Below are 72089 nucleotides of genomic sequence, written 5' to 3'. Positions count from 1 at the left end.
CTATTCGCCCCAAACTCTAAAAAATTTCCACCTTTATCATTGTGTTCCAATGTGGACATTTTAGTCCAATTGGTGGTGAGTGACCTCCATGCTATACCAACTACTATCCACCTTGATAATCTAACAGCAGCTGAACATACTGGCTTTAAACGCCTTAAAAAATTGAATGACCTTATATTCAAGCCAGCAGACAAAGGCGGTAATATTGTCGTTTGGCCATTTAAGATGTATGAAGCTGAGGCATACAAAATTGAAAGGTTAGTGTTGCTATAAAAGATTAATCTTCAATCCACTACTATCTTATGGAGATCAACTAAAATCCTTAAAGCTGGTCTTGGAAATGGCATAATCACCCAGGAGATACACGATCTTCTCTTTGTCAAAGATCCATCAATTCCGACTCTATATTTATTACCGAAAGTCTACAAAGACACCAAATACCCCCGGGCAGACCAATCTTTGCGGGCATTGGAGGACTGACAGAAAATATTGGTAAATATGTGGATTCGTTTCTCAAACCTCTCTTAGAAATAATACCATTATTTTTGCGTGATACAGCTGACTTATTGTAGAAAATCGACTCTATTCACATTGACGAAGACATGGTCCTCGTCACATGCAATATAGAGGAGTTGTACATGAGTATCCGCCATGATGACGGATTAAGAGCAGTCTCCCATTTTCTTTCTATGACACAATTTTCATTGGAAGAAAAACAGTTTATTTTGCAATTACTGGAATTTGTTCTTACAAAAAACTTTTTTGTTTTTAATGGATCCTTCTTCCTGCAGTTACAGGGAACAGCCATGGGGGCGGCCTGTGTGCCCTCCTATGCAAATCTGTTCCTCGGGCTGTGGGAAAGGGACCTATTCTCGTCAGATAACCAATCATCAATGGACCGGGTCATATTTTGGACTCCGTACATTGGTAATGTGTGTTACGGGTCAGGGAGGTGGAACCTCTGTGCTACGGTGCAAGGAGGGACCCAGAGGGGCGTAACTAAGTATCAACCCAGACCGACCCTGATCATACGGCAGCTAACGACTCCATGACCAGGGAGGGACCGAGCCGAGGGACCAGGTGCTACTCTGGGGACGACCTGGTAAAGGAGCAGGTGACTCCCACAGTACAGATGGCAGGGACTGACCGGAATAGCAGGTAGGCACAGCAGGCAGGCTGGCGAGCAGAAGCCTCCAGGTAGGCTACCAGGTAGACACGGCAAGTAACGGCAGGAGTCTCTAGGTGGGCTGGCAGGTGGTCACAGCAAGTGACGGCAGGAGCCTCCGGGTAGGCACGGCAGGTAACAAGCGGGTAACAGGCAGGTAACAGGCAAGTGCTCCCAGGTGAGCGGGCGGGCAGGCACGGCAGGTAACAGGCAGGCAGCAGGCAAGTGCTCCCAGGTGAGTGGGCTGGCAGGCACGGCAGGTAACAGTCAGGTAGCAGGCAAGTGCTCCCAGGTGAGTGAACTGGCAGGTAACAGGCTGGCGGGCAAGACTGGTAGTCAGGCTAGCAGCGGGACCTGAGGGCTGAAGCAGAGGTCAGAAACACTATGCAACAACTTTTGCTTGGGCACCTCCATTTTGGAGGAGGTGCCTTATATATGGGAGGACCCTCAGCTATTGGCCGGGGACTCCTTAGGATGGCGCATGCTGCCCCTTTAAGAGGGAGGGAGCGTGCGCACGCCCTAAGCACAATGCCCGGGGAGCTGTCAGCAGGAAGTGGAGCGCTGGTGAACGCAGAGCGGGGAGCGCAGGGAGCGAGGAGGTGAGTGGGATGGCGTCTCTGCCTGGCAGGGGGCAGAGACGCCGATGGTACAGTACCCCCCCCCTTTATGCCCCCTCTTTTTTAAGCCAGAAAGGAATTTTTTCAAGGAGAAGCGGGGCATGAATGTTCTCCCTGGGTTCTCAAGTTCTCTCCTCTGGGCCAAACCCCTTCTAATCCACTAGAAAAAGGGTCTTTCCTCTTACCCTCTTAGTGGCCAGAATGTTCTCTACCTCAAAAACATCCTCAGCGGAAACCGGAGCAGGGGGGAGTACCTAGATTGGAAAAAGAGTTAAACACAACTGGTTTGAGGAGAGATACATGGAAGGAGTTGGGAATTCGTAAGGTGGCCGGGAGTTTTAACTTGTAGGCCACTGGGTTGATTTATTTGAGAACTTCAAACGGACCGATAAACCGAGGACCCAACTTATAGGAGGGTATTTTGAGTCGGACATGTTTGGAAGAGAGCCAGACTTTATCTCCTGGGCAGAATTGAGGCGGATCCAGACGTCTCTTGTCAGCATGTTTCTTCATCCGCTCGGAGGACTGAAGAAGTGCGGACCTAGTATTTTCCCAAAGGGTGGAGAATTCGCAAACAAGAGCCTCCGCGGCAGGGTTGTCCACCGCCTCGGAGATGGGAAACGGAATCCGGGGATGTTGACCGTAGACCACGAAGAACGGGGATTTAGAAGTAGATTCGCTCTCATGGTTGTTGTAGGAGAATTCGGCCCATGGTAGGAGCTCCACCCAATCGGTATGGTGAGCATTAACAAAGTGCCGGAGGTAGCCGGTAAGGATTTGGTTGATACGCTCCACTTGGCCATTGGACTGAGGATGGTAAGCGGAGGAGAAATCCAGGGTGACATCCAGTAGCTTACAGGTAGCTCTCCAGAAACGTGAGGTGAACTAAACCCCTCGATCCGACACAATGTGGAGGGGTAGGCCATGGAGACGGAAGATATGATGGAAAAAATCCTTGGCCAGCTCCGATGCAGACGGGAGACCAGGCAGAGGGATGAAGTGGGCCATCTTAGAGAAGCGGTCGGTGACCACCCAAATGACTGTACAACCGGCAGAAACAGGGAGATCAGTAATAAAGTCCATGGCAATGTGCTGCCATGGGGCAGCATGTACGGGAAGAGGCAGGAGGCGACCGGCTGGAAGATATCTGGGAACTTTGTTGCGGGCACAGGACGAACAGGCCGAGACGAAGTCTACCACATCCTTGCGCAGGGTAGGCCACCAGTAATGCTGGGTAATGAGTAGGAAGGTTTTCTTTTGGCCAGCATGGCTGGCTAGTTTAGATGAATGACCCCAGTGACGAACCTTCTCACGATCTGGTACCGCTACAAACGTCTTACCGGGTGGAAGACGAGTCAGATCCAAGGGGGCCACATTCATCACTTTTGGGGGGTCGATGATGTGCATAGGCTCGTCCTCTTGATCGGAGGACAGGAAGGATCGGGACAAGGCGTCGACTTTGACATTCTTGTCCGCCGGGCGGAAATATAGGACGAAGTTGAAGCGGGCAAAGAACAAAGACCACCGGGCCTGACGCGGATTGAGTCTTTGGGCATTCTGGAGATATGCCAGGTTTTTGTGATCCGTATAGATGATCACCCGGTATAGAGCCCCTTCAAGCAGGTAACGCCACTCCTCCAGCGCCAATTTAACGGCTAACAGTTCTCAGTCTCCTATGGAGTAGTTGCGCTCAGACGAGGAGAAGAGTTTGGAGAAGAAGCCACAGGTTACCATTCTCCCGAATGATGACTTTTGGGTGAGCACCGCTCCGGCTCCGGAGGAGGAAGCATCAACCTCCAGGTAGAACTGTTTGTTGCAGTCCGGACGGTGCAGCACTGGGGCAGAGGAGAAAGCTTGCTTTAAGGAAAGGAAGGCCTCCTCAGCTTCGGGCGACCATTCCTTGGGATTTGCTCCCTTTCGGGTGAGCGCTGATATGGGAGCAGTCCGGGAAGAGAAGTGCGGGATGAAGAGACGATAGTAGTTGGCGAAGCCGAGGAATCGCTGAATCGGCTTCAACCCCTCCAGACAGGGCCACTTTAGGACAGCAGAGAGCTTCTCGGGACCCATTCGTAGGCCTGTCTGGGAGATAACATAGCCCAGGAAAGGAAGAGAGGTCTGCTCGAAGAGGCACTTCTCGAATTTTGCATAGAGCTGATTCTGCCTGAGCCTAAGCAGGACCTGACGAACATCCCTCCGGTGTATGGGAAGATCCGGAGAGAAGACCAAGATATCGTCCAGGTACACCACCACGCAAGAGTAAAGAAGATCACGGAAGATTTCATTGACCAATTCTTGGAAGACAGCGGGAGCATTGCAGAGACCGAAGGGCATCACACGGTATTCATAGTGACCGTCCCGGCTATTGAATGCTGTCTTCCACTAATCCCCTTGACGGATTCGGACCAGGTTATACTCCCCACGTAGATCTAGCTTGGTAAAGATCCTAGCTCCCTTAAGACGGTCAAACAACTCGAAGATGAGCGGCAGGGGGTATTTGTCTTTTACCGTGATTTGGTTGAGTCCTCTATAGTCAATACAGGGGCGTAATGAATAGTGTTGAGCCACCCCCGTAGTGTTCGAGTTCGGTTCGGTTCGTCGAACACCCGTGTGTTCGCCGAACTGTTCGTCGAACTGTTCGTCGAACACCTTCGAACACCGTTAAAACCAATGGCAGGCAAACAAAAACACATAGAAACACATAGAAAACACCTTCAAAGGTGTCCAAAAGCTGACAAACTGCTCAGAAGACATAACTAACACATGGAAAAGTACATATAGTCATGCGAAAATAAAAGAGGTGGAGGAGTAAAAGGAGGGGGAGACACAGATATAGGCATGTCATGCCCTTCTAAAATCCAAAAAGTGAGAAGCCGACACGGCCAGTCCGCTCCTGCCCGTGCCACCTCCGTGTCGCCGGGTTTGTGCCAGAGCCGCGGTGAACCCTGATGACCAGCCCCCCTCTCCCAATACTGGTGCCTGTCCGCTGGTGGGTCGAGCGAGCCCCCCTGTGGTGGAGGCAGCTCTAAGCTTTTTAATTTAAATTGTCTCTCTAGTTTGAATGAATACACTTTAAATCCATTTACAAGGATCTATTGGAGGGCAAGTCTCATGCCAGCAGCCGCGTAATTCCAGCTCCAGTAGCGTCCACTAAAGCTGCTGCAGTTAAAAAGCTTTTATAAGGATCGAGCTCGGCTGTCCACCGCAAGGCATCCTACTGCCAGTCCCAGCCCCTATGCCTTGGGGTACCTCCTGATGCTCTTCACTGAGTATCCCATGGTCCCGAAGCATTTCCTTTGAAAAAATTAAGTGTCAAAACTACAGGTGGTGTAGCTTGCTTAACAGCCGGGATAATCCGCTGACTAGCAGACACTGCTACTAGGCACAAAGTATTTCCTGGGCTAGATGCAGTTAAAAATTTGTAATTAGATACTCTCGTTGGATGCTGAGAAAGCATTCCATAGAGTCTCCTGGCACGCCATATATGATTCTCTTAAAAAGCTTGGGGTAGGGGTCTAGGGGACCCTTTTATAGCCAAAATCACGGCCCTGTATCGCAATACGTCACCTAGGCTGAAGATAAATGGAACTGTAGCACCCTGAGGGCTCGGTTGCTACAGACGTATTGCACCTCACCCAGAGGTGTGATATCTCACTCTCAGGTAAGGATGGAGTGTGGATCAGGACCCGACACCTGCATGCATTACACCACATTGCCGTGGGGCAGGGCGACCAATATGCCCCTGAGATGGGAACGACAGTCCTGTCCCTGGCTGGAGTGGGGGGAGGGAACACTGAGGAAGGGGAACCCTGTAGTGCAGGAGCAGGGAGGAAGCAGTTCCTGGGTGCATTGAGAAGGGAGTATAAAAGGTGGGCACCATCTTAGTTCAGTGCAGAGAAGTCTGAGCAGAAGTGGCAGGGAGCAGGGGCTCTGCATGAGCTCTGCTCCGGAGGCGGGCCTAGTAACAGAGGCCCAGGCCTGGAAGAGGGAGAAGGAAGGAAGAGGAGCGGAGAAGGCTCCAGGAACGAGGAATGAAGGGATCCCAGGGGTGCGGACGGGCGAGTCGCCACCGCACGCCCGAATCCACCTGCGTGGAGGGGTCAGGCCAAAGGGGGAGACCGGTCCCCGAACTAGTGGAGGCAGGAAACGACCCTCAGCTAGAAACCGGAGGCTCTGACATTTTATGTGGCGCAGCCCCTCGCTACACCCGCTAGGAAGGCACCACATAGGGTCAGGGAAACTGGCGCCAAGTTTACCAAGAGGAGGCCCGAGGCAGCCGGACAGAAGTGTTGGTAAGAAAGGCCAGACAAAGGACACACAAAGGGGGTCCTGTGAAGTGCTCCAAAGTTATCTGGGAGTTGTCTGAGCCCCTCACCTGGTGAGCACAGTACGACGTGGGCAGCCGTTACCTGCAGACGTGGTCTGGATAATAAGAACTGTGAGTAAAGGCCCTGGACTGCATCACTGACTCCGTGTCGTTACTGCTGCTGCCCTGCACCATCAGCCCCATCCTCCGCATACACTGCCCTGAGGCTATACTCCTCCCGTGGGGAGTTATGCTACGCTCTGCTGCACCCACAACACCAGCCTCAGCGGTCTGCCCTGTAGCGGCGGTTCACTCTGACCGCAATCCACGGGTGGCGTAGTCGGACATTTAAACATCAAAACCACATAAATAGTTCCGCCACTGGTTTGACCGCCCTGAGCCATGGAACCGGGTCGCCGCCACGAAGACTACAACCACCAGCATCCACCAAAAAGGGTCCGGCTCCGGGTGTCCCAAGGCCCAGGGGGTGCGTCAGAACATTTTCATCACCTTTCACAATCACCAATGGGACAAGGCAGGGATGTCCTCTGTCCCCTCTCTTATACATCCTAGTGACGGAGCACCTGCTCTCATCAATTCGCCATAACCCCAATATTAGGTGGATTGAGGTGGGAGGCACCGAGTACAAGTGCTCTCTATTTGCTGATGATGTCCTAGTATATATCACTCAATCACATATATCCATCCATGCTGTTATGGTTGAAATAGATCACTTTGTTACATGGTAAAATTTTAAAATCAATGCAGCGAAGTCTGAGGCCCTCGATGTCTCCCTCCCCAAATCCATATAGGATTCCATCCAGTCCAACTTTCCCTTTGCCTGGCCCTCACAGGGTATCAAATACTTAGGAATTCCTATTCATAGAGACCTCTCCCATCTATGTTATCTTAATTTTGGGCCCTTTATTGAACAATTCCATACAGACCACGGTTGGCAAGTTAGAACTGTAAGATTCACTACGTGAACCGCTGGTGTTTTGTGGAAAAGCACATGTACACCGCGTTCCAAATTATTATGCAAAAAGTGTTTAGGAGTGATAAGGGAAGAATTTGTTTGTTTGTCAGTTAAACTCATTGATGGTGATGTGTGTCAGGGCTCTTTATATCACTGTAAGCAATTGCAGACACCTGTGCTAATTAGTTTGGCAGGTGTGTCCAATGAAAGGCAAGACTACTTAAGAAGGCTCTCTCACATTATTAAGCAGCCTACATTTTCTGCCAAAATGGGAAAGAAAAAGGATGTGTCGGCTGCTGAGAAGCAACAAATTGTGGAGTGTTTAGGTCAAGGCATGACTACAATCAACATTGTGCGATGATCAGGATGAAGTGTCTTGGCAATCAAGAAGTATGTAGCTGATTCACAGTACACACGTGTGCGTGCTGATAAGGGCAAATTGAGGACTCTTTCCTACAGGCAATTACGTCAGGTTGAAAGAGCAGCGGCAAAAAAGCCTTGTCATAGCAGCAGACAAGTTTTTGAAGCTGCTTGTGCCTCCAACGTCCCCCGAACAACAAGATGCAGGGTCCTTCAGAGGTTTGCAGCTGTGCATACGCCATCCTGTCGACCTCCTCTATCCACTTCACACAAGCAGAAACGGCTCCAGTGGGCCAAACATTACATGAAGACTGATTTCAAAACTGTTTTGTTCACGGATGAGTGCCGTGCAGCGCTCGATGGTCCAGATGGATGGAGTGGAGGATGGCTGGTTGATGGACACCCCACGCAAACACGGCTACAGCGCCAACAAGGAGGAGGTGGAGTAATGTTTTGGGCTGGAATCATGGGGAGAGAGATTGTCGGCCCCTTTAGGGTCCCTGAAGGCGCTAAAGATGAACTCCATAATGTATGTGGATTTTCTCAAACAGCACTTCCTGCCATGGTTCAAGAAGAAGAACCGTGTATTTCACAGCAAGATCATTTTTCTGCATGATAATGCACCATCTCATGCTGCACATAAAACATCTGCATCTCTGGCTGATATGGGCATAAAAGGGGACAAACTTATGGTGTGACCCCCATGCTCCCCTGACCTCTACCCCATTCAGAACCTTTGGAGCATCATTAAAAGGAGTGTCTATGATGGCGGGAGGCAGTTCACATCTAAGCAACAGCTCTGGGAGGGTATTCTGTCCTCATGCAAAACAATTGAAGCAGAAACCATCCAAAACCTGACAAATTCAATGGACGAGAGAGTTCAGAAGCTCCTTTCGAACAAGGGGTCCTATGTGAAAATGTAATATCACCTAGAATAAAGTTTTGAGTTGAAAACTGTTTGATTTCAGTTTCTAACAACCTGCTAATGCTTATAATTTCAAAAATGACCATTTTTTTGGTCTTTATTAAAATGAAAAGGTTGATCGAAAAGTTTGGGGGATCTAAGAGTGTGGCAACCCAGTAGTCATGATTACTTCGAATTCTGACAATATGAGGGTCATGCTGCAGGTAGTGCAGCAAGAAGGCACTTATGTGTCTTGCGCATCTCGGAGCCCCAAAATTATTTTCCGGGCTAGATGCAGCTAAAAATTATTTTTAATTTTAAATCTGGTGGAGCTTATTATAGATGGCCTAATAGGATCAGTGCTGCACACTGCTACAAAGCCCAAATTATTTTCCAGTCAAGATACAGATAAACATGATTAGTAATTTGAAAGCTTAAAACGGTTGGTAGGGTGATTTTAACCAATCATCAAGCTTTTACTCTCCCCAGGATGACACAGGGGTAGAAAAGTCGTTTCGGATCCATGATTTGTTCATCTTTATGAACGTGAGTCTGTCTACATTATCAGTGGAGAGCCGCGTGCGCTTATCTGTCAGCACACCACCAGCAGCGCTGAACACACGTTCAGACAGAACGCTGGCTGCGGGGCATGACAAGATCTCCAAGGTGTAAGTGGCTAGCTCCGGCCATTTATCCAGATTGGAAGCCCAAAAAGAGCAAGGGTCCAGTGACACAGTCGTGGCTTCAATGTTTACTTGGAGATTCTCCTGTACCATCGTCTCTAGGCGTTGACTATGTGTCAGACTTCTTGTCTCCTGTGGCCTTGCAAAGGATGGGCTAAAAAAGTGGTGAAATGATTCCGCAAAATTGATGTTACCAGCAGATACTGTGGTTCTGTTACGGTTTGAGTGCTGAACACTTGACGGTCCCACGGTTGGCAAGTTGGAACTGTGAGATTCACTACGTGCACCACTGGTGTTTTGTGGAAAAGCACATGTAAGATTCTGCAACAGTCTCTGCTGATACTCCTGCATGCGTGCATCCCTTTCTATGGCAGGAATAATTTCGGCAAATTTACTTTTGTACCGGGGATCTAACAGTGTGGCAACCCAGTAGTCAGGATTATTTCTAATTCTCACAATTCGAGGGTTATGTTGCAGGTAGTGCAGCAAGAAGGCACTCATGTGTGTTGCGCATCCAGGAGCACCAAGTCCCTGTTGTGTTGGTGGCGAGGTAACAATCATGCTTCCTTCCTCTGTCCTCTCCCCCCAACCTCGCACAACAGAAATGTGATCAAGGTCTCCCTCATCTGATGAGTCTTCCATCAGTTCGTCCTCCACTTCTTCCTGGGCTCCTGCACCTTCCTCACTAGTTTGGCTGCTACCATGCGCCCTGGTAAAACCATCTCCCCCACCCTCACATGCCTGCCGCCTTGGTGCTGCCGACCGTCTGGACCTTGCAGATGTTAGCCCTTCCGCATACAACTCCTCCTCCTCTACTTCCTCCACCTCCTCTTGTGCCACCACCTGACTCCGAATTCTGTTTAACATGTGCTCCAGCATGTAAATCACCGGAATAGTCATGCTGATAATGGCATCATCAGCACTAAACATCTTCGTCGCCATTTCAAAACTGTGCAGAAGGGTGCATAGGTCCCTGATCTGAGACCACTCCTCCAGCGTGATTTGCCCCACCTCTGGATCTCGTTGGCCCAGGCTATACGTCAGAACGTATTGCACCAGGGCTTGTCGGTGCTGCCACAGTCGCTGCAACATGTGCAGAGTTGAATTCCACCGGGTAGGCACATCGCATTTTAGCCGGTGAAGTGGCAGGCCCAACGACTTCTGTAGAGATGTAAGTCGCTGAGCTGCGGGATGCGAACGGCGGAAGTGAGCACACAGCGACCGTGCCCTCTGCATTTGGCCATCTAGTCTGGGATAGTGGGCTAAAAATTGCTGGACAACCAGGTTCAACACGTGAGCCATACAAGGCACGTGTGTGACATTGCCCCGGCGAAGGGCCGCACCCAGGTTTGCAGCATTGTCGCACTCGGCCTTCCCTGGTTTCAGGTCCAGTGGAGACAGCCATTCATGAAGTTGGTTCTCCAGAGCTGACCACAACTCCTCAGCTGTGTGACTCACATTTCCCAGACATTTCAAAGTAAAAACCGCCTGATGATGTTGAGCCCTACTGCCAGCATAGTAAGGAGGTGTGCAGGATCCCTTCTGCGCAGTTAGAAAGCTTGTGGCATGACCAGACAGGCTTTGGGTGCAGGTGGAAGACCGAGAGGAGGTTGAGGAGGCAGAAGCAGTGGAGGAACTTTGACATAAAGAGGATTGACGCACAACTCATGGGGACGGCAAGACTTGGACAGCAGCCCCTTGTCCTGCTGTCACCATAGTTACCCAGTGCCCAGTCAGCGACATGTAACGCCCCTGTCCATGCCTACTCGTCCAAGTGTCTGTGGTGAAATGCACCCTGTCACACACAGAGTTTCTCAAAGAAGCGGTGATGTTGTGTGCGACATGCTGTTGGAGCGCAGGCACACCTTTCTTTGAGAAGTAGTGCCGACTGGGCATCTGGTACTGGGGCACTGCGACGGACATAAGGTCTCGAAAATCCTCTGTGTCCACCAGGCGGAAAGGCAGTATTTCTGTAGCCAAGAGCTTGCAGATGGTGAAATTCAACCTCTTAGCTTTCTCATGGCTAGGAGGAAATGGTCTTTTACTTGTCCACATCTGAGGGACCGAGGGCTGGCTATTGTGCTTAGATGGGGTTGATAAGGGTGTCCCCGGCAAACTGCCGGTCTGTGAGGAAGATGCAGGCGGACATGTTAGGTTGCCTTGATCCAAAGGTGGTGCTATCGATGTCGGACAGCGCTCAACACCAGCTGGTGTTACCACCTCCAAAGAAAATGATGACCTGCCAATCACGCTGGCTGTTGCGGGTAAAGAGGTGGCAGGTCTGCGCCCCAAAACAGGTGTGACTGCTGTCCCCCCAGTCACAGAGGATGAAGAGGCCGCGGATGCACAAGATATGGCAGACGGTGGTTGGCCCGGCCGGCTAGGCCGCATTGTAGCACACTGAGCTTCCCACTGCAACTTATGCTTCATGTCCATGTGCCGGTTCATGCATGAAGTACTCAAACTATGTATTTTTTGGCCTCTACTTAGCTTTTGCTGACAAATGTTACAGATAACACGAGTTGGGTCATCTTTATCGATCTGAAAAAATGCCCAGGCTATGCAAGGCTTAGCACCCATGCGACCTGAAGAGCCACCACGACTTGTGGTGAGAGGCAGAGTTGTGTTTGAGGATGCAGTTGTTGACGTGCTTCCAGTACTACGTCTCTGTCCAGGAAGGCGCAACCTGACCTCGTCGTCACTAGCATCTTCCTCCACCTCCTCTGCTGACCTCATCTCTTGGCTGACTGTGGGTTGACAGTAAGTGGGATCTCCGACCTCATCATCATCACCCTGTGCGTTATCACACCCGTCGTCCTCAGAGCCAACCTGTTCCTGCCCTGACAAAAAACTAAAGTTGTCGCTCCAATCAGGTATTTGAGTCTTATCATCATCTTCCTCATTGTCTCCACCAACAGGAGTTACAGTTTGGGAATGAGGGTCTACATTATGGTCAGAACCTTCTGCGTCTGGTCCTGGATCCGACTCATAAAGATTCTGGGCATCAGTGCAGATCATTTCCTCGTCTGGATTCACAGAAGCGCTGGAGTCGACCTCTGATTCCCAGGCTATAGTATGAGTAAACAGCTCTGCAGACTCAACCATCTGTTCTACCTCATACTCAGACGGGCAGCTGGAGATTTGGGAGCTGTGAGGAAGCAAGTGCGATTTGGGTGACACCTTTGAGGACTGGAGTATTTGTGATGTTGAAGTTGATGTGGAGGAGAGCCCACTTAAAGGAGCACTTGATATCCGTTGAAGCACCTGCTGTTTTTGTGCCTCATCTGGAATTTGTAGCGATTGGCGTGGCCGTAAGAAAGGGATCTTATCACATTGTCCGCTAAAAGAAGTAGACATTTTAGTTTGGCTGGAAGATGGTCTTTCTTCTGCAGATGTTACTGTTGCTTTAACACCTACCCCACGGACACAACCTTTTTTCCCCTTCCCAACACGCCTATTCCCCTTTCCACCAGCAGCAGGCCTTTTTCCACTCATTTTGGTGGTTAACTAATTCACAACTCTGGAGTTGTTTGCACAAAAAAACAATGGATGGTAACCGAGCAGAGCTGAGTGGCCAAACTGTGGTATTAGGCCAAAACTATTGGCTGGGTTAGATGCAGAAAAAAATTATTTTGAATTTGCAACCTGATGGAGGTCAGTATAGATGGACTAATAGAGAAAGTCCGACACACTACTAGAAGGCCAAATATTTTTTCAGAGGTAGATGCAGAAAAAAATATATTCAGTTTGCAACCTGATGGAGGTCAGTATAGATGGATTAATAGAACAAGACCCACACACAGCTAGAAGCCCAATATTTTTTCAGAGGTAGATGCAGAAAAAACTATATTCAGTTTGCAACCTGATGGAGGTCAGTATAGATGGACTAATAGAACAAGTCCCACACACTGCTAGAAGCCCAAATATTTTTTCAGAGGTACTGTAGATGCAGATAAAAATTAGTTTTAATTTGCAACCTGATGGAGGTCAGTATAGATGGACTAATAGAGAAAGTCCGACACACTACTAGAAGGCCAAATATTTTTTTAGAGGTAGATGCAGAAAAAAATATATTCAGTTTGCAACCTGATGGAGGTCAGTATAGATGGATTAATAGAACAAGACCCACACACAGCTGGAAGCCCAATATTTTTTCAGAGGTAGATGCAGAAAAAAATATATTCAGTTTGCAACCTGATGGAGGTCAGTATAGATGGACTAATAGAACAAGTCCCACACACTGCTAGAAGCCCAAATATTTTTTCAGAGGTACTGTAGATGCAGATAAAAATTAGTTTTAATTTGCAACCTGATGGAGGTCAGTATAGATGGACTAATAGAGAAAGTCCGACACACTACTAGAAGGCCAAATATTTTTTCAGAGGTAGATGCAGAAAAAAATATATTCAGTTTGCAACCTGATGGAGGTCAGTATAGATGGACTAATACAACAAGTCCCACACACAGCTAGAAGCCCAAATATTTTTTCAGAGGTACAGTAGATGCAGATAAAAATTAGTTTTAATTTGCAACCTGATGGAGGTCAGTATAGATGGACTAATAGAGAAAGTCCGACACACTACTAGAAGGCCAAATATTTTTTCAGAGCTAGATGCAGAAAAAAATTATATTCAGTTTGCAACCTGATGGAGGTCAGTATAGATGGATTAATAGAACAAGACCCACACACAGCTAGAAGCCCAATATTTTTTCAGAGGTAGATGCAGAAAAAAATATATTCAGTTTGCAACCTGATGGAGGTCAGTATAGATGGACTAATAGAACAAGTCCCACACACTGCTAGAAGCCCAAATATTTTTTCAGAGGTACTGTAGATGCAGATAAAAATTAGTTTTAATTTGCAACCTGATGGAGGTCAGTATAGATGGACTAATAGAGAAAGTCCGACACACTACTAGAAGGCCAAATATTTTTTCAGAGGTAGATGCAGAAAAAAATATATTCAGTTTGCAACCTGATGGAGGTCAGTATAGATGGATTAATAGAACAAGACCCACACACAGCTAGAAGCCCAATATTTTTTCAGAGGTAGATGCAGAAAAAAATATATTCAGTTTGCAACCTGATGGAGGTCAGTATAGATGGACTAATAGAACAAGTCCCACACACTGCTAGAAGCCCAAATATTTTTTCAGAGGTACTGTAGATGCAGATAAAAATTAGTTTTAATTTGCAACCTGATGGAGGTCAGTATAGATGGACTAATAGAATGATGCTATGCCTAAAATATTTTACTTCACTAGGTGCAGTAAAAAAATTGGTATTCTATACACAGGTGGTATATCTTGCAACACAGATAGGCTACTCCACTGACTAACACACTCTGCAATAGGCCAAAAAGGATTAGGTTTGCTAGATTCAGCCAAATGCTGTGAAAAAAACTTGCACAGCACTGGCACAGACCTTCCTGGCAAAAACTGATAGGAACTCATGTAACCTAGTCCTGAAAAGGACTGCAATTACAATCAGTCTTTACTCCCACAACCGATCTATTTAAGAGCACAGACCTCCCTGATAAAAGTCATAGGAAATGCTGTAACCTAGTCCTTAAAAGGACTGCAATCACAACTATTCCCTACTCCCAAGCTATCTGTATATTTGTGCGAAAATTGGCTTGAAATTAACAAGGTATAGCGCACACAGCAACAGCGGTGCCGTCTAACACGCAGCTGCAGCAGTGAGAAAATGGTGGCGACGGGGAAAATGGCTTGGTCTTATAGGGCAAGGACATGTGACATACACTGCCAATGACACATGCCCTTGCTTGTGTGAAAAAAAGCACTTCGCTCCGTGTGTGCGCTGCTGATAGGCTGACAGATTGCACCTCCCCACTGTAAATGCGGGAAAGAGAAAAAAAAATGGAGATCTTCATTGTTCCTGCAGAGATCCATCCCCTGCCCCTCCCCCCACCCCGCTGTACACTCAAACTGCGTATTAACATTAATTTTCATCATTACTGAGAAAAAATCCAGTTATGATTTTGGTGCACGAACAGTTATCGAACATAACCTCGAACAGCCGAATTTTTCTCAAATTGTTCGTGTTCGCCGAACGGCTCGAACACCGCCCAAAACAGCTCGAATTTGAGATTGGCGAACTGTTCGAGTAGAACAACGCTCATCTCTATTTGCAACCTGATGGAGGTCTGTATAGATGGATTAATAGAACAAGACCCACACACAGCTAGAAGCCCAATATTTTTTCAGAGGTAGATGCAGAAAAAAATATATTCAGTTTGCAACCTGATGGAGGTCAGTATAGATGGACTAATACAACAAGTCCCACACACAGCTAGAAGCCCAAAATTTTTTCTGAGGTAGATGCAGAAAAAAATATATTCAGTTTGCAACCTGATGGAGGTCAGTATAGATGGACTAATACAACAAGTCCCACACACAGCTAGAAGCCCAAATATTTTTTCAGAGGTACTGTAGATGCAGATAAAAATTATTTTTAATTTGCAACCTGATGGAGGTCAGTATAGATGGACTAATAGAGAAAGTCCGACACACTACTAGAAGGCCAAATATTTTTTCAGAGCTAGATGCAGAAAAAAATTATATTCAGTTTGCAACCTGATGGAGGTCTGTATAGATGGATTAATAGAACAAGACCCACACACAGCTAGAAGCCCAATATTTTTTCAGAGGTAGATGCAGAAAAAAATATATTCAGTTTGCAACCTGATGGAGGTCAGTATAGATGGACTAATACAACAAGTCCCACACACAGCTAGAAGCCCAATATTTTTTCAGAGGTAGATGCAGAAAAAAATATATTCAGTTTGCAACCTGATGGAGGTCAGTATAGATGGACTAATAGAACAAGTCCCACACACAGCTAGAAGCCCAAATATTTTTTCAGAGGTACTGTAGATGCAGATAAAAATTATTTTTAATTTGCAACCTGATGGAGGTCAGTATAGATGGACTAATAGAGAAAGTCCGACACAATACTAGAAGGCCAAATATTTTTTCAGAGCTAGATGCAGAAAAAAATTATATTCAGTTTGCAACCTGATGGAGGTCTGTATAGATGGATTAATAGAACAAGACCCACACACAGCTAGAAGCCCAATATTTTTTCAGAGGTAGATGCAGAAAAAAATATATTCAGTTTGCAACCTGATGGAGGTCAGTATAGATGGACTAATACAACAAGTCCCACACACAGCTAGAAGCCCAATATTTTTTCAGAGGTAGATGCAGAAAAAAATATATTCAGTTTGCAACCTGATGGAGGTCAGTATAGGTGGACTAATAGAACAAGTCCCACACACTGCTAGAAGGCCAAATATTTTTTCAGAGCTAGATGCAGAAAAAAATTAGATTCAGTTTGCAACCTGATGGAGGTCAGTATAGATGGACTAATAGAATGATGCTATGCCCAAAAGATTTTACTTCACTAGGTGCAGTAAAAAAATTGGTATTCTATACACAGGTGGTATATCTTGCAACACAGATAGGCTACTCCACTGACTAACACACTCTGCAATAGGCCAAAAAGGATTAGCTTTGCTAGATTCAGCCAAATGCTGTGAAAAAAACTTGCACAGCACTGGCACAGACCTTCCTGGCAAAAACTGATAGGAACTCATGTAACCTAGTCCTGAAAAGGACTGCAATTACAATTAGTCTTTACTCCCACAACCGATCTATTTAAGAGCACAGACCTCCCTGATAAAAGTCATAGGAAATGCTGTAACCTAGTCCTTAAAAGGACTGCAATCACAACTATTCCCTACTCCCAAGCTATCTGTATATTTGTGCGAAAATTGGCTTGAAATTAACAAGGTATAGCGCACACAGCAACAGCGGTGCCGTCTAACACGCAGCTGCAGCAGTGAGAAAATGGTGGCGACGGGGAAAATGGCTTGGTCTTATAGGGCAAGGACATGTGACATACACTGCCAATGACACATGCCCTTGCTTGTGTGAAAAAAAGCACTTCGCTCCGTGTGTGCGCTGCTGATAGGCTGACAGATTGCACCTCCCCACTGTAAATGCGGGAAAGAGAAAAAAAAATGGAGATCTTCATTGTTCCTGCAGAGATCCATCCCCTGCCCCTCCCCCCACCCCGCTGTACACTCAAACTGCGTATTAACATTAATTTTCATCATTACTGAGAAAAAATCCAGTTATGATTTTGGTGCACGAACAGTTATCGAACATAACCTCGAACAGCCGAATTTTTCTCAAATTGTTCGTGTTCGCCGAACGGCTCGAACACCGCCCAAAACAGCTCGAATTTGAGATTGGCGAACTGTTCGAGTAGAACAACGCTCATCTCTATTTGCAACCTGATGGAGGTCTGTATAGATGGATTAATAGAACAAGACCCACACACAGCTAGAAGCCCAATATTTTTTCAGAGGTAGATGCAGAAAAAAATATATTCAGTTTGCAACCTGATGGAGGTCAGTATAGATGGACTAATACAACAAGTCCAACACACAGCTAGAAGCCCAATATTTTTTCTGAGGTAGATGCAGAAAAAAATATATTCAGTTTGCAACCTGATGGAGGTCAGTATAGATGGACTAATACAACAAGTCCCACACACAGCTAGAAGCCCAAATATTTTTTCAGAGGTACTGTAGATGCAGATAAAAATTATTTTTAATTTGCAACCTGATGGAGGTCAGTATAGATGGACTAATAGAATGATGCTATGCCCAAAAGATTTTACTTCACTAGGTGCAGTAAAAAAATTGGTATTCTATACACAGGTGGTATATCTTGCAACACAGATAGGCTACTCCACTGACTAACACACTCTGCAATAGGCCAAAAAGGATTAGCTTTGCTAGATTCAGCCAAATGCTGTGAAAAAAACTTGCACAGCACTGGCACAGACCTGCCTGGCAAAAACTGATAGGAATTGATGTAACCTAGTCCTGAAAAGGACTCCAATTACAATTAGTCTTCACTCCCACAACCTATCTATTTAAGAGTAGTGTTGAGCCACCCCCGTAGTGTTCGAGTTCGGTTCGGTTCGTCGAACACCCGTGTGTTCGCCGAACTGTTCGTCGAACTGTTCGTCGAACACCTTCGAACACCGTTAAAACCAATGGCAGGCAAACAAAAACACATAGAAACACATAGAAAACACCTTCAAAGGTGTCCAAAAGCTGACAAACTGCTCAGAAGACACAACTAACACATGGAAAAGTGACAAGTACATATAGTCATGCGAAAAGAAAAGAGGTGGAGGAGTAAAAGGAGGGGGAGACACAGATATAGGCATGTTATGCCCTTCTAAAATCCAAAAAGTGAGAAGCCGAGACGGCCAGTCCGCTCCTGCCCGTGCCACCTCCGTGTCGCCGGGTTTGTGCCAGAGCCGCGGTGAACCTGACGGCCAGCCCCCCTCTCCCAATACTGGTGCCTGTCCGCTGGTGGGTCGAGAGAGCCCCCCTGTGGTGGAGGCAGCTCTAAGCTTTTTAATTTAAATTGTCCCTCTAATTTGAATGAATACACTTTAAATCCATTTACAAGGATCTATTGGAGGGCAAGTCTCATGCCAGCAGCCGCGTAATTCCAGCTCCAGTAGCGTCCACTAAAGCTGCTGCAGTTAAAAAGCTTTTATAAGGATCGAGCTCGGCTGTCCACCGCAAGGCATCCTAGTGCCAGTCCCAGCCCCTATGCCTTCGGGTGCCTCCTGATGCTCTTTACTAAGTATCCCGTGGTCCCGAAGCATTTCCTTTGAAAAAATTAAGTGTCCAAACTACAGGTGGTGTAGCTTGCTTAACAGCCGGGATAATCCGCTGACTAGCAGACACTGCTACTAGGCACAAAGTATTTCCTGGGCTAGATGCAGTTAAAAATTTGTAAGTAGATACTCTCGTTGGATGCTGAGAAAGCATTCCATAGAGTTTCCTGGCACGCCATATATGATTCTCTTAAAAAGCTTGGGGTAGGGGTCTAGGGGACCCTTTTATAGCCAAAATCACGGCCCTGTATCACAATACGTCACCTAGGCTGAAGAAGAATGGAACTGTAGCACCGAGGGCTCGGTTGCTACAGACGTATTGCACCTCACCCAGAGGTGTGATATCTCACTCTCAGATAAGGATGGAGTGTGGATCAGGACCCGACACCTGCATGCATTACACCACATTGCCGTGGGGCAGGGCGACCAATATGCCCCTGAGATGGGCACGACAGTCCCTGTCCCTGGCTGGAGTGGGGGGAGGGAACACTGAGGAAGGGGAACCCTGCAGTGCAGGAGCAGGGAGGAAGCAGTTCCTGGGTGCATTGAGAAGGGAGTATAAAAGGTGGGCACCATCTTAGTTCAGTGCAGAGAAGTCTGAGCAGAAGTGGCAGGGAGCAGGGGCTCTGCATGAGCTCTGCTCCGGAGGCGGGCCTAGTAACAGAGGCCCAGGCCTGCAAGAGGGAGAAGGAAGGAAGAGGAGCGGAGAAGGCTCCAGGAACGATGAATGAAGGGATCCCAGGGGTGCGGACGGGCGAGTCGCCACCGCACGCCCGAATCCACCTGCGTGGAGGGGTCAGGCCAAAGGGGGAGACCGGTCCCCGAACTAGTGGAGGCAGGAAACGACCCTCAGCTAGAAACCGGAGGCTCTGACATTTTATGTGGTGCAGCCCCTTGCTCCACCCGCTAGGAAGGCACCACATAGGGTCAGGGAAACTGGCGCCAAGTTTACCAAGAGGAGGCCCGAGGCAGCCGGACAGAAGTGTTGGTAAGAAAGGCCAGACAAAGGACACACAAAGAGGGTCCTGTGAAGCGCTCCAAAGTTATCTGGGAGTTGTCTGAGCCCCTCACCTGGTGAGCACAGTACGACGTGGGCAGCCGTTACCTGCAGACGTGGTCTGGATAATAAGAACTGTGAGTAAAGGCCCTGAACTGCATCACTGACTCCGTGTCGTTACTGCTGCTGCCCTGCACCATCACCCCCATCCTCCGCATACACTGCCCTGAGGCTATACTCCTCCCGTGGGGAGTTATGCTACGCTCTGCTGCACCCACAACACCAGCCTTAGCGGTCTGCCCTGTAGCGGCGGTTCACTCTGACCGCAATCCACGGGTGGCGTAGTCGGACATTTAAACATCAAAACCACATAAATAGTTCCGCCACTGGTTTGACCGCCCTGAGCCACGGAACCGGATCGCCGCCACGAAGACTACAACCACCAGCATCCACCAAAAAGGGTCCGGCTCCGGGTGTCCCAAGGCCCAGGGGGTGCGTCAGAACATTTTCATCACCTTTCACAATCACCAATGGGACAAGGCAGGGATGTCCTCTGTCCCCTCTCTTATACATCCTAGTGACGGAGCACCTGCTCTCATCAATTCGCCATAACCCCAATATTAGGTGGACTGAGGTGGGAGGCACCGAGTACAAGTGCTCTCTATTTGCTGATGATGTCCTAGTATATATCACTCAATCACATATATCCATCCCTGCTGTTATGGCTGAAATAGATCACTTTGTTACATGGTAAAATTTTAAAATCAATGCAGCGAAGTCTGAGGCCCTCGATGTCTCCCTCCCTAAATCCATATAGGATTCCATCCAGTCCAACTTTCCCTTTGCCTGGCCCTCACAGGGTATCAAATACTTAGGAATTCCTATTCATAGAGACCTCTCCCATCTATGTTATCTTAATTTTGGGCCCTTTATTGAACAATTCCATACAGACCACGGTTGGCAAGTTAGAACTGTAAGATTCACTACGTGAACCACTGGTGTTTTGTGGAAAAGCACATGTACACCGCGTTCCAAATTATTATGCAAAAAGTGTTTAGGAGTGATAAGGGAAGAATTTGTTTGTTTGTCAGTTAAACTCATTGATGGTGATGTGTGTCAGGGCTCTTTATATCACTGTAAGCAATTGCAGACACCTGTGCTAATTAGTTTGGCAGGTGTGTCCAATGAAAGGCAAGACTACTTAAGAAGGCTCTCTCACATTATTAAGCAGCCTACATTTTCTGCCAAAATGGGAAAGAAAAAGGATGTGTCGGCTGCTGAGAAGCAACAAATTGTGGAGTGTTTAGGTCAAGGCATGACTACAATCAACATTGTGCGATGATCAGGATGAAGTGTCTTGGCAATCAAGAAGTATGTAGCTGATTCACAGTACACACGTGTGCGTGCTGATAAGGGCAAATTGAGGACTCTTTCCTACAGGCAATTACGTCAGGTTGAAACAGCAGCGGCAAAAAAGCCTTGTCATAGCAGCAGACAAGTTTTTGAAGCTGCTTGTGCCTCCAACGTCCCCCGAACAACAAGATGCAGGGTCCTTCAGAGGTTTGCAGCTGTGCATATGCCATCCTGTCGACCTCCTCTATCCACTTCACACAAGCAGAAACGGCTCCAGTGGGCCAAACATTACATGAAGACTGATTTCAAAACTGTTTTGTTCACGGATGAGTGCCGTGCAGCGCTCGATGGTCCAGATGAATGGAGTGGAGGATGGCTGGTTGATGGACACCCCACGCAAACACGGCTACAGCGCCAACAAGGAGGAGGTGGAGTAATGTTTTGGGCTGGAATCATGGGGAGAGAGATTGTCGGCCCCTTTAGGATCCCTGAAGGCGCTAAAGATGAACTCCATAATGTATGTGGATTTTCTCAAACAGCACTTCCTGCCATGGTTCAAGAAGAAGAACCGTGTATTTCACAGCAAGATCATTTTTCTGCATGATAATGCACCATCTCATGCTGCACATAAAACATCTGCATCTCTGGCTGATATGGGCATAAAAGGGGACAAACTTATGGTGTGACCCCCATGCTCCCCTGACCTCTACCCCATTCAGAACCTTTGGAGCATCATTAAAAGGAGTGTCTATGATGGCGGGAGGCATTTCACATCTAAGCAACAGCTCTGGGAGGGTATTCTGTCCTCATGCAAAACAATTGAAGCAGAAACCATCCAAAACCTGACAAATTCAATGGACGAGAGAGTTCAGAAGCTCCTTTCGAACAAGGGGTCCTATGTGAAAATGTAACATCACCTAGAATAAAGTTTTGAGTTGAAAACTGTTTGATTTCAGTTTCTAACAACCTGCTAATGCTTATAATTTCAAAAATGACCATTTTTTTGGTCTTTATTAAAATGAAAAGGTTGATCGAAAAGTTTGGGGGATCTAAGAGTGTGGCAACCCAGTAGTCATGATTACTTCGAATTCTGACAATATGAGGGTCATGCTGCAGGTAGTGCAGCAAGAAGGCACTTATGTGTCTTGCGCATCTCGGAGCCCCAAGATGCAGCTAAAAATTATTTTTAATTTTAAATCTGGTGAAGCTTATTATAGATGGCCTAATAGGATCAGTGCTGCACACTGCTACAAAGCCCAAATTATTTTCCAGTCAAGATACAGATAAACATGATTAGTAATTTGAAAGCTTAAAACGGTTGGTAGGGTGATTTTAACCAATCATCAAGCTTTTACTCTCCCCAGGATGACACAGGGGTAGAAAAGTCGTTTCGGATCCATGATTTGTTCATCTTTATGAACGTGAGTCTGTCTACATTATCAGTGGAGAGCCGCGTGCGCTTATCTGTCAGCACACCACCAGCAGCGCTGAACACACGTTCAGACAGAACGCTGGCTGCGGGGCATGACAAGATCTCCAAGGCGTAAGTGGCTAGCTCCGGCCATTTATCCAGATTGGAAGCCCATAAAGAGCAAGGGTCCAGTGACACAGTCGTGGCTTCAATGTTTACTTGGAGATACTCCTGTACCATCGTCTCTAGGCGTTGACTATGTGTCAGACTTCTTGTCTCCTGTGGCCTTGCAAAGGATGGGCTAAAAAAGTGGTGAAATGATTCCGCAAAATTGATGTTACCAGCAGATACTGTGGTTCTGTTACGGTTTGAGTGCTGAACACTTGACGGTCCCACGGTTGGCAAGTTGGAACTGTGAGATTCACTACGTGCACCACTGGTATTTTGTGGAAAAGCACATGTAAGATTCTGCAACAGTCTCTGCTGATACTCCTGCATGCGTGCATCCCTTTCTATGGCAGGAATAATTTCTGCAAATTTACTTTTGTACCGGGGATCTAACAGTGTGGCAACCCAGTAGTCAGGATTATTTCTAATTCTCACAATTCGAGGGTCATGTTGCAGGTAGTGCAGCAAGAAGGCACTCATGTGTGTTGCGCATCCAGGAGCACCAAGTCCCTGTTGTGTTGGTGGCGAGGTAGCAATCATGCTTCCTTCCTCTGTCCTCTCCCCCCAACCTCGCACAACAGAAATGTGATCAAGGTCTCCCTCATCTGATGAGTCTTCCATCAGTTCGTCCTCCACTTCTTCCTGGGCTCCTGCACCTTCCTCACTAGTTTGGCTGCTACCATGCGCCCTGGTAAAATCATCTCCCCCACCCTCACATGCCTGCCGCCTTGGTGCTGCCGACCGTCTGGACCTTGCAGATGTTAGCCCTTCCGCATACAACTCCTCCTCCTCTACTTCCTCCACCTCCTCTTGTGCCACCACCTGACTCCGAATTCTGTTTAACATGTGCTCCAGCATGTAAATCACCGGAATAGTCATGCTGATAATGGAATCGTCAGCACTAAACATCTTCGTCGCCATTTCAAAACTGTGCAGAAGGGTGCATAGGTCCCTGATCTGAGACCACTCCTCCAGCGTGATTTGCCCCACCTCTGAATCTCGTTGGCCCAGGCTATACGTCAGAACGTATTGCACCAGGGCTTGTCGGTGCTGCCACAGTCGCTGCAACATGTGCAGAGTTGAATTCCACCGGGTAGGCACATCGCATTTTAGCCGGTGAAGTGGCAGGCCCAACGACTTCTGTAGAGATGTAAGTCGCTGAGCTGCGGGATGCGAACGGCGGAAGTGAGCACACAGCGACCGTGCCCTCTGCAGAAGGCCATCTAGTCTGGGATAGTGGGCTAAAAATTGCTGGACAACCAGGTTCAACACGTGAGCCATACAAGGCACGTGTGTGACATTGCCCCGGCGAAGGGCCGCACCCAGGTTTGCAGCATTGTCGCACACGGCCTTCCCTGGTTTCAGGTCCAGTGGAGACAACCATTCATGAAATTGGTTCTCCAGAGCTGACCACAACTCCTCAGCTGTGTGACTCACATTTCCCAGACATTTCAATGTAAAAACCGCCTGATGACGTTGAGCCCTACTGCCAGCATAGTAAGGAGGTGTGCAGGATCCCTTCTGCGCAGTTAGAAAGCTTGTGGCATGACCAGACAGGCTTTGGGTGCAGGTGGAAGACCGAGAGGAGGTTGAGGAGGCAGAAGCAGTGGAGGAAAAATGACATAAAGAGGATTGACGCACAACTCGTGGGGACGGCAAGACTTGGACAGCAGCCCCTTGTCCTGCTGTCACCATAGTTACCCAGTGCCCAGTCAGCGACATGTAACGCCCCTGTCCATGCCTACTCGTCCAAGTGTCTGTGGTGAAATGCACCCTGTCACACACAGAGTTTCTCAAAGAAGCGGTGATGTTGTGTGCGACATGCTGGTGGAGCGCAGGCACACCTTTCTTTGAGAAGTAGTGCCGACTGGGCATCTGGTACTGGGGCACTGCGACGGACATAAGGTCTCGAAAATCCTCTGTGTCCACCAGGCGGAAAGGCAGCATTTCTGTAGCCAAGAGCTTGCAGATGGTGAAATTCAACCTCTTAGCTTTCTCATGGCTAGGAGGAAATGGTCTTTTACTTGTCCACATCTGAGGGACCGAGGGCTGGCTATTGTGCTTAGACGGGGTTGATAAGGGTGTCCCCGGCAAACTGCCGGTCTGTGAGGAAGATGCAGGCGGACATGTTAGGTTGCCTTGATCCAAAGGTGGTGCTATCGATGTCGGACAGCGCTCAAGACCAGCTGGTGTTACCACCTCCAAAGAAAATGATGACCTGCCAATCACGCTGGCTGTTGCGGGTAAAGAGGTGGCAGGTCTGCGCCCCAAAACAGGTGTGACTGCTGTCCCCCCAGTCACAGAGGATGAAGAGGCCGCGGATGCACAAGATATGGCAGACGGTGGTTGGCCCGGCCGGCTAGACCGCATTGTAGCACACTGAGCTTCCCACTGCAACTTATGCTTCATGTCCATGTGCCGGTTCATGCATGAAGTACTCAAACTATGTATTTTTTGGCCTCTACTTAGCTTTTGCTGACAAATGTTACAGATAACACGAGTTGGGTCATCTTTATTGATCTGAAAAAATGCCCAGGCTATGCAAGGCTTAGCACCCATGCGACCTGAAGAGCCACCACGACTTGTGGTGAGAGGCAGAGTTGTGTTTGAGGATGCAGTTGTTGACGTGCTTCCAGTACTACGTCTCTGTCCAGGAAGGCGCAACCTGACCTCGTCGTCACTAGCATCTTCCTCCACCTCCTCTGCTGACCTCATCTCTTGGCTGACTGTGGGTTGACAGTAAGTGGGATCTCCGACCTCATCATCATCACCCTGTGCGTTATCACACCCGTCGTCCTCAGAGCCAACCTGTTCCTGCCCTGACAAAAAACTAAAGTTGTCGCTCCAATCAGGTATTTGAGTCTTATCATCGTCTTCCTCATTGTCTCCACCAACAGGAGTTACAGTTTGGGAATGAGGGTCTACATTATGGTCAGAACCTTCTGCGTCTGGTCCTGGATCCGACTCATAAAGATTCTGGGCATCAGTGCAGATCATTTCCTCGTCTGGATTCACAGAAGCGCTGGAGTCGACCTCTGATTCCCAGGCTATAGTATGAGTAAACAGCTCTGCAGACTCAACCATCTGTTCTACCTCATACTCAGACGGGCAGCTGGAGATTTGGGAGCTGTGAGGAAGCAAGTGCGATTTGGGTGACACCTTGGAGGACTGGAGTATTTGTGATGTTGAAGTTGATGTGGAGGAGAGCCCACTTAAAGGAGCACTTGATATCCGTTGAAGCACCTGCTGTTTTTGTGCCTCATCTGGAATTTGTAGCGATTGGCGTGGCCGTAAGAAAGGGATCTTATCACATTGTCCGCTAAAAGAAGTAGACATTTTAGTTTGGCTGGAAGATGGTCTTTCTTCTGCACCTACCCCACGGACACAACCTTTTTTCCCCTTCCCAACACGCCTATTCCCCTTTCCACCAGCAGCAGGCCTTTTTCCACTCATTTTGGTGGTTAACTAATTCACAACTCTGGAGTTGTTTGCACAAAAAAACAATGGATGGTAACCGAGCAGAGCTGAGTGGCCAAACTGTGGTATTAGGCCAAAACTATTGGCTGGGTTAGATGCAGAAAAAAAATATTTTTAATTTGCAACCTGATGGAGGTCAGTATAGATGGACTAATAGACCAAGTCCCACACACTGCTAGAAGCCCAAATATTTTTTCAGAGCTAGATGCAGAAAAAAATTATTTTTAATTTGCAACCTGATGGAGGTCAGTATAGATGGACTAATAGACCAAGTCCCACACACCGCTAGAAGCCCAAATATTTTTTCAGAGCTAGATGCAGAAAAAAATTATTTTTTATTTGCAACCTGATGGAGGTCAGTATAGATGGACTAATAGACCAAGTCCCACACACCGCTAGAAGCCCAAATATTTTTTCAGAGCTAGATGCAGAAAAAAATTATATTCAATTTGCAACCTGCTGGACGTCAGTATAGAAGGACTAATAGAACAAGTCCCACACACTGCTAGAAGCCCAAATATTTTTTCAGAGCTAAATGAAGAAAAAAATTATTTTTAATTTGCAACCTGATGGAGGTCAGTATAGATGGACTAATAGACCAAGTCCCACACACTGCTAGAAGCCCAAATATTTTTTCAGAGCTAGATGCAGAAAAAAATTATTTTTAATTTGCAACCTGATGGAGGTCAGTATAGATGGACTAATAGACCAAGTCCCACACACCGCTAGAAGCCCAAATATTTTTTCAGAGCTAGATGCAGAAAATTTTTTTATTCAATTTGCAACCTGATGGAGGTCAGTATAGATGGACTAATAGACCAAGTCCCACACACTGCTAGAAGCCCAAATATTTTTTCAGAGCTAGATGCAGAAAAAAATTATTTTTAATTTGCAACCTGATGGAGGTCAGTATAGATGGACTAATAGACCAAGTCCCACACACTGCTAGAAGCCCAAATATTTTTTCAGAGCTAGATGCAGAAAAAAATTATTTTTAATTTGCAACCTGATGGAGGTCAGTATAGATGGACTAATAGAACAAGTCCCACACGCTGCTAGAAGCCCAAATATTTTTTCAGAGATAAATGAAGAAAAAAATTATTTTTAATTTGCAACCTGATGGAGGTCAGTATAGATGGACTAATAGACCAAGTCCCACACACTGCTAGAAGCCCAAATATTTTTTCAGAGCTAGATGCAGAAAAAAATTATTTTTAATTTGCAACCTGATGGAGGTCAGTATAGATGGACTAATAGACCAAGTCCCACACACCGCTAGAAGCCCAAATATTTTTTCAGAGCTAGATGTAGAAAAAAATTATATTCAATTTGCAACCTGCTGGAGGTCAGTATAGAAGGACTAATAGAACAAGTCCCACACACTGCTAGAAGCCCAAATATTTTTTCAGAGCTAAATGAAGAAAAAAATTATTTTTAATTTGCAACCTGATGGAGGTCAGTATAGATGGACTAATAGACCAAGTCCCACACACTGCTAGAAGCCCAAATATTTTTTCAGAGCTAGATGCAGAAAAAAATTATATTCAGTTTGCAACCTGATGGAGGTCAGTATAGATGGACTAACAGAATGATGCTATGCCCAAAAGATTTTACTTCACTAGGTGCAGTAAAAAAATTGGTATTCTATACACAGGTGGTATATCTTGCAACACAGATAGGCTACTCCACTGACTAACACACTCTGCAATAGGCCAAAAAGGATTAGCTTTGCTAGATTCAGCCAAATGCTGTGAAAAAAACTTGCACAGCACTGGCACAGACCTGCCTGGCAAAAACTGATAGGAACTGATGTAACCTAGTCCTGAAAAGGACTCCAATTACAATTAGTCTTTACTCCCACAATCTATCTATTTAAGAGCACAGACCTGCCTGATAAAAGTCGTAGGAAATGCTGTAACCTAGTCCTTAAAAGGACTGCAATCACAACTATTCCCTACTCCCAAGCTATCTGTATATTTGTGCGAAAATTGGCTTGAAATTAACAAGGTATAGCGCACACAGCAACAGCGGTGCCGTCTAACACGCAGCTGCAGCAGTGATAAAATGGTGGCGACGGGGAAAATGGCTTGGTCTTATAGGGCAAGGACATGTGACATACACTGCCAATCACACATGCCCTTGCTTGTGTGAAAAAAAGCACTTCGCTCCGTGTGTGCGCTGCTGATAGGCTGACAGATTGCACCTCCCCACTGCAAATGCGGGAAAGAGAAAAAAAAATGGAGATCTTCATTGTTCCTGCAGAGATCCATCCCCTGCCCCTCCCCCCGCCCCGCTGTACACTCAAACTGCGTATTAACATTAATTTTCATCATTACTGAGAAAAAATCCAGTTATGATTTTGGTGCACGAACAGTTATCGAACATAACCTCGAACAGCCGAATTTTTCTCAAATTGTTCGTGTTCGCCGACCGGCTCGAACACCGCCCAAAACAGCTCGAATTTGAGATTGGCGAACAGTTCGAGTAGAACAACGCTCATCTCTATTTAAGAGCACAGACCTGCCTGATAAAAGTCGTAGGAAATGCTGTAACCTAGTCCTTAAAAGGACTGCAATCACAACTATTCCCTACTCCCAAGCTATCTGTATATTTGTGCGAAAATTGGCTTGAAATTAACAAGGTATAGCGCACACAGCAACAGCGGTGCCGTCTAACACGCAGCTGCAGCAGTGAGAAAATGGTGGCGACGGGGAAAATGGCTTGGTCTTATAGGGCAAGGACATGTGACATACACTGCCAATGACACATGCCCTTGCTTGTGTGAAAAAAAGCACTTCGCTCCGTGTGTGCGCTGCTGATAGGCTGACAGATTGCACCTCCCCACTGTAAATGCGGGAAAGAGAAAAAAAAATGGAGATCTTCATTGTTCCTGCAGAGATCCATCCCCTGCCCCTCCCCCCACCCCGCTGTACACTCAAACTGCGTATTAACATTAATTTTCATCATTACTGAGAAAAAATCCAGTTATGATTTTGGTGCACGAACAGTTATCGAACATAACCTCGAACAGCCGAATTTTTCTCAAATTGTTCGTGTTCGCCGAACGGCTCGAACACCGCCCAAAACAGCTCGAATTTGAGATTGGAGAACAGTTCGAGTAGAACAACGCTCATCTCTAGTAATGAACCATCTTTCTTCTTGACGAAGAAGAATCCGGCTCCAGCTGGGGAGGTAGATTTCCAGATGAATCCTCTGGCCAGATTCTCCTCGATGTACTCCAACATGGCCCGGGTCTCGGCCGACGACAACGGGTAAATACGCCCCACGGGGTGGAGTGGCGCCGGGTACCAGGTCGATCGGGCAATCATATGGCCTATGAGGTGCCAGTGTCTCAGCTTCCTTTTTACCGAAGACGTCTGCATAGGGCCAGTAAGGTGACGGTAGACCGGGTAAATTAGCCGGGGTAGGTGGAGGACGAACCGGGTGAACTGGAACCAGGCAGGTCCTATGGCAATTCTGCCCCCACTGGAGTACTTCACTGGATTGCCAGTTCAGCACGGGTTCATGTGTCTGGAGCCAGGGTAGACCTAGCAATAGGGAGTGAGAGAGTCCGGACAGCACATGGAAGGAGATCTTCTCAGAGTGCAGCATTCCCACCTGCAGGGTTATGGGTTCAGTGATGAGCAGGATGGTCACCGGAAGGAGTCTTCCATCCACGGAGGCGACTGACAATGGTTCAGCCAGAGGTTTGGTGGGAATCCAGTATCTCTCTACCAGGGACTGGGAAATGAGGTTTCCAGCAGCTCCAGAATCCAGGTGAGCAATTTCAAAGAGACGGTTCTCTCCCCAGGAGATAGAGACAGACAAAGTCAGGGACGGAGAGGGCTTACTTTTGCCTAGGACGACCTCTCCGAGCGGTCCTAGACACTGGAGTTTCCCAGCTTCTCCGGGCAGGAACGGATGAAGTGCTCCTTACTGCCACAATAGAAACAGCTCCCCTCGGCTCGGCGTGACTCTTGGCGAGATTTGACCATCTAGGTCTGGTCGATCTGCATAGGTTCGGGCGAGTGCGCCCGGGGAGTGACTGGTTGAGAGGCAGGTCTCTGGAAAGTAGGAGCAAGGCGAGGAAACTTTCTCTCCCGGGTAGTCTCTTTGGTACGTTCTTGGAAACGGATGTCAATCCGTGTAGCTAGTGACACCAAGTCATCCAGGGTGGTAGGAATTTCCCCACCGGCTAACTCATCCTTAATCCGACCGGAAATACCCTCCCAGAAGATGGACACCAGAGCCTCATTGTCCCAGGCAAGCTTGGAAGCGAGTGTACGGAACCGTATGGCATATTGGCCCACGGTGAGACTCTCTTGGCGGAGAAGTAGCAGAGAGGAGGCTGAAGAGGATTTTCATCCTGGTTCATCGAAGACTTTCCGGAAAGCAGCGAGGAAAGACGATAGGTCGGACACCAGGGGATCCCCTCTCTCCGACAGGGGTTTTAGCCATGCCAGTGCTTCCCCAGTGAGATGGAACATGATGAATGCCACCTTGGCCCGGTCGGAGATGAACTGATGTGCCAAGAGTTCAAAGTGCAGGGTGCACTGGTTTATGAAACCTCGAGCTAAGGCAGGGTTGCCAGCAAAACGTGGAGGTGCCGTGAGCCGGGATCCATAGCCGGACGCCATAATAGGACTAGTTTGTGGTGCCGCGGAAGCAGGCACTGCCTGACCAGAGATGGACACAGACAGATCGGACAATGCCCCTAGGCGAGAGTTAACAGACCGCAGGAAGGACAGGACCGACTCCTGTTGAGCCCTCTGACATAAGACCTCCTGGTGCAGGTCGGAGATTGCGGGGGTCTGGGGGCCACCGGGTTCCATGGCCCGAGCAAACTGTTATGGGTCAGGGAGGTGGAACCTCTGTGCTACGGTGCAAGGAGGGACCCAGAGCGGCGTAACTAAGTATCAACCCAGACCGACCCTGGTCGTACGGCAGCTAACAACTCCGTGACCAGGGAGGGACCGAGCCGAGGGACCAGGTGCTACTCTGGGGACGACCTTGTAAGGGAGCAGGTAACTCCCACAGTACAGATGGCAATGACTGACCGGAATAGCAGGTAGGCACAGCAGGCAGGCTGGCGAGCAGAAGCCTCCAGGTAGGCTATCAGGTAGACATGGCAAGTGACGGCAGGAGTCTCTAGGTGGGCTGGCAGGTGGTCACGGCAAGTGACGGCAGGAGTCTCTAGGTGGGCTGGCAGGTGGTCACGGCAAGTAGCGGCAGGAGCCTCCGGGTAGGCACGGCAGGTAACAAGCGGGTAACAGGCAGGTAACAGGCAAGTGCTCCCAGGTGAGCGGGCTGGCAGGCACGGCAGGTAACAGGCAGGCAGCAGGCAAGTGCTCCCAGGTGAGCGGGCGGGCAGGCACGGCAGGTAACAGGCAGGCAACAGGCAAGTGCTCCCAGGTGAGCGGACTGGCAGGTAACAGGCTGGCGGGCAAGACTGGTAGTCAGGCTAGCAGTGGGACCTGAGGGCTGAAGCAGAGGTCAGAAACACTGTGCAACAACTTTTGCTCGGGCACCTCCATTTTGGAGGAGGTGCCTTATATATGGGAGGACCCTCGGCTATTGGCCGTGGACTCCTTAGGATGGCTCACGTGGCCCCTTTAAGAGGGAGGGAGTGCGCGCGCGCGCCCTAAGCACAGTGCCCGGGGAGCTGCGCACGCTGGCAGCAGGAAGAGGAGCGCTGGTGGACGCAGAGCGGGGAGCGTGGGGAGCGAGGAGGTGAGTTGGACGGCGTCTCTGCCTGGCAGGGGGCAGAGACGCCGATGCTACAATGTGCTTTTGATCTGGCGGGCTCATCTGATGAGTTACATCAATTTTTCAGGAAATCAAGTCCAATCAACTCAACATGCGGTAGACGTACAAATTTAATTATGAAGAGATTGACTTTTTTGGATGCAGTCATCAAAAGGGATTTAAATGGATGCCTACAGCCTGCATTCCAAAAAGAGACAGCGGTAAACGCAGAATTGAATGCCACTTCGTCAAACCCTGGCCATGTGGTTAAATTTCTTCGTATTAGATGTATATGTTCAACAGATCAGGATTTTGAAATAAGAGCAGAAGAAATGAAAGGCAGGTTCCTGGACAGGGGCTACAGTAAACGAAGTCTGAAACATGCCTATAATAGAGAAAAAAAATTAAACCGACAGCAACTGATTTACCCTAACCAAAACCGATTCAAGTTAATCCTGTCAGAATGGTTACCCAATACCATTTTTTTTAAAAAACATTGACCTATTTTATAAGCAGACCGTACATTGAGACAATACTTACCTGAAAATCCATCAATCACAGCACGACAATCTTTAAATTTATGGGATCATTTGGTTAGGAGCTAGTACACGCTAAACAATCAATCTTAAATTATCTCAACAAGACCAGTGGATAAAAAGAAAAATTGGGGATGCACCTCCTGTTGTTCCTATGTTACCTGTTGGAACATAGAAACATAGAAAAGACTAAAAATGTTCTCTCCTCTAATGGTAAAGAATTTGTCATTGCACATTCTATTACATTCCATTACATGTTCTACTCGCAATGTAATCTATCACGCTATGTGCCCTTGCTCCCTTATTTATATAGGCCTTACAACAAGAATGTTAAAAACACGAGCAAGAGAACACATACGTGAGATCATGGCTGCTGCTACTGAGGATAACTTGGACTTATTAAAGACGATACCAAAACATTTCAAAATCTATCATTCATGTGATCCATCACGACTGCAAGTAAAAGGGATAGATCATATTTACACAGATCTGAGAGGTGGCAACATGAGCCGCCGTCTTGCGCAAAAAGAATCCAGATGGATCTGGACATTGCAGACACTACATCCACAAGGCCTTAATGAATCTTTGAGTTACTCTCCTTTCCTCTGATCTCCTGTTTCCATATCCACTAGCTTAGGATTTTGGCATCAATTGTTTTTAATATTTTTATTTCATTTGTGTGTTCTATTCTCATTGTCTTATAGTATGATATAACATGCCTGTTGCTGGATGTTGGTTTTCTTCGTCGCCTCTTGAATGGTGTTTTGGGTTCCTTTCAGTGAAGAACTGAGAAAATATAACGTGTTGAAAAATCCTTGCCAATTTTCACATCAAGTTTTTTCGCCAACTTTGCATAATAAGCATCAATATAAGACTATATATCCAATTAAGGCTTTGCATTTGTGACCATTGACTATATTAACAATGTTTTATGACTATGTATGTGTATTATGCTGTAGCATCTTAATCTATAAAAATGTTTAGGAATATAATTCACTTTTTATTTTTTCACTATTTTTCACATACAATATATCACTTATTAACTAAGATTATTAAATTATTATCACATATTGTATTAGATACATATTACATCATTGACAACAACTTTCGAACTATGAGATTTCTGCCTTAGTAATTTTTGGGATAAATTTATGGTATATCCTTACACAACCTATAAAAAATATTTAGAGCACTTAGGTTTAAATTTCTTTATATACTTATTTTATATTTTATATATTTTCACATAATTTATATATAAATTAGTTGAAACACTTATGTACTTATATTTATTGTATTTATTATTATGTTTAGTATACAACATATGTATACATATGTGGAATAATAATTAATATGAATTTAATTTGTTTTAATATCTATATGTGCATTATAATTCTATGGTGGAAACGATAGGTAAACTTATCACCTATCTTCAATATGTACTTTTCAACTGTCCTATTCAATTTATGAAATTATGATTATCTGATCCTAGTGATGTGTATGTTTTGGTAAGAATGTTATGGTTGGAAAAAGGGGGAAAGAGAGAGAGACACCGGGTCTCTCTCTCTTTTCCCTTTTTTACATCCATCACGTTTTTAAATTTCCCTTGGTTTTAATGTCTCCAATAAATATGATGTTTTAATTTCCCTTACTACATGGATACAGAAGCAGAACCAAGTTTAATACAAGAACCAAGGTTACCATAGTTACATAGATATGGAAAAGAAATCAAGCTTATTGCATATATATGGGAGCAGAACCAAGCTTATTACATAGATATGGGAACAGAACAACACTTAATACATACATATGAGAACAGAACCAAGCTTATTACATAGATATGTTATAGAACCAAGCTTACTACTTAGATACTGTACCAGAACCAATCTATTTACATATAGACAGTACTAGAAGCAAGCTTACTGTAAAAATACTGTACCAGAACTAATGTTACTGCAAAGATACAAAAGCAAAATCCACATTACTACATAGATAGGAAAAAAGCTTACTTCATAGACACAAGCCAACTTTACTAAATAGATACAGTAGCAGAACCATTGTTACTACATAGATATGGTACCATAACCAAGCTTAATTCATAGATGCTGTACCAGAACTAATGTTTTTACAGAGATACAGGAGCTTAAACAAGCTTATTACATAAATATGGGAGTAGAACCGTGCTTGCTACATAGATACAAAAGTAGAACCAAGCTTACTACATAGATATGAGAACAAAACCAAGCTTACTACATAGATAAAGGAGTAAAACCAAGTTAATTGCATAGATATGGGAACAGAACCAAGATTACTACATAAATACAGTAACTGATCAAAGCTTACTACATACTGTAGATACTGAAAGTGAACCAAGATTACTAAATAGATACTGGAATAACCATAGACTTAACATACCATATATGTGCAGGAACGGAACTAAGCATATGGCAGAGATTCAAGAACAGAACTGGAAGTCATAAAGAAAATTATGTGGCTTGGAAATGGCATGCTGTGTTGACAAAAACTGGATACAGTACAAAAGTTACACAGTGAGGCCCCTTTGCACATTATGTTTTCATAAAAACTTTTGAAAATGTTATTTTCTCCTTAAAAATGATTCAGATGTAGTGTTAGGATGCTGTTAAGATTCAGCTATTTTCACGTTCTCAGCCCTGATCTGTAGACCACTCATGATAGTCTTTATGCCACTTGCCTATGGAGCGGTCATGAGATGAGTGCTGAGAGTGTGAAAATAGCCAAATCTTAATAGAAAGTTACACAGTGTTGGGATTCCACAAGTAACAGTTAGTGTGAAAGTGTCCTGGACAATTCCTTTAAGGGGTAACATTGCTCAATCAGAACAAAAATATATGCACAACCATTGTAAAACAAACCACAAACAAATCCATATAATAATTTACATACAGTGCATAAGCATGTTTGCAAGAAACCAGAAACATAAAAAAACATGGTAGGAATATAGAATATGTTCTCTAGTATCCAGAATACAAATCTAGATTCTAGAGAACGATTATTCTGGAATCATGGTACGAATGTAGAATGTATTCTCTTGGCATCAGCCAAGTGGTGAATACATGTGAAAATAAAAACACAAAAAAATTCAAATTTAGCTCTTTGCAGAGTAATATTAGATTGTATTACTTTATTGTGGTTCTGATATGCTTACACTTAACCATTAGTGAGGAGCGAGCATGCTCGCTACTGCTCGGTGCTCGCCCGAGCATCTCACTAGTCGAGATGCTCGGCGTTCGCCGAGTATTTCCGGGGTTGCTCGGCGGGAGCTCGGGTTCCCTCCCTGCATGTTTGGTGCTCTTTAGAGCGCCAATCAACATGCAGGGATTGCCTGTCACTCATTGTAATGCCGTAGCCATGTTGGTTATGGCATTACAGTGATTGGCTGGCCGAATAGCGTCATCGGGTCTATATCAAATCTGGCGCCGCCATGTTCGTCATAGTCACTCCGGAATTAGACAGTGTAGCGAGAGGTGCTGCTGCGTCAAGGAGAGATTTGCTTGTGTATTAGGCAGTATAGGGAGAAAACCGTGCTTTACACCTATCCATCTTAACAAACAGTCCTTTTCAGGACTAACTAATCCATCTGCAGAGATATCAGGCAGGCAGTGTATATAGGCAGGCAGGCAGGGTATATAGCAGACTGCAGTGCATATAGGACAAGAGGCTCCATTCCAATTCTGCCTTCTGCTGCTGTTAGATATTTCTATACAAAGGACCAGATCTCAAGGGCCATGAATACTTTTCTTTGGATCTTAATCCTCATTATTTGCTTAAGAAGCAATCCAGAGAACATTGTTTTTCTGCTCCATTTGCTTGTTGGCACTGCAGAATACAGCCAGGTCCTTTCCATATTACAGCGCTAGAAATCCAGCAATTTAAAACTGTGTTTTTTCCGTCAAACGGATCACATATATGTTGTCAGAAAATACTGCCATTTCTGGCCTCCATTAAAAATTTCTTTAGTGTATCAGTGAAGCAATTCACAGCAGTTTGCTGCTCAAACTACTTACCTACAGGCCAGGTATTTAAAACTCTGTTTTCTCCGTCACACGGATCACATATACATTGTCAGAAAATACTGCCATTTCTGGCCTCCATTAAAAATTTCCTTTAGTGTGTCAGTGAAGCAATTCACAGCAGTTTTCTGTTCAAACTACTTACCTACAGGCCAGGTATTTAAAACTCTGTTTTCTCCGTCACACGGATCACATTTACGTTGTCAGAAAATGCTGCCATTTCTGGCCTCCATTAAAAATTTCTTTCAGTGTGTCAGTGAAAAATTCACACCAGTTTGCTGTTCAAACTACTTACCTACAGGCCAGGTATTTAAAACTCTGTTTTCTCTGTCACATGGATCACATATACGTTGTCAGAAAATACTGCCATTTCTGGCCTCCATTAAAAATTTATTTCAGTGTGTCAGTGAAGAAATTCACAGCAGTTTGCTGTTGAAACTACTTACCAAAAGGTCAGGTATGTAAAACTCTGTTTTCTCCGTCACACAGATCACATATACGTTGTCAGAAAATACTGCCATTTCTGGCCTCCATTAAAAATTTCCTTCAGTGTGTCAGTGAAGAAATTCACAGCAGTTTGCTGTTCAAACTACTTACCTACAGGCCAGGTATTTAAAACTCTGTTTTCTTCGTCACACGGATCACATATACGTTGTCAGAAAATATTGCCATTTCTGGCCTCCATTAAAAATTTCCTTCAGTGTGTCAGTGAAGAAATTCACAGCAGTTTGCTGTTCAAACTACATACCTACAGGCCAGATATGTAAACTTTGTTTTCTCCATCACACGGATCACATATACGTTGTCAGAAAATACTGCCATTTCTGGCCTCCATTAAAAATTTCCTTCAGTGTGTCAGTGAAGCAATTCACACCAGTTTGCTGTGCAAACTACTTACCTACAGGCCAGGTATTTAAAACCCTATTTTCTCCGTCACACGGATCACATATACGTTGTCAGAAAATACTACCATTTCTGGCCCCATTAAAAATTTCCTTTAGTGTATCAGTGAAGCAATTCACAGCAGTTTGCTGTTCAAACTACTTACCTACAGGCCAGGCATTTAAAACTCAGTTTTCTCCGTCACACGGATCACATATAAGTTCGCTCCAAACTCAGTCATTTGCAGTGAGCGTGGAAGATACTGTCCTCCATTTAAAATGGGCAAGGCACGTGGCAAGGGACGGGGATCTGGACGTGATGGTAATGGTGCCGTGGGCAAGCTGAAATTGTGCCACAACAAACACCCACATCTTCTCGCCTGCCCTTCCTGTCCCAATTTCTAGGGGACCGCAGCACACCACTATTGAACCCAGAGCAGTGTCAAAAGGTTGTTGATTGGATAGCGGATAATGCTTCCAGTCACTTAGCCACCACCACCACCACCCTGTCTTCCACACGGTCAATTCTCAGTAGCCGTAAGTCAGGACCGCATATTCCTCACCCTGATCATCCTTCCTCCCACCATGCCGAGTGCCCAGAGACAACTGATCCCACACTTGGACACTCTGAAGAGCTGTTCACTTTTCCATTTATAGATTCGAGCCTCTCGCACGGTCCACTTGAAGCGGGGCAAGAGGAGATCACGTATAGCGATGCCCAAATATTTGAGCAGCCACGGTCACACGAAGGCGACAGTGGGAAAGTGTCACAAGAGGTGGACGATGATGAGACACAATTGCCAGAAAGTCAGGAGGAGGACCAGGGTGCGGAAGTGGAAGATGAGGTGGTGGTTGATATAGTAACTGACCCAACCTGGCAGGAGGATATGTATGCAGAGCGAGGACAGCAGCACACAGGGGGAGGGAGGCAGAGCATCCCAACAGGCAGGAAGCAGTGTGGAGGCCGCAGACAGAAGGCAGGCAACCGTTCCCCGTAACACCAGCATGAAGGAAGTTACCAGTACAACTATTAGGTCTTCTCGAGTCTGGTTGTTTTTTAAAGACTCTTCCGATAAAACCAAAAATGCCATTTGCACCACCTGCCAGGCCAGCATGAGCAGGGGTGGAAAAACGACCAGCCTGACCACCACCAGCATGATCAGGCACATGGCAGCAAAGCACTCGACTTTGTGGGCCGAACCCCAAGGTCCAGGATCAGTGTCTGCAGGTGGCACCATTGCTTCTTCCGCTGTCGTGCATGCAATCCAATCCCCTGTCCATGCTGCATGCAAAGATGCCTCCTGCCCTGCACCTGTCGTTGCACACTCTCAAGTAGCAGCATCAGGAAGCACGTCCATGTCCTTGTCCCAACGCAGCATTCAGTTGTCCATACCCCAATCCCTGGAACGCAAGTGCAAATATGCAGGCAACACCCAACAGGCCACACTACTAAATTCACACATTTCACGACTGCTTGCGCTCGAAATGTTGCCTTTTAGGGTCGTGGAGACGGAAGCATTCCGCAACCTGATGGCGGCGGCCATCCCTCGTTACTCGGTCCCCAGCCGCCACTATTTCTCCCGGTGTACCGTCCCCCATTACACAAGCACGAGTCCCAAAACATTACCCGTGCCCTCAACAATGCAGTTACCGGGAAAGTCCACCTAACCACGGACACATGGACAAGTGCTTGTGGGCAGGGACGGTACATCTCGCTGATGACACACTGGATTAACATAGTGGAAGCCGGGACCCAGTCCGACCTTGGGACGGAACACGTCCTCCCGGCGCTAAGGATTGCGGGCCCTAGATCAATCAGGGTTGCCCCCACGGTCTACAGCTCCTACACCCCATCCTCCTCAGCCTCCTCCTCCTCCTCTTCAGCCTCCATCTCCGAAATGACCACATCAGTCACAAGCTGGAAGCACTGCAGTACTGCCTTGGCCAAGCGGCAACAGGCTGTGCTGAAGCTAATATGCTTAGGTGACAAACCGCACAATGCTGAAGAGTTGTGGACAGCTCTGAAAGAGCAGGCAGATCTGTGGCTCGCACTGCTGAATCTACAGCCAGGCATGGTCGTGTGTGACAATGGCCGGAACCGGGTGGCAGCTCTGAGGCGAGGCGAGCTCACACACATACCATGCCTGGCCCATGTACTTAACCTCGTGGTTCAGCGGTTTCTCAATTCCTACCTGGAGCTGCCGGATCTGCTTGTTAAAGTACCACGATTTTGTGCCCATTTTAGAAAGTCAGCTACAGCTTCCGCCGCCCTTTGCTGTGTTTCCGTAGCGTTTGCAGCTTCTGGCTCACAGACTGGTGTGCGATGTCCCCACGCGTTGCAACTCTACACTGCAGATATTGGGAAGGATTTGTGAGCAGAAGAGGGCAGTTGTTGAGTACCAGCATCAACAAGGTCGTCGGTATCCAGTTCAGACTCCACACATAAGACCTCAGGAGTGGGTGGATGTCAGACATATGTACCACCCTCCAAAACTTTGAGGACTCCACCAAGATGGTGAGCGGCAATAACGCCATAATTAGCATCTGTAGCATCGGCGTCTCTGCCCCCTGACAGGCAGAGATGCCGTCCCCCTTACCGCCGCGCTCCCGGCGTCTTCCGGCTCTCCTGCTGCTGCTGCCGGTGCACACAGCTTCCCTGGCACACTGCTTAGGGCGCGCGCTCCCTCCCTCTTAAAGGGGCCGTGCACGCCATCCTAAGGAGTCCCCAGCCAATGGCCGGAGGACTTCTCATATAAAAGGCACCTCCTCCAAAATGGAGGTGCTCGTGCAAGGTTGTAGCTTTGTGTTCTAAACTCTGCTTCAGCCCTCAGGTCCCGCTGCTAGTCAGACTACCAGTCCAGTCCGCCAGCCTGACTACCAGTCCAGTCCGCCAGCCTGACTACCAGTCCAGTCCGCCAGCCTGACCACCAGTCCTGTCCGCCAGCCTGACTACCTGTCTCCGCCAGCCAAGTGCACTCTCCAGCCCGACGGTCTGCCTACGATACAAACCCGCCAGTCTGTCTATGGGCCAGGCTTGCCTGCCTTCCCGGAGAATGTACCAGTTACCTGCCGTGCCTACCAGCCGGCCTACCTGGAGGCTTCTACCAGTTACCTGCTGTGCCTACCAGCCAGCCTACCTGGAGGCTCCTACCAGTTACCTGCCGTAACTACCAGCCAGCCTACCCAGAGGCTCCTGCCAGTTACCCGTGGGAGCCACCTGCTCTCATACAAGGACTGGCCTAGAGTAGCACTTGGTCCCTCTGCTCGGTCCTTCCCTGGTTCACGGAGTCGAGTGAGCCACCGTGCAACCTTGGTCAGTCAGAGTTGATACCTAGTTACGCCCCTCTGGTCCCTCCTTGCACCACAGCACAGAGGTTCCACCACCCGGATATGTAACAGTTTGCACGGGCCATGGAACCCAGTGGCCCCCAGGCTCCTTCGCTTGCTGACCTGTACCAGGAGGTTTCTCATCAGAGATCCCAACAGGAAGCCATCCTGACCTACCTTTGGTCTGTCAACTCTCGTCTGGACACGCTGTCTGTCCCACCTGTGCCCGCCTCGAGCCGAGCGACACCCGCTCCGGCAGCGCCGCAGCCTACCAGTACCACGCCATCTAGCTCTGGACCCCGGCTCTCTGTGCCTCCTCATTTTGGGGGTAACCCCGTCTTTTGTCGGTATTTTCTGAACCAGTGCACTGCACTTTGAACTACTGGCACATCAGTTTCCCTCTGACCGGGCCAAGGTGGCGTTCATCATATCTCACCTCACCAGGGAAGCATTGGCATGGCTAAACCCTCTATGGGAGAGATAGGATTCCCTGGTGTCCGACCTTCTGGCTTTCCTCACTGCCTTCCGGAGGGTCTTCGATGAACCCGGACGAAGTACTTCTACTGCCTCCTCATTGCTCCGTCTCCGCCAAGGGAGTCTCACAGTGGGCCAGTATGCCATACAGTTCCATACCCTCGCTTCTGAGCTTGCCTGGAACAACGAGGCCCTGGTGACCACCTTCTGGGAGGGTCTTTCTGGTCAGATTAAGGACGAGCTAGCCGGCCGGGACATTCCTACCACCCTGGATGACCTGGTGTCATTAGCTACCCAGATAGACATCCATTTCCTAGAACGTACCAAAGAGACTACCCGGGAGAGAAGATTTTCTCATCTTGCTCCTGTTTTCCAGAAACCTGCCTCCCAACCAGCAACTCCCTGAACCCATGCAGATCAACCAGACCAAAATAGTCAAGTCTCGCCAAGAAACACGCCGAGCCGAGGGGAGCTGTTTCTACTGTGGTAGTATGGAGCATCTGATCCGTTTCTGTCCGGTGAAGCCGGGAAACTCCAGTGTCCAGGACTGCTGGGAGAGGTGGTCCTAGGCAAGAGTAAATCCTCTCCATTCTTGGCTTTATCCGTCTCTATTTCCTGTGGAGAGAACTGCTTCTTTGAAACCGCCAACCTGGATTCCGGAGCCGCTGGGAATCTCATTTCCCAGTCTCTTGTAGAGAAGCATCAGATTCCTACCAAACCTCTGGCTGAACCATTGGCAGTCGCTTCTGTGGATGGAAGACTCCTTCCGGTGACCATCTTGCTCATCACAGCCCGTAACCCTCCAGGTGGGAATGCTGCACTCGGAGAGGATCTCCTTCCATGTGCTATCCGGACTCTCTCACTCCCTTTTGCTAGGTCTACCCTGGCTACAGAGACATGAACCCATTCTGAATTGGCAATCCGGTGAGGTGCTCCGTTGGGGGCAGGATTGCCATGAGACCTGCCTGGTTCCGGTTCGCCCGGTTCGATCTCCGTCTTCTCCGGCTAATTTACCTGGTCTACCGGCACCTTACTGGTCCTATGCAGATGTCTTCGACAAGAAGGAAGCAGGGACACTGCCACCTCATAGGCCATATGATTGCCCTATCGACCTGGTACCCGGTGCCACTCCAGCCCCTTGGGCGTATCTACCCTTTGTCGTTGGCCGAAACCCGGGCCATGTCAGAGTACATGGAAGAAAATCTGGCTAGGGGATTCATCCAGAAATCTACCTCCCCGGCTGGAGCTGGATTCTTCTTCGTAAAAAAGAAAGACGGTTCACTACGCTCCTGTATCAATTATAGAGAACTCAGCCTGATTACTATCAAAAATAAATACCCCCTGCCGCTCATTTCTGAGCTGTTCGACTGCCTTAAAGGCGCGAAGATCTTTACCAAGCTCGATCTTCGTGGGGCGTATAACTTGGTCCGGTTCTGCCAAGGAGACGAGTGGAAGATGGCATTCAATTCCCGGGACGGCCACTATGAATACCGTGTGATGCCCTTCGGCCTCTGTAATGCTCCAGCCATCTTCCAAGAACTATTTAACGACATCTTCCGTGACCTCTTATATTCTTTTGTGGTGGTGTACCTGGATGACATCTTGGTCTTCTCTCCGGATCTTCCCACACACCGGAGGGATGTTCCTCAGGTCCTGCTTATGCTCAGGCAAAATGACCTATATGCAAAATTTGAGAAATGCCTTTTCGAGCAGTCCTCTTTTCCGTTCCTGGGCTACATTATCTCTAAGACAGGTCTACAGATGGACCCAGAGAAGGTCTCTGCCATCTTAAAGTGGCCCCATCCGGAGGGGTTGAAGGCAATTCAGCAATTCCTGGGCTTCGTTAACTATTGCCGTCTCTTCATCCCACATTTCTCTTCCCGGATTGCACCCATCTCTGCACTTACCCGAAAGGGATCAAATCCTAAGGAATGGACATCTGAAGCAGAGGAGGCCTTCCCTTCCTTAAAACAAGCCTTCTCTTCTGCCCCGGTGCTGCACCGTCTGGATTGCAACAAACAGTTCTTTCTGGAGGTTGATGCTTCCTCTTCCGGAGCTGGAGCAGTGCTTACCCAGAAATCTCCATCCGGGAGAATGGTAACCTGCGGCTTCTTCTCCAAGCTCTTCTCCTCGTCCGAGCGCAACTATTCCATAGGAGACTGAGAACTGCTATTCATCAAATTGGCGCTGGAAGAGGGCGTTACCTGCTTGAGGGGGTTCTGCACCCGGTGGTCATCTACACTGACCACAAAAACCTGGCATATCTCCAGAATGCCCAAAGACTCAATCCGCGTCAGGCCCGGTGGTCTTTGTTCTTCGCCCGCTTCAACTTTACCCTTCATTACCGCCCTGCGGACAAGAACGTTAAAGCCGACGCCTTGTTCCGATCCTTCCTGTCTTCCGATTGTACTGTCATTTGGGTGGTCGCTGACCACTTTTCTAAAATGGCCCACTTTATCCCTCTGCCTGGTCTCCCATCTGCATCTGTGCTGGCTAATGACTTCATCCATCACATTTTCCGTCTTCACGGTCTACCCCTCCACATTGTGTCTGATCATGGGGTCCAGTTTACTTTGCGCTTCTGGAGAGCTACGTGTAAGCTGCTGGATGTCACCCTGGATTTCTCCTCTGCTTACCATCCACAGTCCAATGGCCAAGTGGAACTTATCAACCAGATCCTTACCAGCTTCCTCCGGCACTTCGTCAACACTCACCATACCGATTGGGCAGAGCTCCTACCATGGGCCGAGATCTCCTATAACAACCATGAGAGCGAATCTTCTTCCAAGTCCCCGTTTTTTGTGGCCTACGGTCAACATCCCCGGATTCCGTTTCACGTCTCCGCTTCAGTGGACAACCCTGCCGCGGAGTCTCTGGTCAGTGAATTTTCCACCATTTGGGAAGACACTAGATCCGCACTTCTTCAATCCTCCGAGAGGATGAAGAGACATGCCGACAAGAGACGTCTGGACCCACCTCAATTCTGTCCGGGAGACAAGGTTTGGCTCTCCTCCAAACATGTTCGTCTCAAAATACCCTCCTATAAGTTGGGTCCACGGTTCATCGGTCCATTTGAAATCCTCAAGCAAATCAATTCAGTGGCCTAAAGTTAAAACTCCCGGCCACCTTATGGATTCCCAACTCCTTCCACGTATCTCTCCTCAAACCAGTTGTTCTTAATTCTTTTTCTGACGATCCAGGTACCTCCCCAGCTCCGGTCTCCGCTGAGGGCATCTATGAGGTAGAGAACATTCTGGCCACCAAGAGGGTAAGAGGAAAAAACTTTTTTTTTGTGGATTGGAAGGGGTTTGGCCCAGAGGAGAGAACTTGGGAGCCAAGGGAGAACATCCATGCCCTGCTTCTCCTTAAAAGTTTCTTTCAGGCCTAAAAAAGAGGGGGCGTAGAGGGGGGGTACTGTAGCATCGGCGTCTCTGCCCCCTGACAGGCAGAGACGACGTCCCTCTTACCGCCGTGCTCCCGGCCCAGAGTCTTCCAGCTCTCCTGTTTCTGCTGCTGCCGGCGCGCGCAACTTCCCGGGCACTGTGCTTAGGGCGCACACGCGCTCCCTCCCTCTTAAAGGGGCCGCGAGCGCCGTCCTAAGGAGTCCCCAGCCAATGGCCGGAGGACTTCTCATTTAAAAGGCACCTCCTCCAAAATGGAGGTGCCCATGCAAGGTTGTAGCTTTGTGTTCTAAACTCTGCTTCAGCCCTCGGGTCCGGCTGCTAGTTTGACCACCAGTCCAGTCCACCAACCTGACTACCAGTCCAGTCCGCCAGCCTGACTACCAGTCCAGTCCACCAGCCTGACCACCAGTCCTGTCCACCAGCCTGACTACCTGTCTCCGCCAGCCAAGTGCACTCTCCAGCCCGACGGTCTGCCTATGATACAAACCCGCCAGTCTATCTATGGGCCAGGCTTGCCTGCCTACCCGGAGAACGTACCAGTTACCTGCCGTGCCTATCAGCCAGCCTACCTGGAGTCTTCTACCAGTTACCTGCCGTGCCTACCAGCCAGCCTACCTGGAGGCTCCTACCAGTTACCTGCGGTGCCTACCAGCCAGCCTACCCAGAGGCTCCTGCCAGTTACCCGTGGGAGTCACCTGCTCTCATACAAGGACTGGCCCAGAGTAGCACTTGGTCCCTCTGCTCGGTCCTTCCCTGGTTCACGGAGTCGATTGAGCCGCCATGTGACCTTGGTCAGACCGAGTTGATACCTAGTTACGCCCCTCTGGTCCCTCCTTGCACTGCAGCACAGAGGTTCCACCACCCGGATCCGTAACAGTATCACCATCCCATTTCTCTGTCTTCTGAAACACTCTCTGCTCACAATCCAAGAGGATGCATTGCAGGCGGAGCACGATGAGATGGAGCAAGGAACCATACAGGGTGATTAGACACAGCCAAACCTCATCTCATCCCAATGTGGATTGGGTGACAATGAGGAGAAGAGGAGGAGGAGGTGGAGGAAGGACAGGAGCTAGTTTCATGCACTATAAACGGTACTACCTGCACAGCTGTCATACCGTCTGTTCAGTGTGAATGGCCAGAGGACAGAGGAGGAGGAGGAGAAGGAGGAGGAGAGCATGGTCAGTCATCCTCTTAGTGAGGACACGGAAGTCTTGCCTGTTAGTAGTCGGGCACGCATGGCTGAGTTTATGTTACGCTGCCTTTCCCATGACCCTCGCGTTCTCAAAATTTTGGGTGACAGTCATTATTGGTTGGTGACACTTCTAGACCAACATTACAAGGAGAACTTTATATCTCTTATTCCTGAGGCGGACAGGTCTGCAAAAATGGTGCTGTAGCAGAAGGCCTTTGTTGCAGAACTATTAAAAAAATTCCTATCTGAAAACGCTGGCGGCAGAGGGCACACTTTGTTGGACAACCAAGGAGTACAGGCGAGAGAGACACAACTCCAATCCAGCAGAGGCAGGGGAACACTGTCAAAGTTCTGGGAGAGTTTTCTCAGACACTCCCATCGCACAGGCCCTGAGGCATAGAGTACTCTCACAAGGAGTGCAAAGTTTTGGAAGATGTTGAGGGAATACCTTGCCGACTGTACCAACGTCCTCCGTGATTCCTCTGTGCCTTATAATTATTGGGTATCCAAGCTGGTTACGTGGAATGAACTTGCTCTCTATGCCTTGGAGGTCCTGGCCTGCCCTGCCGCCAGCGTTTTATCAGAGCGGGTTTTTAGTGTCGCTGATGGAATTACAACTGATAAGCACATCCGCGTGTCAACTGAAAATGTTGACAGGCTGACTCTTATAAAAATGAACAAGGGCTGGATTGGGCCAGACTTCTCAACACCACCGAATGATAGCAGTGTAACATAAACTCAAATCCAGTGTCTTTTTTTTGGAGGTGTGTTCCCATGCACCTCTTCACACCCACACATGGGTATACGCTTCCTGATTTTGTCTATTTGCTCTTGCTCTCCTCCATCTCCTCATCCTCCACCACCATATCACCTGGGTGACCGTGGTCCGTGATGCAACACCCACATAATTTTTTTAAAGGGTGTTTATGATGCCCGTAAAAAAAAAAATGTATACAGTATGTTCATGTATACCCCCCAGGGATAAATGTTTGTCAGCCCATACACTTAGTGCATGGGCATTACAAGTATAGGAAGCCCGCTACTTTCTAATGGGAACATTTTTTTATGAGGCCCTCCTCCATGTCTCTTCCAAGGGGCATTGAAGTGCCTCCAAATTTTTTGCAGCCCTTGCATTCACTGCATAGGCCAACACTATGGGAGACTCTCTCCTTTCTAATGGGAATTTGTCATTACTGTGGCCCTGCTCTATGTGTCTTTAAATTCTTAGTGGGGTTTTTCCTAAAATTGGTCAGCCTTTGGACTCACTGCATACCCTATAACTGTATAGCAGACTCTCTCCTTTCTTATGGGAACTTGTCGTTACTGTGGCCCTGTTCTATGTGTCTTTAAATTCTTAGTGGGGTTTTCCCTAACATTGGTCAGCCTTTGGACTCACTGCATACCCTATAACTGTATAGCAGACTCTCTCCTTTCTAATGGGAATTTGTCGTTACTGTGGCCCTGCTCTTTGTGTCTTTAAAATCTTAGTGGGGGTTTTCCTAAAATTGGTCAGCCGTTGCACTCACTGCATACCTTATAACTGTATAGCAGACCCTCTCCTTTCTAATGGGAACATGTCATACTTGTTACTGTGGCCCTGCTCTATGTGTCTTTAAATTCTTAGTAGGGTTTTTCCTAAAACTGGTCAGCCGTTGGACTTACTGCATACCCTATAACTGTATAGCAGATTCTCTCATTTCTAAAGGGAAATTGTCATTACTGTGGCCCTGCTCTATGTGTCTTTAAATTCTTAATGGGGTTTTTCCTAAAATTGGTGAGCCGTTGGACTCACTGCATACCCTATATCTGTATAGCAGACTCTCTCCTTTCTAATGGGAATTTGTCGTTACTGTCGCCCTGCTCCATGTGTCTTTAAATTCTTAGTGGGGTTTTTCCCAAATTTTGGCAGCCCTTGCAGTCACAGCATGGGCATTACCACTATAGGAGACCCGCTTCTTTATAATGGGAACATTTTTTTTCTGAGACCCTCCTCTATGTCTCTTCAAAGGGGTATTGGGTTGCATCCAAATTTTTGGCAGCCCTTGCAGTCACTGGATACGCAATAACAGTATAGGAGACGCACTTGTTAATAATGGGAACAACAAAGCTAAGCCGGATGATGGCTCTCTAACAATAGCGAGGGCCGACTGCTGGCCTTTTAAGAATAGTAAGGGCCGTCTGATGGCCCTATAAAAATAGGCTTTATGACTTTCAGAGTCCCTCCATCATAAATAAAACAGGATGTGTCTGATCATGTGTCACACACCACATTGCCGGATAAGGTGGTAAAATGTTAAAATGACATTTCCCGGTGAATGCATTTGTCTTAAAAAAATAACGTAAAAAAAACAAAACAATAGGATCTTTCTTTAGTATAAAAAACAGCGTCACCAACTTAACTTCAATGTAATCACATTGTTCAGCTCATGCACCTCCTCCTCCATCTACGAAATGACCACATCAGTCACAAGCTGACAGCACTGCAGCACTGCCTTGGCCAAGCGGCAACAGGCTGTGCTGAAGATAACATGCTTAATGCTTAATTGACAAACCGCCCAGCGCTGCAGAGTTGTTGAAAGCTGTAACACAGCTGCCTGATCTGTGGCTCTCACCGCTGAACATACAGCCAGGCATGGTCTTGTGTGACAATGGGTGGAACCTGATGACGGAGAAATGACACGCAGAGTAGATACCGAGCTAAATACAACTTTCAGCAAAAAAAGCTGTGGACTGGCTCCGTACCATCCCTGGCCACGTTCACCTGTTCATGTGTTTGTGGTTAGGCGGTCCTTCCCAGTATGTGCACTGGGGAAGGCACGGGTAATGTTGTGGGACCCGTGCTTGTGGAAGGCGGAGATGATACCGGGAGAAATAGTGGCGGCTGGGGACCAAGTATGGACACCCGGCCGCCGCCGGCATGAGGTTATGAAAAGCTTCTGCCTCCACGAGCCTAAAAAGCCACATTTCAAGTGAAAGCAGCTTTAGAGGACTTCCTGGGAGAAATGACAGCTGGGTATATATGGTTTCCCAAGTCCTTTCACTAAGCTAAAGAATATGTCTGTGGTGAAATACAACTCAGCAAAAAAAGCTGTGGACAGGCTTCGTACCGTCCTTGGCCACATTCACCTGTCCACGTGTTTGTGGTTAGGTGGTCCTTACTAGTAAGTGCACTGGGGAGGGCACGGGTAATGTTTTGGGACCCGTGCTTGTGGAAGGCGGAGACGACAGCGGGAGAAACAGTGGCGGCTGGGGACCAAGTATGGGCACCCGTCCGCCGCCGGCATGAGGTTATGAAAAGCTTAGGCCTCCGTGAGCCTAACAGGCCACATTTCAAGTGCAAGCAGCTGTCAAAAATTTGGCAGCATAGTATTGCAGCCTGTGGGTGGGTGGGTGGCTGGCTGCATACTTTCGTTTGCATTCCAAGGAAAGGGGTAGGGATAACTGAACGCTGCACTGGGACAAGGACGTGGACGGTGATTGTTGCAAGTCTGCAATGACAGGTGCATGGCGGGAGGCATCTTCGCATGCGCCAAGGATCACTTATGATGGGCACACTTTTAGGCAGTGACCTGGGAGTCAGAATTGCTTCCAGAGGTCTTCCCCATGCTGCTCCCATGTCTTTTCAGGACTGTATGCATGTGTCTGATGATGTGTCACACACCACATGGTCAGATAAGGTTGTAAAATGTTAAAATGACATTTCCCAGTGAATGCATTTGTCACGGTTGAAAGCAATGCAAAAGTGAAAAAATGCATCAAAAACGCTACGTGGGAACTTAGCCCAAGGTGTGGAGGAGTATTTTTGTTTTTGGTTATTTATTTTGTCTTATATACAAGTCATTACCCTGGAAAGGATGTTCCTTAATATATTTCCCAGGAAAATCCATTTTGGTTTTGTATGTTTTATTGTGCGTCCGTAAAAGTGGCATAATACTCTGACAATGTTGTTGACAGCAGTGACCTGGAAGTCAGAAATGCTTCCAGGGGTATTCCCCATGCTGTTCCCATGTAATTTGAGCACTGTTCCCATCGATTTGGGCAATTTTCAAGCCCTCTGCAGACTGCCAAGGGGAGCCACCTGAAAATTCCTCGCGTTTCCCATAGACTTACATTGGGCTCGTTGCTCGGGTCAAGCACCCGAGTATTCCAATTTGCTCGACCCGAGCAACGAGTACCCGAGCATTTTAGTGCTCGCTCATCACTATTAACGATCTTTACCCCCAGTGTATGATTTTTGGAAGTGTGGTATACTAAACTATTAAAATTATATGTATAAAGAAAGTCAATGGCTCCCTATTTATCTCTGAATACTTGATTTGTGTTTTTACAAACATGTAGATGTTCAGCCAATGTAAGGTGAGAATGTGAGCAGCACCTAAGTAAGGTGTGCTTACACTGTATGACTCAAAAGACCACTGATCAGCTAACTTGTTATGAGTTCATCTTTAAAATGTAACAAGACTTTTTCTCCATTCGAAAAATTGACAAGTATTGGAATCCAGTCGGACCCTATAATATTCAATGGGACCACTCTGCTTCCCTTTGTTTTGTTACAATCCACTTGTCTGTTAAAAAAGTACAGATGGAATTCCATAACGCAAATGTGAAAAATCCGATACAGATTTAGTAATTATGCCGCAAACATCAAATATGTTTTTACACACATACTGTCACGGGTGTGTTGCCACGAAGATCGTCACGAGTACACAGCCTGACTTCTCGCAGCTGACTTGTTGGTGCTTTGTGTTTCTCGGCAGTGAGGGAGTTAATTCTCTCTCTCTCTCTGGGCTAGATGAGGTCCAGCCTCGCCCAGCTGCAATCAATACTTCTGTAGTGAGACTCCTTCATATACCTGCTGGTCTGTTTGGGAGGTGTCGGTGAAAGCATTTCATTCAGACTGACAGAGCGGATCGTGGTGTTTGGAGTTGCTGAGATAAGTGTATTTGGAAGTGTTTTTTCCCTTTCCTCGCTTTATCATTTATCTCCTTTCCCGTTGGTTTTCCCTCTGTTGTAGTTGAGAAGTTGTTTGTATGCAAGGTGGTTTTGGTTTTTCCCTTGTACTGTCTCGTTCGTCTAAATACTGTGTTTGGGTATATTATTTCTTGTTCCCTTTGGTTGTGATCGGGGTCCTTCTCAGGACTAGATTACTGAGGTGCAGGGATCTTCAGGAGGTAGGGGTTACGCTGGCGGCCTGGACCTCTGTACCTTTAACAGTACCTCCAGGTTGAGGGATTAGTCAGGGCCCCAGCTTAGGGTCAGCTTAGGCCCCCTACCTCCAGTATACAGAGACAGCATGACATTTTCACCGACCACTTAGTTTTTCTCCAGCTACTATGGATCCAGTAGCCGGTCTAGCTCGGCAATTGCAGAGTTTGTCCATGGAGCTGGCGGACGTTAGGTCCAAGGTTTGGCATCCTCAGGAGCAAGCAGGACCAGAACCTAAAGTAGCTCTCCCTGATAGGTTCACTGGGGGGCGGGACAAGTTTTTTGTTTTCCGGGAGGCATGTAAATTGTACTTTCGGCTGCGGCCTCGGTCATCGGGGAGTGAAGAACAAAGGGTGGGAATTGTCATCTCGCTCCTACAAGGGGACCCACAATCTTGGGCGTTCTCTCTTCCCCCGGGTTCCCCGGCTCTCCAGTCAGTGGATAGGTTTTTCGCTGCCCTGGGACTCATATATGATGACCCAGATCGGATCTCCCTTGCTGAGTCTAAGTTACGTAGGATCCAGCAGGGAGATCGTCCGGCGGAGGAATTCTGTTCGGAGTTCCGTAGGTGGGCCACGGACACCCAGTGGAATGACCCGGCTCTTAGGAGCCAGTTTTGTCATGGTTTATCCGACAAATTACAGGATGTGTTGGCACAGTATGACTCTCCCGTGTCTCTGGAAGCCGCTATGGCCCTCGCTATTCGCGTGGACAGACGGCTTCGGGAGAGGTGCGGGATAACTCTACCCCCTGTGATGACTCCACCTCCTACAAGGTCCCCTCATATGGTGGTTCCCCTGGTCAGTCCAGAGGAGCCTATGCAATTAGGAGGGACGTCATTTCGGGGGAGGGGACCGGTGGTGCGCCATAAGGCAGGAAGGTGTTTCTTCTGCGGGAGAAAGGGACATTTTATTGGGGGGTGTCCATCCCGTCCCTTGCAGAGTGAAGAGTCGTCGGAAAACTGTTGATCCCAGGTTGTGTGGTGGACGGCAATCTGGGAGTAGGTATTTCGTCCCTAGGTTCGTCTCAGTTTCTCGTACCGGCGGAGGTGGTGGTGGGTACGAGAACTGAGAGGATATCTGTTCTTCTGGATAGTGGGGCCGGGGCTAATCTGGTTGATGCTCGGTTTGCCCAGGTTCAAGGTATGCGGTTGAGTGAGTTGGCTAAACCCATCCCCATATTCTCGATCGATGCCAGGCCTCTCGGGCAGGGAAGTTTTTTGCAAGTTGTGCATGACGTAAAACTTCAAGTGGGGGCAATACATAAAGAACTGTTGTCTTGCTATGTGTTGGAGGGTCTTCCCACTCCTATTGTGTTGGGCCTTCCTTGGTTAGCTAAGCATAACCCGGTTATTAATTGGCAAACCAGGGAGATAAGCCAATGGAGTAAATTCTGTAATAAAAACTGCATGAACACGGTCATTGGTGCGGTTACTCCTTGGGTCTTACCTCCATTTCTGGCGGACTTTGAGGATGTATTCTCGGAGAAAGGGTGTCAGGAACTACCTCCTCATCGCGTGTATGACTGTTCTGTAAAACTGCTCCCTGAGGCCAAGTTACCTAAAGCTAGGTTGTATAACCTTTCTGGTCCTGAGAGGCAGGCCATGAAGGATTATATCTCAGAAAGTCTGGCTAAGGGGCATATTAGACCTTCATCTTCACCGGTGGCTGCGGGGTTCTTCTTTGTTAAGAAGAAAGATGGAGGCCTACGCCCTTGCCTGGATTTCCGTGAACTTAATCGGATTACGGTCCGAGATCCGTATCCGCTCCCACTTATTCCCGATCTCTTTAATCAGATCGTGGGCGCCAAATGGTTTTCTAAGTTGGATCTCAGGGGGGCGTACAATCTGATTAGGATGAAGGAGGGGGATGAGTGGAAGACGGCGTTTAACACTCCGGAGGGGCATTATGAGAACCTTGTCATGCCATTCGGTCTGACTAATGCCCCAGCGGTGTTCCAACACTTTGTTAATGACATTTTTCGCCGCTTGGTGGGACAGTTTGTTGTCATATATCTGGATGATATCCTAATTTACTCGCCGGATCTGGTGTCTCATCAGAAACACAAAGCACCAACAAGTCAGCTGCGAGAAGTCAGGCTGTGTACTCGTGACGATCTTCGTGGCAACACACCCGTGACAGTACCCCCCCCTTCTACGAGGGGCCTCCGGACCCTCAGGGCCAGGTTTATCCGGGTGAGTCGTGTGGAAGGCCCGAACTAATCGGTCTGCCTTAATATCCGACGCAGGAACCCACATCCTCTCCTCAGGACCATACCCCTTCCAATGAACCAGGTACTGAAGGGACCGGCGATTAAAGCGTGAATCAATGACCCTCGATACCTGGAACTCCAAGTTACCATTGACAAACACTGGAGGGGGAGGTAAAAGTGACGGTACCACCGGCGCCACATACCTCTTAAGCAATGATCTGTGAAAAACGTTGTGAATTTTAAACGTAGGGGGGAGGTCAAGACGGAATGCCACCGGATTAATAATAGAACTGATTCTGATCGGGGGTCTCAGTTTGTGTCCAAGTTCTGGAAGGCGTTTTGTGCACGGCGGGGGATGCAGTTGTCATTCTCATCGGCTTTTCATCCTCAGACCAATGGTCAGACGGAACGTATGAACCAGAGCTTGGAGACATATCTCCGGTGTTTTGTGTCAGAGAACCAGGAGGACTGGGCTTCTTTCTTACCTCTGGCAGAGTTTGCTCTTAATAATAGGCGGAGCGAGTCCACTGGTAAGTCCCCGTTTTTTGGGGCATATGGTTTTCACCCCCAGTTTTGTACTTTCAGTGGGGGGTCTCTTCGGGGGTTCCTGAGGAGGAACGATTTTCCTCATCACTCGCTTCAGTATGGAGAGGGGTGCTGAAGAATCTGAATACTATGGGGAACCGATACAAACGTATGGCTGATAGGAGGAGAGTGTCTGGTCCGGACCTAAGTGTGAACGATCGGGTATGGTTGTCTACCAGGAATATAAAACTTAAGGTTCCCTCCTGGAAACTGGGTCCCAGGTTCATCGGGCCGTACAGAATCAGTTCTATTATTAATCCGGTGGCATTCCGTCTTGACCTCCCCCCTACGTTTAAAATTCACAACGTGTTTCACAGATCATTGCTTAAGAGGTATGTGGCGCCGGTGGTACCGTCACTTTTACCTCCCCCTCCAGTGGTTGTCAATGGTAACTTGGAGTTCCAGGTATCGAGGGTCATTGATTCACGCTTTAATCGCCGGTCCCTTCAGTACCTGGTTCATTGGAAGGGGTATGGTCCTGAGGAGAGGATGTGGGTTCCTGCGTCGGATATTAACGCAGACCGATTAGTTCGGGCCTTCCACACGACTCACCCGGATAAACCTGGCCCTGAGGGTCCAGAGGCCCCTCGTAGAAGGGGGGGTACTGTCACGGGTGTGTTGCCACGAAGATCGTCACGAGTACACAGCCTGACTTCTCGCAGCTGACTTGTTGGTGCTTTGTGTTTCTCGGCAGTGAGGGAGTTAATTCTCTCTCTCTCTCTGGGCTAGATGAGGTCCAGCCTCGCCCAGCTGCAATCAATACTTCTGTAGTGAGACTCCTTCATATACCTGCTGGTCTGTTTGGGAGGTGTCGGTGAAAGCATTTCATTCAGACTGACAGAGCGGATCGTGGTGTTTGGAGTTGCTGAGATAAGTGTATTTGGAAGTGTTTTTTCCCTTTCCTCGCTTTATCATTTATCTCCTTTCCCGTTGGTTTTCCCTCTGTTGTAGTTGAGAAGTTGTTTGTATGCAAGGTGGTTTTGGTTTTTCCCTTGTACTGTCTCGTTCGTCTAAATACTGTGTTTGGGTATATTATTTCTTGTTCCCTTTGGTTGTGATCGGGGTCCTTCTCAGGACTAGATTACTGAGGTGCAGGGATCTTCAGGAGGTAGGGGTTACGCTGGCGGCCTGGACCTCTGTACCTTTAACAGTACCTCCAGGTTGAGGGATTAGTCAGGGCCCCAGCTTAGGGTCAGCTTAGGCCCCCTACCTCCAGTATACAGAGACAGCGTGACACATACACACAGACATGTACACTTATTCTATGTGTATGTACACATCACATTTTACCCACTCGTCAGTGGTTCTGTCGAGGCTTACATCTAAAGCCCTGAAAAATGGTATTCAGCCATTGACATTCACGATGCAGACCAAGTAACTTTGCGCTAATAATAATAAAAAAACATTTTTTTCTACAGCGCCAACATATTCCGCAGCACTTTACATTATAGAGGTGACTAGTATGAACAATAAAGACAAAACAGAGTAAACACATAATTCAACATATACCAAAAGGGCCCTGCTCACAAGTTAACAATCTATGAGCACAAAGTGACTTTGTTTGCATCATTAAAGTGAATGACCTCATCAATGCAAACATAGGAACTCCATTTTCAAGGCTTCAGACATGGGTCCCAATTAAGCCACTGACAAGTGGGAAAACCTTACAGTTAACATACCCTTAGGCTATGTATGCACGATGCGGATTTGAAGCAGAAATTTCCTGAGCGTTTTTGCCTCTCCCTGGCAGAAAAAACGCATGCGGATTTTACATGCGTTTTTGACGGGTTTTTGAAGCGTTTTTTACATGCGTGTTTTAAAGCGTTTTTTGGACAACAATGAATGCTTTTTGGAGCTAAATAAAGTTATTTGGTGGGACATTTCTTAAACCATTGGATTACCATAAGAACTGGAGTGAGTATATTGGTTCATTTAAATGATTAAAGAATGTCTGTTGTATTTCAAATAAAGTGTTTACACTTTGTGTGTTTATTTAACTCTTTAATTTACCTTAATTAAGCTTGGTCCACTACAGAAGTTGACATGCTGCGGGTGAGTTTGGGCACGTGGCCACGATCAGGAGCCGCTGCAGGTCTGATGCTGCATATTTATACAGCATCAAACCCGCAGAGTTCAGATGTTACAGCATAGTGGATGGGATCTCTAGAAATCCCATGTCCACTATGCGTGCATCAGAGGCTGCGAATCACTCGTGGACACTGACATACGGTGTGTCTTTCCGGACCGCAGCATGTCAAATTCTCTTGTGGAGTCGCTAGTCTCCGCAAGAGAAATTTGACCAATACAAAGTATTGAATGCGGTAAATCCGCATGGTTCAGTGAACACATGTGGATTTACCTGCGTTCAATAGAATGCAACGTTTTGGCCCAGCAAAAAATATGCGTCCAAAGCGCTGCTATGTCCGGATCGTGGGCACAAAGCCGAAAATGTTAAAAACAAAAAATACCGTGGGCCCCCGCGTCATTTTTGTAACCAGCAGACAGAAAGAAGACCGCTGGGGGCTGATATAATTAGCCGGGGAAGGGGCCTTAGCCAACAATGTTCTCTGGTTATTAATATCAGCTCACAGCAGTTTGTTTAGCCTTTACTGGCTAGATTACAGGGGGACCCCAGAAAAAAATTGATGTAGCGTCCCCCTATAAAATCTAACCAGCAAAGGCTAAACTAGTCAGCTGTGGGCTGATATTAATAGCCAGGGAAGGGGCCATGGATACTAACCCCCTCCACCGCTATTAATATCACCTCTCAGCAGTCCCAGAAATGGTGCATCCATAAGATGCGCCAAATCTGGTGCTTAGCCTCCCTCTTCCCACTGTCCTGTAGTAGTGGCAAGTGGGGTAATGGAGTTGGGGTTCACGTCAGCCTTGTATTGGCGGCTGAAGTGAAGCCCAGGTTAGTAATGGAGGGCATCTATAAGACCCCCCCCATTACTAACTGCGTAGTAAAATGGTTGCCGCTTTTTCAATAAAAGACACAGCCAGAATAAAGTATTTTAATGAAATAAAAAACACATGGTTCCACAATTTTTTTTATTACACGGGTCCGCGAAGCCTTCGATCTCCTGAAAAAAACGTAAAATAAAAAACAACCATATTCCTCACCTGTCCACCGTCAATGACGCAGTCCACGTACCACCGAGTGTCCCACGACGATTTGTGTCACTTCTATTGCAGTGACATCAGCTGGTCCCTGTCAGTACACATGCTACACCCCTGTCAGTACACATGCTGCAGGAGGTCACTGGGGTTGATCAACTGAAGATCAGCTGATCAGCCCCAGTGAGCTTACGATCAGCTGATCTGTGACATCAGCGCAGGTCCTGATGGTCATGTGACCATCAGGACCTGCGCTGACGTCACCACTCAGCTGAGCGGTCATGTGACCATCAGCTGAGCGGTCACGTAACCATCAGCTGATCTGTGACGTCAGAGCAGGTCCTAATGGTCATTAGGACCTGCGCTGATGTCACCACTCAGCTGATAGTCACGTGACTATCAGCTGATCTGTGAGGTCAGCGCAGGTCCTGTAAGTACCGCCGGTCGCCGGGAGGAGAAGATTGCCGCTGGGGGCCACAGGACAGTTGAGTATAGAGGTTTATTTTTTATTTTTAACTTTTTTATTATTTTTTTTTACCGCGTGTGGTAGCCAGCTTGTCTGGGAAGGCTACTTCTCCTCCCATCCACGCCGCTCCTGCTGTTATCAGCGGTAGCGGCGGTCGGGATGTGAGGAGTTGTAGTCTCCTCTTCATTCCGGTTATCACATGCACCGCGTTTGCGGCGCCAATTCACGGCCATTGAATTTAATTGAAACACAGCAAATCCACATTTACTTGCGGGTTTGCTGCGTTTCAATGTAACTCAATGGCCGCGAATTCGCTGCAAAAACGCTTCAAAATCATTACGTGTGAATTTAACCTCTCACACATATACACACCTCATACACACATACATGCAAACATAGACATACACACTCTGATGGATTTTATTGTAACTCAGTTTGGTGGCACAGCTTGATGACTTTTGTTATAACCAACAGAGTTTTACTTGGGTGAATAGAGCTAAGAAGCGCTATCTATCTGCCTGTCTTTCTTATTATTTTTATTAATTATTAAAGTGATATATTGTTTTTTCTTTATAACATAAACATATTACATTTCAATAAAATAACACTTCATTGCAAATGAAACAAGACAAACATGGTCATGCTGCACAGGAAGATTTCTCCCAAGCAAAGGAACATATCCTGATGCAAGGGTATAGAGGTGCTGATTCCTGAGTAGTTTGCTGACAAATAATATTGCACCAATTTTTTAAATAGTATTTAATAAATGGGTAGCCTTGGAAAGATCTTGCTCTGAGGTCCAGGAATTTATTTTATGACTATATCCATGTACTTTATCCTAGCTCTTTTGATGAAGTACAAATAGACACAGTTATAGATCAGAAACACAAACGTTGGCTGTATAAAGTGAATACAGCAGATAGCATAATTTGGAAGAACAACACTGCTATGATCTATGAAATTACATAATTTACTTGAACCCAAGATTACAGTTCAGATATATTAGTCATGTTTCCATAGAAGAACAAGTAGGGACAAGTGTCTACTACCAACAGTAAACCATATCTAATTTTCATGCTGTACAGTATCTCAGCAAACAGAGACCACATTTGGCTGAAATTAGTGAAAACATCAATACTGAGAAGAATAGAAGATTCTCATCCATTTGGATTGGTCCCAATTTGACTCTGCAGACGGATAATAATCTAAACACAAAGCCAATCCTGTAAAGAATTATCTTGAGCTAAAGGAACAAGGAGTTCTACAACACATGGTATGTCCTTCACAAAACCCTGATCTTAACATCGGTGAGGCTGTCTAAGATTAACTGCAGAAACAGAAGCAAGTAAAAAAGCCAAAGTTTTCAAAAAACATGGAAAATTCTCAGAATTGTTTGGAACTACTTACCAGCTCTCCTTACAATATTTTGCAACAGTGCACTTAAGAGAATGTGCTATTTAAAGAAAAATGTAAAATTATAGTATAAGAAAAGTGAAAAAATTACCTTTAACAACCATATTATTACCCGAGTACAAGAAAATTATGAACTTGTTATTAGAATGGTGCCAATGGCAAGTGTTCTGTTCCCAGATTCAAAAGTCAAAACACCCTTCCACATAATGAAAATTTAAGAAAAATTATAGCCAAGCAAAATCTGAAGGTGAAATGTTCACGCTCAGGCACACATTTATCTTGCATCTTGGATAAACTGATGTTCTTTTCAGACCGTTAGTGTAAGATTGGTTTCACAGATATTAGTTACATAAGGCAAGCTTTCTAAAGTAAATATATATATATATATATATTTATATATGCGGATTTGACTTGCGTTTTTCCAATGCATTGGAACCTCAAATCCGCATGCAGAAACGCACAAATAATGGACATGCTGCGGATTTTTCCGCTGCGGAAAATTCCGCAGCACGGGCACAGAACTTGCAGATTTTCATTGCCGATCATGGGGCATGGATTACCAAGCATTTTGCAAGCGTTTACGCTGCTGAAAATCCGCATCAAAAACGCTTGAAAAACGCATAGTGGGCACACAGCCTTATGCACCTGTCTCTCCTCCAGAGTCTTGCTATGTTCGCTTTGCTATGGCTGTAGCACTTTGATGTGCTCTACATCGGGTTTCATAAGTTCTCCAGTGATATCACCACACATGGTCTTTTAAGGCTGACTTAGACACCCATGTATGCCTGAGCATTTGTGTGTCCTGTTACCTTGTGCATTGGAGATTTATATCATCAGTAGTGTTGAGCATTCCGATACTGAAATATCGGGTATCGGCCGATATTCGCGGTATCGGAATTCCGATACTTAATTCCGATACTTTTGCAATATCGTATACCGGAATCGGAAGTTCCCATAATGCAATGAGCCATTTTCATTTTATTCAGCCAATGAGGATCCTAAGAAGTGTGGGCACATCCTGTTAGGCATGTAGGCATCTTAACTAATGGCATGGCTGTGATTGGCTGCTGAAATGATGTCATGATGCACTATAAAAGCCGCCGCCGCCATTTTGAGCTCACTCTGCTGTGAATTCAGTTAGGGATAGGACGCTGTTGTTCTGAGGGACAGTTTTAGCTACCTATTTGGTCTATTCTGCTTTACCCAAGCTACTTTATAAATCGCTGTGCCTTGCAGTGCTAGTGCACAGTTCTCTGTGCTGTTCACCGCTTTCTGCAAGGTCTGTGTGTGTGAGTGCAGCTCACCCTGTAGTGTGTGCTTCAACCACGTCTGGTTGTAGTGCACTCAGTGTGTGTCACTGCCTCATACATTGTCCTTTTTTGCCAATTCATAATTTTTCCTGATTTCTCCTATTAGTGTGGTGGTTCCATCCGTATTCAGCTAAATTGGTTCCAAACACACTATATAGGAGTAGATAGACAAATTTTTTTGGTCTTGCAGCGCTAGTGCACAGTGCTCTGCATCTGTACTGTTCACCGCTGTCTGCAAGGTCTGGTGTGAGTGCAGCTCACCCTGTAGTGTGTGCTTCAACCACGTCTGGTTGTAGTGCACTCAGTGTGTGTCACTGCCTCATACATTGTCCTTTTTTGCCAATTCATAATTTTTCCTGATTTCTCCTATTAGTGTGGTGGTTCCATCCGTATTCAGCTAAATTGGTTCCAAACACACTATATAGGAGTAGTTAGAGGAGCCTTTCTGCAGCATTGGGCCCTGCAGCCCCAGCCAGATTAGTATTAGCCTATTTTTTGTAGCCTCATCTATTGCATTGTAGGTTACCTTCCTACATTGTAATAGCTACAAAAAGTTTGTGATACTATCGTTATTACATCTTTAGGCACATCCAGTGTCTTTTTGTGACAAAAAAAACCTAAATAAAGTTCACCAAACACTCCACTTTACAGTTGTGTAGGCCACATTAGCTCATATTAAAGTCTAGTCCACACTTTATAAAATTAGTGTTTCTTATACCTGTTAGCAGCTGTTCAGGAATAAGCACACTAAGCCCTTAGTACTTTTCTGACTATCTTTATCAGTCTACCAAGATGAAGAAGGCAAGGAGTAAGGCATGTGGTCGTGGGCGTGGGCATGGGCGTGGGCGTGGAGTTTCTGCAGGGAGAGGACGTGAGGATTCTGTGCGTGCAGGGAGAGGACGTAGGGATTCTGTGCCTGCTGCGGGCACCAGTGACTCAGCATCCCCCAGTTTTACCAGGGAACAGTCCTTTATGCGCAGCTTTGTAGGAGCTAGCCGTACCCCACTGCTGCGGGAGGAGCAAATTGAAGCCGTTGTCGGATGGATGGCAGCTAACGCATCGACTTCAATTAGTTCCAGATCCTCTCAGGTCCTGAGCACTGAAGAGCACCCATCTGTCTCTTCACCACCTGCCAAATTGCCCAGGCAGTCAGAGAGCCCTGGACAGGAGCCATCTCTACTTCTGTTCTCTGAATCTCTTGGCTTGGAAAGAGGGGGCCAGCCAAGCAGAATTCGAGAATTTGAAGAAGAGGTAGTATGCAGTGATGCGCAACCGTTTTGTCTCTCTGAATCTGAAGAGGCGGGTGGGCCAGTGCCTATGGTCAGCAGCACACCTCAGTACGCATCTGATGATGAGACTCAGGTGCCACTTTCTGGTGCGTACTGTGCTGTCGAGACTACCCAGGAGAAGCAGTTGTTTGAAGAGGGTGGTGTAGATGATGAGGTCCTTGACCCATCATGGCGTGAGGGACAGGAAGGTGGTGGAAGCAGCTCTGAGGAAGAGATTCCTCGAACAGCCCAAAAAGGAGGGAGAGGGAGGGGGCAGACTTGGTTGCCGGTAGCCTCCACTTCGGCACCCATTAGGAGCATGGCTCTTCCAAAATCCAAAGCGGGCGCTCCCAAGACTTGCAGTGCCTGGTCCTTTTTTGACACAGTTGCAGATGACATTTGCTTTGTCAAATGCAAGCTGTGTAATCAGAAGGTGAAAAGAGGGAAAAGTGTCAGCAACCTCAATACCACAAATATGTGGAAACATGTGCGGACCAAGCACGTGGTGGAGTTACAAAAACACACTGAAGACCTAGGCCAACCTACAGCGCCACCTACCACCTCTTCAGCTCGTGTTGTAGCCTCTTCCTCCAGCTCACACACAGCTGGTTCGGCTTCCTCACAGAATCGCCATGGAAGAATCTCTGGCACTGTTGTACAGAGACACAGTGTAATTCCACCCACAGCACCACTTTCCCAGTCATCCTCACACTCCCAGGCCAGTCTACAGCCATCGTTAGCACAGGCATGGGAGAAAAGGTGCCCATACTCGGCAAACCACCCCCGAGCACAGGCTCTGAATGCTGGCATTGCTAAACTACTGGCCCTTGAAATGCTATCATTCAGGCTGGTGGAGACTGACACATTCCGTAACTTTATGGCATTGGCAGTCCCACAATACAACGTGCCCAGCCGCTTTTATTTCAGCAGGTAAGCCTTCCCTGCCCTGCAACATCATGTGGAGGGAAAAATTAAACATGCGCTACAAAACGCCGTCAGTAGCAAGGTCCACCTGACCACCGATGCGTGGACTAGTAAGCTTGGACAGGGACGATACCTTTCCCTCACTGCCCATTGGGTAAATGTTGTGGAGCCGGGTACAGATCTTGAGAGTGGCGCTGTACGTGTTCTGCCAACTCCAAGGATTGCAGGAATCCAGTCTGTACACATTGACTCCTCATACTCCAGTTCCTCTGAATCAGCGCTGCAGGAGCCGTCACGGTCTACCTCCACATCGACCCGTGAACGGTTACCTGTTATGGTGACCAATATGAGCACAGCCGTGGCCAAACGTCAACAGGCCGTATTAAAATTTATTTCTTTGGGGAATCGAAGCCACACAGCGCAGGAGCTCTGGAATGCCATCAAGCAGCAGAGCGACGTGTGGTTTGTGCCAGCGAATCTCCAGCCAGGCATGGTAGTGTGGGACAATGGCCGAAATCTGGTGGCAGCTCTGGGCCTAGGCAACCTCACTCACATCCCACGTCTGGCACATGTGCTCAACTTGGTCGTGCAGAGTTTTTTGAGGGACTATCCGGATCTTGATGCACTGCTTCACAAGGTCCGCATAGAGTGCGCTCACTTGCGGCGTTCCAGCAATGCAAGATCACGCATTGCAGCTCTGCAGCGCCGATTACGTCTTCTGGAACATCGCATCATATGTGACCTACCCACCAGGTGGAATTCAACGTTACATATGTTGGAGAGGTTGTGTGAGCAGCAGGCAGCAGTAATGGAGTACCAGCTGCAGCAGGCGCAAACAAGTCGCAGTGCGCGCCGTTCACACTTCACCACCACTGAGTGGGCCTCTATGAAGGACATTTGCCACGTTTTGCGTGCCTTCGATTATTCCACGCGGATGGCGAGTGCAGATGATGCACTAGTCAGCATGACCATCCCCCTTATCTGCCTGCTTGAAAAAACACTGCAAGCACTAAGGGACGAGGTTTTGGAAGAGGTGGAGGATGAGGAGTCACAAATGCCATCTGCTTCTCTACAGCCTGCGCAACGTGGTTCCTCACAAAGGCCTAGGCAGGGGACACTTTGTGAGAAGGATGAGGAGGAGTCAATGGATGAGGAAGACATCTGTCCAGAGGAGGGAGGTACACAATGCTCTAGTAGTCAGTATCTAGAGCGAGGGTGGGGTGATGCAGAGCAGGCAGAGATCACGCCTCAAGCAGGGGACAGCGTTTCTTGGCCAGTTGGCAGTCTGCAGCACATGGTTGATTTCATGCTGCAGTGCCTGAGAAACGACCGCCGCATCGCCCACATTCTCAACACGGCTGATTATTGGGTGTCCACCCTCCTAGATCCTCGCTACCGGGATAACTTACAAAGCCTCATAACACCGTTGAACCGGGAGCGTAAAATGCGGGAGTACCAAGACGCACTGGTGCATTCCATCATGTTCTCCATTCCAACCGAGAGCAGTGCTGCTAGTGCTTTACAAAGCAGCTCAGTGCGTCGAGGCAGTGGAGGAAGCTCTGCACAAAGAGGGAGCAGAAGCAGTGCCTCAGCACAAGGCAAGACTAGTATGGCCGCAACGTGGCAAAGTTTTGTGTCCCCGCCGCCACAAATGTCTACACCATCACAGACGGCTCCAGTCAGCAGGAGGCAACGTTTCCGTCAGATGGTGACAGACTACATGTCTTGCCCTCTTAGTGTACTCCCAGACGGCTCTTCTCCCTTCAAGTTTTGGGTCTGTAAGCTGGATACATGGCCAGAGCTTAGTCAATATGCATTGGAGGTGCTAGCTTGCCCTGCTGCTAGTGTATTATCGGAACGCGTCTTTAGTGCCACAGGTGGTGTACTAACAGACCGTTGCATGCGACTATCCTCCGATAACGTTGACCGGCTTACTTTTCTCAAAATGAACAAGGCCTGGATCTCTCATGAATTTGCCAGTCCTCTTCCAGAATAAATAATTGGTTGGCAACAGTATCCAGGTCTCCTGTTCTGTTCATGTTTCTACCACCTGAACTGTAATCCCTGAGCTCCAACACCGCCAGTTGGCGCTCGGAAGTGCCGTCTGCACAGTCAACACTTGCTGCCATGTTATTGGGGTTCAATAACGTCAGCTGTTCCCCTGCTGTGCGGACGGCAATTTCTCCTGCTCTGTCCACATTCTCACTACTACAGATTTTAAAGTTGCTCCAATTACACCTCTGGCTTCTCTGTTTTCAGTATTATCCCTGAGCTTCAACACCGCCAATTGGCGCACGGAAGTGCCGTCTGCACAGTCAACACTTGCTGCCATCTTATTTTGGTTCGGTAACGTCAGCTGTTCCCCTGCTGTGCGGACGGCAATTTCTCCTGCTCTGTCCACATTCTCACTACTACAGATTTTAAAGTTGCTCCAATTACACCTCTGGCTCCTCTGTTTTCAGTATTATCCCTGAGCTCCAACACCGCCAGTTGGCGCTTGGAAGTGCCGCCTGCACAGTCAACACTTGCTGCCCTGTTATTGGGGTTCAGTAACGTCAGCTGTTCCCCTGCTGTGCCGACGGCAATTTCTCCTGCTCTGTCCACATCCACTGTACTACTGATTTAAAACCTCCTCCAAATACACCTCTGGCTCCTCTGTTTTCAGTATTATCCCTGAGCTCCAACACCGCCAGTTGGCGCTCGGAAGTGCCGTCTGCACAGTCAACACTTGCTGCCATGTTATTGGGGTTCAGTAACGTCAGCTGTTCCCCTGCTGTGCGGACGGCAATTTCTCCTGCTCTGTCCACATTCTCACTACTACAGATTTTAAAGTTGCTCCAATTACACCTCTGGCTCATCTGTTTTCAGTATTATCCCTGAGCTCCAACACCGCCAGTTGGCACTCGGAAGTGCCGTCTGCACAGTCAACACTTGCTGCCATGTTATTGGGGTTCAGTAACGTCAGCTGTTCCCCTGCTGTGCGGACGGCAATTTCTCCTGCTCTGTCCACATCCACTGTACTACTGATTTAAAACCTCCTCCAAATACACTCTGGCTCCTCTGTTTTCAGTATTATCCCTGAGCTCCAACACTGCCAGTTGGCGCTCGGAAGTGCCGTCTGCACAGTCAACACTTGCTGCCATGCTATTGGGGTTCAGTAACGTCAGCTGTTCCCCTGCTGTGCGGACGGCAATTTCTCCTGCTCTGTCCACATTCTCACTACTACAGATTTTAAAGTTGCTCCAATTACACCTCTGGCTCGTCTGTTTTCAGTATTATCCCTGAGCTCCAAAACCACCAGTTGGCGCTCGGAAGTGCCGTCTGCACAGTCAACACTTGTGCCGTGTTATTGGGGTTCAGTAACGTCAGCTGTTCCTGACGCGCCCCTGGGCCTGTGTCGCGCTGCGTTGCGCACGCGGGAGCTTACCCGGAGCCGGATCTCTTGAGGGTTGTAGTCTCGTGGCGGTGACCCGGTCCGTGCCCAGGGAGTCAAACTGAGCGGCGATGTATCAGCGGTAGATGTTGTACGACTACGCCACCCGTTGAATGCAGCTATGGAGCTGCCGCTGCAGGACAGTCCGCTGAGGCCGGTGGATGGATGGTGCAGCGTAGATGGTATAACCCCCAACAGGAGGGGTATGGCCTCAGGGCAGCAGATGTGGATGATGGGGGTAGCAGGAACCACTCGGAGACGGTACGGTGTAGTTCAGGGTCTTTACTGGTGACAACGATAGACCCTCCCGGAGTACTGGCTAGCGATTGGGGCCTGGTCAGTCCTTGAGCAGATGGGATCTCCCCTGGCCAGGCGGAGTTGTAGGCCTCCCAAACTGACTGTACTCTTCTGGCTACCTTGCTAGAAGCGGGTATAAGTAGCCCACGTCCCTGAGTGTACCGTGTGGTGCTCACCCGTATGGCCGGTGACTCGGGGCCTTCTAATGGCTTCCGCTCCACGATGGCGGTGCTGGTCCCACGCGTGTGACCGTGCCTTCGGGCTTCTTAGCCAGAGGACCTGAAATCCCCTGCCTGACGGATTCTGCTGCTGGGTAGGAGTTAGTCCCCACAGCCTCGGACTCCGGGTCCGGTAAGAAATCTTCTCAGTCAGGGCGAGCTCTGCAGCTGCCAGCCCCTGACTCGTAGTAGTATTGCTCCCACTGAGCTTCTGCTGTTTCTTCCTATGCTGCTTCTTGTCTCTACTCTCCTTGACTGACTAACCCTGCTTCAGCCCCGGGTTTATATAGGGGAAGTTCTTCCCCTCCCAAGACTGGGCAGGAGGTGTGGCATGCACAGGATCCCTGACCAAAGGACCTCCCACCTGCTCTCAGACATAACATTACATTACTGTGGAAACCAGACCCCTGGGGTGCCACATTCCCCCCTAGTAAAATTTAGTACTCCGGGACTAAACACATTTTTATAAACATAACAGAGTACAACCAAACATTATAATAAAGAGACACATAACAATGGTCACGGCGTGTCCGCAACCGGGTGCAGTCTTTGAGGGGAAGCAAGGTGTCCATTTCACCAAAACAGGGAGACGTAACCAGGTAGGGGTCTGTCCTACCCCGAGTCCTTAACAGTCTCTAGTCCATCCTGGGTTACGCTCCAACTATGTACAAGGATTCCCGGTAAATGCACCAAGGATTCCTAAAAATAACTGTAAACACAAAATTATACACAAGCAACAATACACAGGTAAACATAAATAAAACAATTTATACACTTCAAATCCTCCAACGTGCGGGTAACTGGCCTCTAGTGGCTCTAGTGGACCTACGGAGCTGACTGTCTGGCCCCGAACTACAGGGTGTAGGAGCTGTCAAGGGTAAACTGGGCAGCTGTCTACGAGTTCCCTGGCTCACTAGGGATATGGCAGGCTCACTGCAAGCAGAGGGTTGACCCTCCTGGTCTGCGGGTGCGGGGTCTTCTGCCTCCTGGACCGGCTGTTCTTCCAGCTCTACCTGTTGCTCCGTAGGTGCTTGGGATGCTGGTTGGAGGAAGGTGAGTACGGGTACCACAACTGCACCATTGACTTGAGTCCAAGACCGAGGGAAGTCCCCGAGCACAGTACTAACCATATCTTCCCTTTCCTCTATGGGTCGATGGTCTTCTTGTTCCTCTTCAGGGTTCCTCAGTTGTTCGGGACACTTCTTCAGGTGGTCCCGGGATACGATGGCTGTGGTTTCCCCTCCGTCTTTACTGATGGTACAAACCTTCGGGTTCTCGTGGCTTGAGGGCAGTACGGTGTACGGGTCCTTCTCCCACTGGTCGTCCAACTTGTGGAGCCGTCTCTTCCTCTTCAAGACCTGCTCTCCGGGTACCAGGGGAACAGCGGGAGCATACTGGTTGTAAGTTTTCTCTTGTCTTTCCCTAGCCTGACAGAGACTTCGCTCCACGCTCTCCTGTACTCTCCGGTACTGCTGCTGCCTCTCTGTGTCCCAGTCTGTTTCTGGTGAAGTGTCCTCGGGTGTCAGGACTCCCATTTCCAGGTCAACAGGTAACTTACCAGGTCTTGCCCTCATTAGGTAAGCCGGGGTACAGTTGGTGGAACCTACCGGGATGTGGTTGTATAGGTCCACCAGATCGGGCAACTTCTCAGGCCACAGACTGCGTTCTTCCACGGGCAACGTTTTTAGAAGATCCATTACCACCTGGTTCATTTTCTCACAAAGTCCATTAGTTTGCGGATGGTAGGGTGTCGTCCTTATCTTCCGGCAGCCATACAGATTGCAGAATTAGTGGAAGACCTCCGCTTCAAAGGCAGGTCCCTGGTCCGTCAGCACTTGGTCCGGGTACCCGTGTGGACGGCAAAAGTGCTGCTGGAAGGCTCTAGCTGCTGTTTGAGCCGTTAAGTCCTTGACGGGGACGACAACCAGAAACCGGGAGTAATGATCCACGATGGTTAACGCGTAGACGTAGCCACTTCTGCTTGGGGTCAGTTTTACATGATCCAAGGCTACCAGTTCCAACGGTTGCCGGGTGACGATGGACTGCAGGGGAGTCTTCTGGCTGGCACGGTCCTTCCTTCTCAGGTTGCACGGGCCACAGTCTCTTCACCACTTCTCAATGGTTCCCCTCATGCCTACCCAGTGGAACCGCTCGCGCAGCAGGAACTCCAGCTTCTTCCACCCGAAGTGCCCAGCTCCGTCGTGGTATGCCTCCATCACCATGGCTGCGTCCCTTCGTGGCACCACTACTTGCCAGAGTAATTCATGCGTCCGGGAGTTAACCATTCTGCGGCACAACTTCCCTTTGTAAAGGAACAGTCGACTCTTCTCTGCCCATAGTTGTTTGGCTTCCTCCGGAGCGTCTGGTTCAAGGCGAGCCTCCGGCCGAGTCAGCATCTCCTTCACCAGTCGGACGGCAGGGTCGCTGTCTTGCGTTTCCGCCCAGTTGTAGTGGGGTAAGGGGTTCAACGTAGCAGTCTGCTTACTCCTTACCTGGTGGGAATACTGAATAGTCCCATGACGGTGGAACGCAGGGAGTTCAACTTCTTCCAGTCCCTCCGGATCTTCTCCTCCGTCCGGCAGGTTGGGCATCCTGAACAGGGCGTCCGCGTTGGTATTGGAGCGTCCTGCCCGGTATTTGATTGTGAACTCGTAGTTGGACAGACGGGCCATCCACCTCTGCTCCAGGGCACCGAGTCTTGCCGTGTCCAGGTGTGTCAGCGGGTTGTTATCCGTGTACACGGTGAACCGGGAAGAAGCGAGGTAATGCTTAAAGCGCTCGGTGACTGCCCATACCACGGCCAGGAACTCTAGCTTAAATGAGCTGTAATTCTCGGGGTTCCTTTCGGTGGGTCGCAGTTTTCGGCTGGCGTAGGCGATTACTCGTTCTTTCCCTTGCTGAATCTGGGACAGTACGGCTCCTAGCCCGATGTTACTGGCATCGGTGTAGAGGATAAAGGGCTGGCTATAATCCGGGTACGCCAGGATTTCATCCCCCGTGAGGGCCATCTTCAGCTGGCGGAAGGACTCTTCTTCCAGCTCCTCCCATTTGAAGGGCGGCTTCTGGTTCTTGGCCTTCCGGGACTGGCCTATCAGGAGGTCCTGCATAGGTGCTGCCTTTTTGGTGAAACCGGGGATGAATCTGCGGTAATAGCCTACCAACCCGAGGAACTGCCGCACTTCCTTTACACTGGAGGGACTTGGCCATTCCTTAATTGTGGTGATCTTATCAGGGTCGGGAGCCACTCCGTCAGCGCTCACCACGTGTCCCAGGTACTGCACCTTTGGCTTCAGGAGGTGACACTTAGAGGGCTTCACCTTCAGGCCGTAACTTGCCAGGGCTTCGAACACTTCCGCCAGATGTTTCAGGTGGTCCTCATAAGTCTTGGAATATACGATGACATCGTCCAGGTACAACAGGACCGTCTCGAAGTTTTTGTGTCCCAGACAGCACTCCATTAATCGTTGGAAGGTTCCTGGTGCGTTACAAAGTCCAAACGGCATGCAGGTAAACTCACTAAGTCCCATCGGGGTGGTGAATGCGGTCTTCTCCCGGTCCGCCTCTGCTACAGGAACCTGCCAGTACCCGCTAGTGAGATCCAAGGTGGAGAAGAAGTTAGCAGATCTTAAAGCAGCCAAAGACTCCTCTATCCTTGGTAAAGGGTACGCATCCTTGTGTGTGATACGGTTGATTTTCCGGTAATCTACACACATCCTCATAGTGTTGTCTTTCTTTTTGACTAAAACTAGTGGGGCTGCCCAGGGGCTACAGCTATCTCGGATTACCCCAGCCTCCTTCATGTCTCTAAGCATCCCCTTGGCGTGTTGGTAATGTGCAGGGGGTACGGGTCGATACCTCTCTTTTATGGGAGGATGATCTCCCGTGGGGATGCGGTGTTCTACCCCCTTGACTCGCCCGAAGTCTAACGGGTGTTTACTAAACACTCTCTCATACTCTTGAACCACCCGGTAGACTCCCTGTTTCTGGTGGGAGGGAGTGGAGTCAGTTCCCAAGTGTAGTTGCTGACACCAATCCTCCATTACTTTCTTAGAGCCGTTACCTTCCTCCGGGTGAGATGGAGGCAAGGGTTCCACAGACTGTATAGAGTTTTGGTTGATGGTATATAATTTGGCTAGCGTGGCATACCGGGGCAGGTACACTTCCCTCTCCCCGATATTGATTATGCGAACGGGCACCCTCCCATGGCGTACATTGACCACCCCCCGTGCTGTCAAAATGGTGGGCCTACTGTCTGAGTAAACTGGTTCTACCATTGCCTGGTAATCTCTACCTCTCGGACCAATAGCTGCCCGGCACCAAATCATCATTTCACTTTTTGGGGGCATGGCAATAGGGAAAGGGTCACACATTCTTACGCTACCAATCTCACCGCCGGAGAGTTCCACCTGTTGCCGTCGCATCAGTGCCCGGATCTCTTTCTGGAGCACCCGCTGCTCGCCGGAGCTGGCGTTCTTGGCAACCTGCTGTAGAAGGAAAATCACCTCTGCAAGACAATTTTCAATTACATTAGTTCCTAAAGTTATTTTTGGGTGACTCTCATGTTTGTCAATATCTACAATGATCAGTCCCTGGGCTGCCAGTTCGACTCTACCGATTTTGATGGTCACCTCTTTAAATCCGATCTGTGGCACGGGCTGGCCATTGCTGGCGATGATACTCAAGTCGTCGTCAGGGTAGCGGGTAATATCCGAGTCATTCCAGTACTGCTTAAAGAGCACGTACGGGATGGTGGTGACCTGTGACCCGGTGTCCAGTAGAGCACTCATGGGAATGCCATCCAGTACCACAGGCAAGACTGGACGTCCTCCCACATATCTGTCGCGCCAGTTCGATGGGCCTGGTGATCTTTTTCCTGGGGGTTGGCCCTCTACCCCAGGTTGTGCCCGTTTAAAGAACAGTACCTTGCCATATGTCCGGGTTGATTGCAGCGGCGGCAGATGGTCGTCCGTCCTCGCTGTATCGGTCACTGGGTCTTCCTCTGGCCGGTGGGGTCCTCCTTGGTCGACGCCACGGGATGTCCTCCGGTCCGGATGCCAGCTGGATCTTCCCTGGGATGGAAGCCTGTAAAGACTGTACAGTTCGGGTTAACGCAGCAACACTCTTAGCTAGCTCTTGGACCTGATGGTGTAGGTCTGGAGCCGGGTCATTGTCCAAAGCCTGCGCATCAGCTCCCACAGGCCCTGCCGACAAGGGCGCCGCCTCCTGGTGGTAAGTGATAGCAGGGCGCCTGTGGGTCACAACGCCACCCGGTGCCGGTTCTCGGAGCACCCTGATGGCTCTGTCCTTGAACTGTGCAAAGCCCAGATGGGGATCCTGTAAGGCCATTGCCCGCAACTGGGTTCGGTGGGTATTACAATACAGTCCCTCTATAAACTGTTCGGTCAACAGCCTGTCCTCGTTTCCCACTCCATCAGGGTCGGTCTGCTTAATGGCCCTCAGGGCCTCTTGTAGGTTTAGTGCATAGTCCCTTATACTCTCATGCGCTCGCTGCTTGCACCCGTAGAATCTAAGCTTAATCTCGGCTGAGGTGCGGGTATCAAAGGTGTCCTTCAGCCGGGTTAGTATCCCTGCGACAGTCTTCCTCCCAGGTGGCCAGGATTTTACTTCCCTTTTGGCTGCCCCGGTTAGTTGGGCCACCAGGATGCTCACTTTTTGCTCTTCTGTGAGGGGGTACACCTGGAAGAGGCTATCCAGCTTTTCTCTAAAGTCATGCAGGGTATGTGACTCCCCTGAGTACTGGGGTAGCCAAGCTGCTCCCGGGATATAGGGCATGGTGAAGGGCATAACTGCAGCAGCGGTAGCGCTGGCGGGGGTTGAGGCAGTGAAGCTCTCCTCCGTATCCGACATCTTCCTCCCCCCTAGTGGAC

Source organism: Phyllobates terribilis, unplaced genomic scaffold, assembly GCF_046119375.1.
Source record: "Phyllobates terribilis strain yellow unplaced genomic scaffold, ASM4611937v1 Scaffold_11__3_contigs__length_659146591, whole genome shotgun sequence".
NCBI lineage: Eukaryota > Metazoa > Chordata > Amphibia > Anura > Dendrobatidae > Phyllobates > Phyllobates terribilis.
This window is presented reverse-complemented; position numbering follows the sequence as displayed.